The following is a 71,887-nucleotide window of genomic DNA, read 5'->3' on the forward strand; positions in this document are numbered from 1 at the left end:
AAAATACTCTGAACTACCAAATATTCCTTTTCATCACCCATGACAACACAATTATGGTTGAAAATTTTCACTGTAATTGCTTTTGCCCATATGGCCTTCTGGTTGTGGTTGGGAAGATATCTTAAGTGGAATTGATGATCACTGGTGTTCTAGGCACAAGAAAACAAGTTATGCCAGAGGATTAGGGATTGCCATTAGGATCAGGTATATACAGTTTCAAGATTTCCTCTTTTAATGTATAAGCTGTTCTGTCATTGTTACTTGTTTTAAGGAAAAAGGCTTAATGTTTACTGTGTGTCACTTAAGCTTCTTTATTCATTAATGGGAGATGCTCTGGATTGCCTAATACAGTCACTTCCCCATCTGGTCGTGTCACTGGTATATCTACATCATTTTTTGGAATTTCTCTCAATTGATGTTAAGCATTGAAAACATCTAGACAAGAAAGAAGTGAACTTAATGTTTCTATTGAGTGGGAAGGTGATGGAATTTGCCCATGAATGAGTACTATAGAGAGGACAAAATATGGAGACCTTCTGGAGACCCAACTGGTATTTGCAGACTGTAGTCTTTCAATTTATTAATCATGTATCATCTGGATTACCCATTGCCCATGCAATCATCTGAGAGAGATGGATCGGACACTGGACAGGTAGAGCTTTTAATGGGAAGTGATAAAGCAAGGAGTGGGGAATACAGAAGCAAATAAGATAAATAGTAAGGATATTAAGTGCAAAGGATAAATTTGGATTTCATCCATTATAATCCCTTGTTTGCGATGCAAATCTGAATAGGACATGAATTTTGCACCAGCTGGTCAGTTTTTGCATGAGTTCGTTTGTAACCATCATTTGCACTTGCCTTGTTGGCAGTTGCAAATTTTACATCCCCAAAACTGATGCAAAGTATGCCCCACCTTCCTCCTACTTCAATTCTCAGTTAAAGTGAGACCCACTGTGTCATTTTGCTTCATACCATACTCCTTTCAAACAAATAACCTTCCTGTGGAGATGGGATCTGCTCCCAGTAAAAAGAATCATTCTAACACACTTCCAACATGATCTATGTCCACACATCTCAAACATGATGGGTCATAGTCTCATGGTGAGGTGTCCGGATTAATTGGAAGCATGTTGGGACAGTTTTTGTTGAAAATAGATCTTAACTCCCTTCTGCCTCCATTCTTTTACATATAAAGCCGGGATCATCCTTTTGCTTGTTAGTTAAACAAGCAAGACAGTCAAACATGAAGCAAAAGTGAATAGGAATTTGCACTTCTATGCATTTATAGAAGTGCAAATGATATTCGCATTCGAAACAAATGAAGACACAAGAAGATAAAGGACAAATTTATGATCCTCCATCAATTTTTGGACATGGTGGAGGGTAGGTTAATCCAGCTTCTGGATTTTCCAAGACCAGACTCTGAAGACTCCCCGTCGTTTTCAGGCAGTTGAAAGGCATTAAAATGGGTTCCGTCATCTGGCTAAGATTTTGAAAATTGAACATTCATTCCAGTGGTCAAACGACACAAGCATGGGCGTTCGGGATGACAACGACGGTATGAACAGTATTAGATTACAGCTTTTTTTTTTTGAAGGCTATTAGATCTCAGCTTTAGTTTGTAGTCTCAAACTCTATTTATATGCAATGTCTGCTCCATGTCCCATATATGGATGGCAATTTACCTCCCGTAAACTAGGCCCGCCCCACCCCACCCCTAATGGGTGGGTTTTCCTTGATCTTAAACAGGGACAGGTGGGGATAGGAAAAATAATTTTGTTTTGAATTGGAGATGGGGTTTGCATATAATTCCTTGAACCCGATGGTAAATTAATAAAATATTTTTAAATTTAATGTTGATTTTTAAAATATCTCTAAGTTTTTCCTAAAATTTTAAAATTCTAAGATTCTATAATTATATTTCTAAAATATCCCAAATTGTTTAATTCAATTTCTAAAATATCCTTAAATTCTCATAATCCTTTTTATAAAATACTTATAAATTAGATTATTTTTAGGTGATTGTCTCGGGACAGAAAAAACTTAAGGATTTTCCAATCCTGTGAGGAGAAGGTGCTTCGCCCCAAACCTGCACCAACATCAAAGACACGATTGGGACAAGACAGAGCATTTTGACTACGGGGTAGGATGGGGAGGGGGCAGTCCCCCAACCTTTAGAATGGCAAGGGGGAGTCGGTTCAGAAAAAAAAAAAAGAATTGCAGGGGTGATCATTTTCAGCTCAGCTCGGTCCACAATTTATTTATATAACATAGACATATTAATTTTCTATAAATTATAACTTGTCTTATTTGTATATAATAATAATATAAAATATTATTAGATTTAATTCATTTAAGGACTTAGGCCCAATAAATTTGGGCCTGAGTTTATATTTCAGGCCTGGGGTTTGAGCTGGGCTGGGACTGGGTTAGGGCTATAACCCTTATCATAGGTGTTAAGCTTGCCTTATTAGTGTAAACTGTAAGGGCATCTGTAATGCGCATGTCCACCTCAATGGTTGTTTCCCCCTATGGGTCCATCCATATTTTATTTAGGCTGTGGCCTTCTTATAAAAATTTCCTGGCTCTACCCCGGAGCCCAAGTCTAGGCGACCTTACCAAACCAGTTGGTAGGCACTTAAGTAAAAGTATGGATAATATTATATAACTAAATTTAACTTTTATGACCTGCACAAAAATCAAGACAAATATCTACTTTGTGTGTAGTATAGATAGATAACGTGACTCCTTGTTTTGAGTGGGAACAATACAAAGGATCTCTTATCATTAAATCAACTCTCCATTCCCACTTAAAAATATATAAAGTGCATCCCTCACTTCTCACCAATTTCTAACTCTTTCTCCTCATTTTGTTTGATTCTCAGTAAGTTTCCCATTAACAGTGTATCATCTTGGGCCAGGTTAGCCCAAAGCCAAACCCAATAAAGTTAGGATAGATTAGATTAAGTTAGAGCTATAGTTGAAAAATATGAATCTGATTTGACTTTGGGTTGGATTAGGGTTGAAATAATTGCTAAATCTAAAATATTTGTATATATATATATATTCATGTACCCATACATATATTTATATGTGTGCATCAACAATTTTAAATTAACCTGCAGTTACATGAATTTAATTCTGTGCCTCAATATTTGGATTAAGAGGTCTAGTTTGTGTTGGCCCAAGGAAACATTTTATACTATTTGCGTTTGGGCCTTCAAATCGGATCATTCAAAATTTTGACAAAAGCCCAACCCAACCCCGCCCAAATTGCACCCCCTAATTTGAAAGGATGCCGATTGCCGAGTGATCATCTAGCTAATTAATTATGATAGTCTTAAGTATGTTGTGTTATTCCTGTATAAAGTCAACCTGATCGGGCAATGGTAACTTAATTAATTGCGAAATGAGAATAAAAGTGAGGCAAACTTGAAAGCAACTCAACCTAAAACTATTGGGTTGGTTTAGGGTTAGGGTCGTTGGGGGTTCAACAACTAATGTTGTGTGAGGGTTAACGCCAACCCCACCTAATCCGATCCGATTTATCATTAATCTAAAATTTTGTCCTTAGCTGAATAAGGACAAAATTTTTTGTATTTTTATGTTTGGAGTTAAGGCTTTGGTACATTAAGTCCAAATTTTTATTACGAGGCTCATGTTTGAAATGTTTGCATGATTTGAATTAAGTAATCAACTTGCAAAGAATTAATATCTATTTTCTTAAATGCGACTGTTAACAACCTTCAGAGCATACAATCTTTACCTCTACTCTCTATATCTCTCCTCATAGCTTTCAGCCCTGTTTTCTTTTCGGTAAGTTATTTATCTGGGTAAATATACTTATTTAAGTAAGTGTTTTTCAGGAAAAACTTACCTAGGTAAGTGCATTTACCCATGCTCTTTTATTTCCCATGTAAATAAAGCAATGACTATTTTAACCATAAAATTCAATTATAAAAAGGGGTATTTTTGTCCCATTCAAGTGTTGACAACTTCCCCTGATTTATCCACCTGGGGGAAAGTTATTTATCCACCTAGGAGATGGGCATTATTTACCCAGGTAAGTGATACCCAGGAAAATAAACTTACCCTGATTTCTATATAAATGTGAAAAAAAAACATGGATTTCTTGGTCAATGGGAATCAAAATCTCATTGACCAACTTTCTCCCTCTCAAAATCCAAAAAAAGAATGCCCCCTTCATGAGATTGCAATTTAGAGTTATTATTATTATTATTGTTGTTGTTGTTGTTGTTATTATTATTATTATTATTATTATTATTATTATTATTATTATTATTTTATTTTTAATTTGGTAATCCAAGTAAAGGAAGAATGTATATATATAATTTTTTTGGTAGAGAAACGATTATAGCTTTTTGTGGATAGCAAGTTGGATGACTTCCCCACCCTCTGTGTAATTTCTTCTCTTTTTGGAAGAATGTATGTTTACTTCATTCGAATTAAGTCCAACTGTCCAACGATAATTTTTGGGCAAGTGAGAAAACTCAGGAGAATAAAGATCAGAGAATCGTTTCATGGCTAACCTGGTCCCCTGAGCAGTACATACCACCTAGAAGCAAAACTGGGCCCGGCTTCAGATTGTCTTTGGAAGGAAGGACACAAGGAACCTTCTGAGCAACCTACTGATGGATACATACCCATCGTTCTGAAAATCGTAGCAGACCGGACGGTAGGACTAATTAACATGGGAATCGGTCATGGCTCCGAATTTGGTTTTAGACCCAAGATCTGTCTGGCCATGGTTTGGACTGGACAGTCAGACTATTTGATCCGAGAACTGATGATGGTCTAAGTGATTCTGTTTTCATGTTAGTTTTTAAAACTATGTACATACCCAACATTGTATTAAGGTTGGACATTTTAAGCTTTGGTATAACTTAATTACATGTCTATAAATGCAGTGCTCAAACGCCCTCCATGGAATGAATGAAGATAATTGAGCATTTATAAATGAATTTCGCCCTATATATACATATATACATTTTTAGATTTTTTTTTTTTATTTTTAATGAATGCACGCCGGGGTGAATATTACATAAAGTTCCATTTATTGATGGTTCAGGTCCAGATATAATTAGTTTGACCCATGGGACCAGGGTAAGTGTGCTTTTGCTCATTTTATTTAGACCCTACCTTAATTCAAGATGATCATAGAAGATCATTTATAGCACCTTTAGGGGAATTCGGGTTTGTTCCTCACACCAATTTCACAGAACAGCCGTGCATTGGGAGAATCTGGATTTGATTTTCATTCGAACTTAATTTACATCTCAAGTATTTGTACGTTATGATTTATGGGAAGATGTTTCCATTAATGCATGGCTAAGATGTGTTCTGTGAAGAGCAAATCTCCCCATATAAGAAGGGGAGATGTTTCCAATGCATGTCTGAAAGTGTTGTGAGGTTGGTGTGAGGAGCAAATCTGAAATTCTGTTGGGATAAGTGATATATTACCAATTGAAGGGTTAGAAGGGATATGATAGACCAAAAATAAATTTGGATGAAAGTAATAAAAAATGATTTAAGCACCCATGATTTAGTGATGGATAGACATTGAAATGGAAAAATAGGATTATTGTGGCGGGACTCATGTAGTTGGGACAAGACTTTGATGAAGTTCCTAGTTCAAAATGGTTTTAATTGAATATTGTCTTATATAATTTTCCAAAGAGTTGCTAAAATATGTTTAGAGGTTTGATTGGGGCACATCCAATTTTTGGCAAGGCACCTCTACAATGAAAATGCCAAAAAATATTAATTGTCAAATCTATATCTATACTACTATTGAAAGTGTGAATGAGAGTGGAACTTTTGTTTAACTAAAATACCCTAATTTATTAATTTAGTAACTCTCTAATTCTAAGGATAGAAATGTAATTTGAATAACCACTTTTCTCTTCATTCAAATCTGTCTCATTATGTCTTATATTTAAGGTATTAACTCTCATTAACACTCGTTAAATCTTATTCTTGATTAGAATACCCTTATTTTTGAATTTGGTCCCTCCCCAACTATGAGGGCACAAAATGTAATTTGAATTACTATATTTCTCACCATTCAATTCACTCTAGTTAAGTCCTATACTTAAGTATTAATTCTCATTCTTTCATTGAATCCTAAATTACTTAAACATATTAAAGAAAAATAAGTGTGACAAAGAATAATTGTTTTTTATTGATGATGAAAACAAGGGTCATTTTTCCTTATTCAATTCACTCTAATTAAGTCTTATATTTAAGTGTTAATTCTCATTCTTTCATTGAATCCTAGATTAATTAACCATATTAAAGAAAAATGAGTGTGACAAAGAATAATCGTTTTTTATTGATGACAAAAACAAAGGTCATTTGATTAGGCACCCCTAATAGTTTCACATATTTACTAAAACCTACCCTCTATTTTGCATATTACTAAGACACCCCTATAGTTTGAATATGTTTTACTTAGGGTCCATTCGGTTCACAATCGGAATCGGAATCGAAATCTGCTGGAATTGAAATCGAAATAGTCTAGTCTATTCCCATGTTTTGTTTGGTTCATACAGTAATCAGAATGGGAATTAGAATAATCTAGAACGGAATTTCATTCCCAAGGGAAGGGGAGCCAATGTTCATTCCCTCAAATTTAAGAATGTCATTCCACCAAAAATGGGACTGGGTTCTAGTCCACCCAACCAAATAGTTGGAATCAAAATGACCCATTCTGATTCTGATTCCAGATCCCTACTCTTGTGAATCAAAAAGGCCCTTAATTGACCTTTCCATCGAGAACTATTTGTATTTCCAAAAATAACCATTCTAATTCTCTTATCAACCTTAGAAAAGAAATAAATAAATAAATCCTTTCCCTACATTATAACTTTTTTTATTTTTTTTGAAAAGCGATGGACTACATGCGACATTGTAGGGGTATTTTTGGAATAAAAATCCTTGGGTCCATGCCCTTTGGCATTTTCCACTTGCTTTAAGACGTAAAATGGTCATCCCCCAATAGAAACACAAAAGACTCTTGATGGACGGTTAAATAAATAATTGCAATCTATAGATAAGGATGGCAATTTTGCCATCCTCATTGAGTACTTACCTTCCTCAACCCAATAAGGTTGGGGGATAGAAATTGCCTTAATGAGGACGGACGGAGTGGCTATGGAGTGTTGGAAGTTTCTTTCAACAAAAGTCATATAGAAGTTTCTTTCAAGAATTCATGGAGTGTTGGAATCCAGTAGCTGTCCATCATGAAAACTTGATCCATCTTGGAGACTCCATCCAATCCAATAATGCCAGCACCCCTCTTAATAAATAAAAATAAAGAAAAAGGAGGAAACAGTGAGAAAATCAACCTAAAGAGTGGATGACCTCTTTCAACCCCAACAAGACCTGTTTTATGGTTAAACTTCTCGACACCCAAGAGTCAAACAGCATCTATCTACAATATCCAACAGAGTGCAATTCCTAGTTTCTGTATTGATCTATTACTCAAATAAAGACTCCTACCTAATAAAACTAGTAATTAAATCATAAATGAATCTATGAAATCTTAATCTATCTGTACCCATGTTCACACATTCCAATATCTAATATTTTGACTAATGAAGTATATAATAAAAGTTCTGACCATAAGGTCCGCCGGGAACACTCTGTCTTCATTAACTTACACCTTTCTAATGCTGCCTCAAATCTCTAATTGGCATTTCTCAAAGTTGTTTAGCTTTAGCAGCACTAGGCACTAATGGAGTATTCATCCCTCCTGTTATTTAATTGGTTAAATGCGATACTATTAAGAAAATAATCCCGGTTCAAATGGTCTAGACTGTATATTTCATATTCATAAGGTGGGGGCTAAGCTCGGATCAGGTTCGGGCTATTTAAGGGGTTAGGCCTGGGTCTGACCCAAAAAATAAAAAATCCTGAACTTTTGAACAAAAGCCTTAACTGAGGCTCTAAAATCCAAGACCAATCCGTGTAAAATTAAAAGCTGGATTGATCTGGGCTTCGAATTGAATCTGTCCAAATTGCACCCCTAATAAGGGCATTGACACATTATTTGGGCCAAGCTAGAGGACCATTGTAAAAATTTAAATGACTTGTGGCTTTGGCTGTTGGGGGATGGAGGACAACAGCCTGGGCTGTTGAGACTTAAGAATGTTTTTGGGCTTGACATTTTATACGTACAAGGGACTGAATACATACAAGGGATAAAAGGGTAATTACGTTTGATATTATTTTGACCAAAAAGACATACGAGGGACTGAATGAGTCTGTTATGCTCAAAAGCGTTCCCAACAGCCCAGTTTTCTCCTTGGGCTGGATCTTTCAGCTCCCATGGGTTGGATCTATGTCTAAATTTATTGCTTACCAGGGATGCCAATCAAACTCTTGTGTAGGGGAGAAGGCTTGCAGCCCGGGCTGGCCCATCCTAGCTCAGAGGGTTTTTGGTCTTTGGAATAATGGGCCTGAACTAAAAAATTTGGGCTTTTTGATATTTTTTTCAGGCTTTGCCCAGCCTAGCCCTTAAATAGTTTTAGCCTTGCCCAAGTTCATCCCGGTCTTATCACAACCTGAGCCTGATATATACATATATAGACAAATGTTTGCTTGAATACATACATGTCTACTTCTTTAGTATTGGAGCTTTGTCATACGATCTCTCTCTACCATACCTTTTCTTGGCAAACAATTGATTTCATGTCTAATTCTTTAACCTTTCTAGGGTTATCCTTTGGGTTCTTAATATTCCATCAACAACTGGCTTCTGTACAGTTATCCATTTTTTTTGATAATGTCAAATTTATAAATGGGTGAGGCAGATGACTGGCCAGCATACGAGTTTTCATTTTAGTTTGTTGTTACTAGCTAGTGCTTAGTTTGGAAGGAATACAAATACAAATATGTACGGTGTAAATACATATAAAATACAAGGTTTTGCACTCTTCATATTTGTATTTGTACTCCTTCCAAACTGAGCCTAAGTTGTGGAAATGAGTACTTGTTAGAGTCACTGATTTTTTTAGGTACTCGATTGGTATAAGTTTTTGTTTTAGTTGAAAGTTGAAACTTGAAAGTAGTGATTAATCTATATTTTAGGCTATGATTGTTTATTGTGTAAATCTTCAGAAAATACAAAGTGGATATCCGTATTATTGGGACCACATTATTTTTCCTCCTATCTACTCTCAATCAACCTTACAAACATCCTTAAAAATATGTGACAAAGGAATCTGTAAAAATTTGACTAACCAGTTAAGCTTCCAAATGGGAGGAGAAAACTGTGATTAAGAATTCTAAATAAATAAATAAATAAAGTGGATACCTGAAGTCTGTCTGTATAACGACTAAAATAAACAAATAAGATACAAATTAACTAGTGATGAGAGATAAGGGAGAGAGGGTTGGGAATACTGGTAGGGCACATTAATATTTCAAAAATCAAACAGACTACAAATACTGATAGGGAAGAGAGAGAAATCGATGGTTTATAAGACCTCAAGTGATTGAAGAAACTAAAATGTTTTTAAGATTTCAATGAATATTTCAAAAATCAAGAACATATCCTGCCAGTAAGAAATTTCAAGACTTCAACAATACAAATACTGGTTAAAGAGCAAGACTTCAAGAACAACGAAATAATCCAATTATAGACTTCAAGAATCAGAAATCAAAACAGCCAAACATCATCAAAATATCCAATAACAGAAATTTTAGGAATCAGAATCCAATTCCCGCTACTCTTCTTTTAGTTAAAGAGCAAGACTTCAAGAACATATCCTATTAGTAAGATTTTGGTTAGGTATTACTTTTTTATAAAGGATGTAATCACATCATACCTTGATGTTGTAGGGATGAGAGTTTGCACCAATGGTTTCTTAGTGGTTTGGTTTGTTGTAGAAGAAAAACAAGGGTGAAACGAAATAGACCCTTATTCCTACAAACCAAATAGACCCTTAGAAAACATTTTCAAGTTTACAAAAAAAAAAAAAGAGCGTATGAGCTTGAGCTTATGATTCTAATTGCAGACCCTTACAAATAGACCCTTATAATTATTAATTTTTTAAATATAATATATATATATATATATATATGATTTTTAATTTTATAATTTTTTTTAAATATTTTTATAATAAAATATTTTTATAAAATATAAAATGAGCCGAGCCGAGCCAAGCTTGAGCTTATGAACTTTTGACTCGAATTGAGCTTGAGCCTTGTAGAATAGTCTCAAGCTGAGCTCGAACCTGGTACTATTTGGCTCGGCTCAATTCGAATCCAACCCTACTTACCCCACTTGGGCCACTCCCCTATAAACAACATCCCCGTGAATTAGGAATCTCTTGACAATAACCCGAGTATGGGAGACTGAGCTCAAATTACCCCTAAAGCCAATGAACATGATCAAACTGTGAAATGATTGAAATCACGTAGCAATAATGATAAAAATAAAATCACTTTGTAGCAATGAATTGGCATAGGGTAATTTGAGTTTAGTCCACCTTAGAATCCAATAATGTGATTGTACAATTCGGGTGAGTGTTAAGTAGGGGTGCAAGTCGGGCGGGTTGGGTCAGGTCTATGGTCAATCTAGGCCTGGCCCTAAAATTTGGGCTTAAGGCCTAAGCCTGAGGTCAAGCACGATTTTTTCAACTTGAGCCCGACCCACATGATAATTTGATGAATTTGGGTGGGCCCGGGCCAGGTTTGGGTTGGTCAAAGAACCCACTTTATATATATATATATATATATATATATATATATATATATATATGTATGTATGCATAATTAACATATATATACATATGTGTATAGTTGGATCAGGTTCGGGCTACCTCCTGAGCCCAGGCACAGCCCAAAAAATAGAAAAACCCAGTTTCTTGGGCTTGACTCTTGAGCCCAGCCCGAGGACTGAAAATCCAACCCCAGCCTGTGTAAAATTTTGGTCTGGGCCAGTTTGGGCCTTCCCAAATTGCACCTCAAGTGTTAAGGGGGCAAGGGGGGAAAAATTCCCAATTCAGGGGATATTGTTTATGGGGGCTGGGGATAAATTTATTTGAAAAATTAATTTATGAATTATGAGGTAGACTTAACCGTAAAAAGCCAATTGGCAAGGGGTAAATTGAGTTCAATCCACCTTAGAATTCATAATGCATTGGTGTGACGTTTGGTTTGATACAAGTATAAATATATTCCCACATTAAGTACTAGTAGGTGTGCCCCTGCATTGCGGGGGTTAATGATATAAAGAAAAGTGCAATGTAGAAGGTCATATTTAATTTTAAACAAAAATAATTGTCAAAAATGAAATAAGTAGTCCAACAATTGAAGAAATGAATTAGGGCGTATCTATTGTTTAAGCAAAAATGTTTAATAGAAAATGATATATAGACATGTGCAGAAATGTCTTTTGAAATATATTTCAAGTAACACTTATCAAGTTAGATTGCACCACCAGTTCTCCTTTCAGGTAATGAAGTGGAAAAAATCTTGATAAACCTTCCTTAATTAGCAATAGATACGCCCTCTTGGTGGACTTCTCTATAATTATTAATGATTAGAAATAGAAGTATATGGCATGGCATTAGGGGTCACTGAGATGATTGTCGCTTGGTACGTAACATATATTAATTCTTCCTACGTACATTGAGATGGATGATTGTGAGTTGCACTCAATTGATGCCAGTAATATATATAGTATGAAAAAGGGAAAATTTTTGATTGGCACGTTTTAAAAATTTGGGTATTGAATTGTTGCTTTTTAAAGTTTGGGGATCAAGGTGGTATTAGGCCCAAAGTATAGGGTATTAATTGGGAATTTTCTCAATGAAAAAAAGGACAAGGATTAGCTTCAGTAATTATCCCCAAATTCAGATCTGTGCCCCACAAAGGAGCACCCCAGAACGTCTCACAGCACATCCCCGCCATGTATTAGGAACATCTCCTAATGATAATATTATCATTTTTAGTATTATCATCAGAAGATGTTCCCAATACACAACGGAAATGTGCCGTGGGACATTGTGGGGCACAGAGATGTAAACTCCCCAAACATGTGCTATAATGGCTGTAATATTAATTTTAATGGTGGAAAAGTTATTTAAAGCTATAAAAAAAGAAACCTACCCCTCCACCCAGAAAGCAGTAGTAATGGCTAGAGATTTATTATGTATCCAACCAAATAGCTCAACTTCATCCGATCAGGACCTTGTTGGCCAAACAGTCAAAAAAATGGGAATGTGGAAAGCTATCCTATCTGTCAATCCAGTCATCAACTCAACCGTGAAAGCCTCAAGCAAAACAGGCAGAAAAAGCAATCTAGAATTTAGATCAATATATAAATTTACCATGCTATACCTTTTTCTGATGTGATGTAGGCCTATAAAAAAAAAAGAAAAAAGAAAACACAAATGAACAATTTATAATGTATTGCCATTGCTTGGTAAAATCATTCATCTGGAATACCCCCTCCCCGGATGGCCGAGAGTTCGAGACCAACTCATCATCATCACAATCTAAAAGAAGACACCATACCAAAAGAAAAATAAAGGAAAAAAGAAAACAACCGAACCTCTCAATGGATGATGACCTTTTGGTGGACACAAATTGGAAGAGCTAAATTAAATTTCAACGCTCATCTACTACTAGAGAAAATGGTTTAAGGCGGCAGTTCACTGACCGCCGGCCTATGCCTTAAGACTGCCACCTTAGATCTAAGATAGCGGCCTTTAATCCGCTGTCAAAGCAACTGTTGGCTTAGGTCAAGACCGCTGTCTGATATAAAAGACTGCACTTTTGGTCACCAGTCCGGCAGTCTTGGCAATAATGACTGCCACCTTAGATCGTAGCAATAGTTTTTAGTTTTTTATATCAGATTAATTCCAACATTTTTTGGTACCTATACATTTTTAATACAAATGTAATGACAATTGATACATTAAAACTTAAACAACTTAAATAAAAAATGTAATTTAGAGCAAAATCTATTAATTAAAGATTAATTGTTATAATATCTAAAACAAATTGTTCAATCAAATACAATATTCAATTGACATGTAAAAGGTACAAGGACGTTGCAATAATTTCAAATTCTCAAATAATGTAGCACAACTTCCAATGCAATTAAATCCACTTTGGCATAATGGTTGAACCCACAAATCATTACATATAAATTGTTAGAGAATGTAATGTAAATGAGATATCAATAAAAAATCTATAAAGAAAAAGAAATGTATCTATAAATTTAAACTACGGAGAAGTACGGATACACCCGATGCAGAATTCTGAATTTCAGCCCCCCTACTATTAGCCCTCTCCCTCCCTATAAACCACATCCTGCTCGTAAATTTGGCATCAATTCACGGTCAGAATGCAGTACTTTGGGGCTATAAAATTATAATCTGGGCTGATTGGTCATTGTCCCTTTAAACTATGGCAACCCAGTGTATGCCCTAGAATATGGAACGTTCACTAGAAAATATTGATAAATTCAAAATTAGCCACTAAAATAATATGAAACCCAACATTTGCCCATTTCTATATTTGACACTAAAGAGTGGATTTTTATCATGGAGAACTTTTACAAAATCAACAAGAAAGCCTATAAAAAAGAGCAGTTTGAAAATAAGTATCATTAGTCAAGGAATAAGCACAACTACTACACCCTTACTAATTTCTTAGATGTGATGTGCTTCATTTTACATCAATTGAAAGGAGTTAGACTTTATTTTCTCAAAGATGAGTCCAGTTAGAGAAATGGCATTTGGGAACAAAGGAGCCAGGACATGTTTGAATAGCATAGAAGTTAGGCTTCTCAGTCTGAATAGTTGGATCCGAGTTTTGATCTCAGATTGCTGCAGTTTTATTGGCGGAATTTAGCATTCTCATGAGTCAACTTGTTGGCATTCTACACCCAACCACAATGTAGTAATTTCAAGTTCTACTTGAGCGAAGAGCTCTAATGTGAAGTTGTCAACACTAGACATAATACCTTACTCCTTGAACAAATTTCCTGCCATCTAAATCTAGTTAATTAACTATGCTAAACACTTAACAAGAGGAGCTTCTCCTTTATCTATGACTATAGAATATAGGAAGCTTCTGATGGCCCTTTCACCTTTAAACACCATTTTCGGATTGCTGTTTATCCATTTTATTGGGGGTAAGATTTTCACATTCCAAGGGGAAGCCAAATTCTGTAGTTCATGTCATAACCAAGAAAACCCTTGCTGCTAATCTATGTTTAGTGACCTTTATTTGGCTCCACAGCTAATTAAATGTATTTCTTGAGATGTTTAGTCTAATTTTAATTGGGCTTGATTTGCTATATTAATTTTCTATAAGGTTATTGTGTTTTATGCAAGTGTTAGATATTCAAATATCTTTTGATTCATGGAACTATGCTGAGGAAAAGATAAATTTATATGGTTAGTTTTCTTGTTTGGGTAGTTTTTGTTGTCTCTGCTTGACATGGAGCTATGGAATTACCTACCATAAATTCCTTTATTGATGATGTACTCCAATAGTATGGTGGGTTATGGGAGGTTGGGGAATAGATTCATTTTGTTGGTCTTTTTTCTCCTTCTCTTTCTTATTTTTTGTTTTCCTTCTCCAACATTTGTGGTGGTAATCAAAACTTACTGCCAAACATTGAACTTCAGTACATGAATCTAGAAAAGATATGTATAGGAGGAAAAAATGGAAACTGAAATCAATGCGAGTGAAGCCACAAAAGCTTAATATGACAGAATTAATGCCATTTGAGCATTTAGGTATTATTGTTATATACATAAACATATATGATTTACACATATAATGTTTCATTATCTTCAGCCAAGCCTTATACCAAATATATGTGGTTGGCTACATAGATCCTATTTTGCCATTTTGATACACCCCAATCAGGAGGAGGTTTGAAGCAAATATGAACCATGACAGATTTCTCTATTGTTATAGTTATTGAACCAAACTAATTTCTTAACCAGATGGAATCTTTAAACCTGGCATTATGACTGAAAAATAGTTTCTCAACTGTAAATTTATGTTTAGCCAGGCCATCCAAAAACGTAATGGATAAGTTGCTCTGTTTTTTGGCTACAGGTAACTAAAGGTGAAGACAGTGAAACCAGAATCCCGTCACACCACTACAGCACCGAAAGGGAAGCTTTTAATCAAGCTAAATTGTGAAATTGAAAAAGCAACTCATACATCTATATATCTCTACCTGTTGTGGCCGTCCTGAACCGCTCTTGGCCAGTTGTATCCCAAATCCTTCTGTCATTCTGCACAAACGTGAGAGTAGGTGCACTTTTGTCATTCTGCTCAAAATAATAAACTCTAAACCATAATGTTCATTTATCGTTCCTTCGACCTCACTTGTACCGCTGCACAACCCAGGGAGGTGAACTCTGAGTCAAGGACGGTGAATGGCCGGAAACACATCTTTGACAACTTTTTTCCGACTAAAATCATTTACACAGGTATGGTTGTCTTCCTTCTTGCCATTTCTTTATTGTAGACATGTGGATGCTCTGTTTTTTGGTCCTTTGATCTGTAGTTCTCCCAACCCTTGTTCTGAGAGATAGAGATAGAGATAACGATAGCTAACTTAAAACACGAGTAGGTGGGAGCTAGGCCTTAAATTATTGCCTTAAATTATTGCCATTGGCTTTATGTGAGTTTGTTAGAAATCTACCATCAATTATCTATTGATAGTTGAGAATAGAAATGGTAGAATATAAAAGAAAAACACACAGAGCAAAATAATAAGCCCACAAGAAACAGAGCAAAACACTTGACAAAGACTAAAGACTTAAGGGCTAAGCACACCGAAACTAAAAACTAACACAGAACGACCATTGTTGACTTTCCAACTTCTTGAATATGCACCAGATGTTCTAGTGTTTACAACTTATTTTTATCGTTAATTCTACTATTTTCTTAAACAAATATTCTACTATTTCCAAATTCCAAAAAAGGAACACCATTCATTCATCACAACTAATGACATTTGTTAGGAGTGGTCGAATTATTTCCATTTTATTTTCACTTCTACTATTTACCTTAAACAGTGGAATGATGAAAAATTATTAATTCAAAGCACGGATAAGAAATAACTATTATCCAAACGTTATTTCTGTTTCTACAGAACAAAAATTCATTCTCAATGAATAAATTGCCAAATGCTTTTCTGTTTTTAAAGAGCAAAAAATAAAATTCTTCCAGAACAAGAACAGGAACATGTAAAAACATTGCCAAACAGCCACTAGGTCTGTTGAAGCTTTGATAGGGGAGATGGGTGCATCAACATTGATCTTTATATCACTCTAGGAGTTTTACACCAGGAAACTTGTGGAAAAACTAAGGCTCAGAGTTCAGAAAAAGTACAGATACAAATTATGCAATATAAATGCATATAAAATAATATAAAATATAAGATTTTACACTCTACATATTTATATTTATACACCTTACTCAAGCGCCTCTGGTCAAAACTCAAATTCCGGAAAGTTTCAAAATTTTGGAGGGCTTTCGAATTTCGAGGGTGTCAAGGGTTTGAAACGGCGTCAGGGGTTCAGATCTTTGAATGTTAAAAAACAAATGAGAAAAAACATATATATATATATATATATATATATATATATAATGAGAAGAATTTACATAAGTACGGCATCGACTGACGGAATTCTGGTGAGTGGGTCACGAACGGTGTCCGACGCCAAAAATTTCAGTTCGAGGTAAAATGGAAGAGTATGGGAGAGAAACGCTTTTGAGCAAAAGAGGAATTAACGGAGGTGCATTTCACAGCATGAAATGCGTTCCACATGCGTCTCGCTTAATGCACGTGTCATGACACGCGTCGGGGGCAGATGCGAACCCATAAAATTGTTTGAACCGTTAATATCACTTGATGACGTGTGCTCTAATCCAGCACCGGTGGAACTGATCTGAATTGGACTTGCCACATCACGCCTCCATGTGGCATAATTAATATATTAAACTGGCTACATCACCATCCTTGTGGGAAAAACAGTAGGGTCATCTAAAGAATAAAGCCTATCATCTCTCTTTGATCTTAACACGTGCCAATCACCATAGACCTTAAATCCTTTAAAGTTTTCTAGGAAACTATCTTTTTAATTTGTAGAGGGAAATCTAAGGCAATGTTTGGCATCGATGCCCTGATTATCTAAAAATCAGTGCCAGACGGGTTGGGCCGTCTGGTTGGGCCCCTGTAAGAACAATATGAACATGAATTTGTGAAAACTAAGGGTGCAAGCCAGACGGGTTGGGTCGGGTTTATAGTCAACCCAGGCCCAAACCCTAACCGAGCCAATCCAAGCCCAGAATTTGATCACTCAAACCCGGCTCGGGTTGGTCAATGAATAACTCAAACCCGGTTCGAAGCTAATAAACCGTTGATTCAGGTTCGGACTAAGCCCGCCCAAGTTGCACCCCTGTCCAGACGATCAACCACAAAAATTTTTTCTACCCCATTATAAATGACAATTAGTTTTCACACGTTAAAAAGAAAAATAACGTCCACGGACCTACTCTCAACCTCAAACACGTCAGTTGTCAAACGTGCGAACCATGTGTACGTGACGTGCCATGCAATGATTGGTCCTATATCTTACAGGAACCGTAGAGGATTCGTAGTAGTGTTCTGTCATCTGTGCAAGCTTCAATAAACAACCGAAGAAGGTCTGGCAGAGACTCCGTTTTCCCAAAAAGGTAAGAGAGAAGCGAATATGCCGATTTCAGCTCTCCGTCTCCCATTCCTCCGCCTCCTCTTACTCGTATGCGTCGGCGCTACCGTCACCACCCTCGTCAGCGGAACCGACCACATCGTCGGAGCCAACCGCGGCTGGAACCCTGGATTCAACTATACACTCTGGGCCAACAACCACACCTTCTACGTCGGCGACCTCATCTGTAAGTGCCTCCCCCCCCCCTCGCAATCCCTGATAAAACCCCACCTTCAGATCTCACATTCTGGTTCTCTTCTTTTATATCACAACAGCTTTTAGGTACCAGAAGAACCAGTACAATGTGTTCGAAGTGAACCAGACGGATTACGACAACTGCACCACTTACGGAGCTGTCGGGAACTGGAGCAGCGGCAAGGACTTCATCCCGCTTGACAAGGCGAAACGTTATTACTTCATCTGCCCCAACGGTTGCTATAACGGCATGAAGGTCTCCGTCCTCGTTCATCCTCTCCCGTCGTCGCCGACAGCTGCCGTTTCTTCTAACCATTCATCATCCCATGACAGCTCCAGCCAAGATGTCTTCCGGCCGGGATTGTCGATTCTGGGGGCTCTTCTGGTTTCGCTTGCCTCCATCTGGGTCTGAATCTAGCTGGGTCCAGCTGGTTTAACTTCATTTTGATGTTATTGTTGTTATTGATTCGAATTGATGTAATGCAACATTAAATTGTAACGCTTTTACACATTATTAGTTTCAGTTCTTCCCCAATTTTTTCTGTTTGAGGAGCTTCCGAGCAAAGACGGACTTCTGTCTGTTCGCCGTTGTCTTGTACAGTGCGCTGATATGCAGCGCATATAAGCTGGCAAGGGGACAGTCCGTAAACTTGTCAGCCGTCGTACGCTTGGTGGGTCGGGCCCGCCCCACCGCTTAATAGTCAGTAGATTTGATCTTGGGCTGAAATTCAAACATTACGATATTTCAATAATTTGCTTGCTACGTCCCAATTCCTAATTTGGGTTTGGGTTGCTTGGTAGCCCAACTACGGCCCATGTCACTAGAAGAAAAAAAAAAAAAAAAAACAGAAAGGAAAAGAAAAGATTTATTTGATCGAATGAACCGGACCGGAAGCTATCTCCGTTGTTGAGTGGTGGCAGGGTCGACCTTCCCGGCGGCGACCTTGGCCACATCGACGGCGGAGGCTTCAGGCTTCTTTTTAGCATACAAGGTGAAGTAAGTGACGGCAGCCACTAAAACCAATCCCCCGGCAGCCATGGTCGTCGGAGAGAAGGGTAAAGCGCGCCGTGGGTGAGCCCACGCCTTCTGCTTGCAGACCGAACGGCCTTTTAGACGCCTCCGCCCCGGCAGCCTTCACGTCCTCCTGTCTCATCTTCTGTGCTTCCGCCATTTTTCTCCGGTCTTCGTCCTACTGCTCTCTCTCTCTCTCTCTCTCTCGCCGTTGTCGCTTTGTAGTAGAGCGAACTGCGAAGAGAAACGTGGACGAAAGAGCCAGAGGAAGAAAGAAATAGATCGGAGAGGGAAAGGGGTTAATGGCCACGTTTGAGCCATGCGTCTGCAAATTGCAACTGAGATGCTAAGATACGTGGCAGTTGATTAATCATGATGACGACAAGTGTTTATATCAACGTACAGGGAATGTAAGGGCAACAAGTGGGTCCCTTTACGACAGGATTCAATGCGGCGAATCATGGCTGTAGCGTAGGAGATCGGATTTCATGGGTGTGTGCACTTCCAATGTGCGGAGAAAATTAAAAGGTAATTTTTTTCCGCTAGTTTTTCATAATATAATTTTTGAAACAAAAAAAAAGAAGGAAAAGTTGGCAAAAACCCAATTCAAAAGGATGAATCTCACCGGAAAGACATTGATAGGGCGGATTTGGCCCTCCAATGATATAGTGACACTTGGCCTCTCAAAATAATTGGATGATATCCGGAATCACTTAGGCAACAACTTAGCCAAGATGATGGTGTCCCGAATTGGCGACCAGGCACAGGCGCTGACCTGCCTACTTGGCACATGCGCTGACCTTGCACATGCGCCAACCTGGCGACCTGGCACAGGAGCCGAACTGGCAACTTAATTAGTAGGATAACAACATAGCCTGACACGTCAAGTGCGCAACAGGTCGAGCTCGGATAACCAGACCACCATGGAACAGGACCACCTCGGTCCCAAGGCACTTCGGCATTCATATCAGGTCGGATCTAAAGAGCACGAGCTCAGGCAATGCTAATCGACCACCGCATGGCAACCCTGGGGATCTCGTCACTGTACTCCGCGTCTTACGGGATCATACCTTGTAATGACTAATACTATCGCCCCACTCCCCGATTCAGGCGGAAATGGTTAGCCTTACCGGTTGGTAGCATTATCCCCAACTAACACGGAAACAGATCCTATCGCAGCGAGAATTCTGGAACTACTCCACCGAACCCGCAAGGACTCCAGTATATAAAGGCTTCACCCCCCGGGGTGAAAAAAGAAAAAAAAAAAAAAAGAGACGCGTAATCTCTGCTCTCTAGCTCTCTCACAATCTAATATCATTCTCAGCTCGCAACCAAGTGCTAACTTAAGAGCTAAAGTGCCGAACTAGCAAAGACTTCGGCACCACATAAGACCCAATCGCCTCTTCAGCATGGGCCAAATAGATCAAGGAGAGTGGACTACGAGTCACTCCCAGAGCCTAAGGGCTAAAGTGTCGAACTGGCAAAGACTTCGGCACCACATAAGACCCAGCCTCTTCGGCATGGGCAAGATCAAAGAGAGTAGACTACGAGTCGCTCCTAGAGCCTAAGGGCCAAAATACCGAACTAGCGAGGACCTCCTCACCGCATAAGACCCAGTCGCCTCTTTAGCATGGGCAAAATCAAGGAGCGAACTGCGAGTCGCTTCCAGAGCCGAAGGAATTGAATCGACGCTTATGAGCTCATCGAATTAGTCATTTCAAGCCAAAAGGAGCAATCTACTCCCTTCATCGAGTTATTTTCAGCTCAGGAGTGGGGGGGCAAATGGTGAGGGCAGATTTGACCCTCCAATGATATCGTGACACGTGGTGTCTCAGAACAACTGGGTGACACCCCGAACCACTTAGGCAACAACTTAAACAAGATGATGGTGTCCCGAACTGGCGACCTGGCACATGCGCCGACCTAGCGACCTGGCACAGGCGCTGACCTGGCGGCTTGGAATAGGCACCGACCTGGCGACTTGTTACATGCGCTGACCTAGCGACCTGGCACAGGTGCCGAACTGGCGACCTGGCACAGGTGCCGAACTAGCGACCTAGCACAGGCGCCGACCTGGCAACTTAACTAGTAGGATAACAACTCAGCCTGACACGCTAAGTCCGCAACGGATCGAGCTCGGATAACCAGACCACCTCGGAACAAGACCACCTCGAGACAAGTCCAACTTGGACAATTCTACCTCGGGACGAGTATACCTCGGTGCAAGGTTACATCAGGACCACCTTGGTCCCAAGGCACTTTGGCATTCATATCAAGTCGGATCTAAAGAGCACGAGCTCAGGCAATGCTGACCGACCACCGCATGGCAACCCCAGGGATCTCGTCACCGTACCCTGCGTCTTACGGGATCATACCTTGTAACGGCTAATATTATCTCCCCACTCCCCGATTCAGGCGGAAAAGGTCAGCCTTACCGGTTGGTAACATTATCCCCAACTAACACGGAAATGGATCCTGTCGCAGCGAGAATTCCGGAACTACTCCATCGAACCCGCAAGGACTCCAGTATATAAAGGCTTCACCCCCCGGGGGTGAAAAAAGAAAAATAAGAGATGCGTAATCTCTACTCTCCAGCTTTCTCACAATCTAATATCATTCTCAGCTCGCAACCAAGTGCTAACTTAAGCATCGAAGAAACCCACCGGATAAACAACCTCGGGTTCTCTGATTCGTCCCTTGCGGGTTCATCGAGCCCGTCGTTACTGGTAGACAGTCCTGCAGGGAGCAGCCGGAAGAAATTATTTTGTTTCTTCATTTCTTCTTTGCGTGCCATTAATGCAGACCCTCTCATTTTTGTTTTCCCCTCCCCACTCTCACATTCCTCGCCTCTAGTTCTCAAATCCAACAAGATACAGAATATTGGGAACATTAGTTTTGTGACCGACCTCATTCTAACTTAACGAATCTTTCCTAGACAAATCCCAATCTCAGATCAGCAGAAATCTACTTTGGATCATTAAGCTAGACAAAAATTCAAGGTTCCAGAATTGATCACTGAAAATGGGTTGCTTGCAAATTATAAATCATAGAATATCGGTAGACTTTTCAAGCTCTACTTATATATTTAAAAAATTAATTTATTGTAAATGGTTTTATCCCTTGTCGAAGCTTAAAAACGAAAGAATTTCCTGCAATCGTTAATGGCATTTGTAGGGTTTTCTTCAAAAAATTTTAGTTTAAAAAATTGTATGTAAAAACGTACCGTTTAGTTTTCTATACATGCGACAGGGGTTCCACATGTGAACTATGATGTGTTTGATTTTGATTGGAAGTACACCCCTGCACATACCTATCCGACTGCAGAAAATCCGGCCTCGTAGCATAGTTTGGAGCTTCACTAGGCCGAGTTCACATCAGCCCCAGGGGCGCCCCACAACGTCTCACAACTAACGTTCAAAGTATATATGTCTCGATCCATATTGATCGATACGTATCATACCGGTGGCTTTTTGATACGTTCCTACAGGGGGTGTATTGGAGTTCTGACTGATACAGGGAGTGGAGGAGTCCTAAACTAGCCCATTGATCTGATTTTGAAAAAAATAAAAAAACAAAAAGAAAAACGTTATCGATATCATCCGATATGCCTCTACTGGCATATAGGACGTATCGATATTTTGAACCTTAATTGTACAGAATAGGCTCAAATTCTACTTTGGGCCCAGAATAGATCTCAGTGCCGACTTACCCATTACTCGAAATCTTTATTGGAGTTAGGAATACCAAACAATGTGGCCGACCAAAGTTTACTTCACACATACAGACCTAATTGCTACTTTGCTGGTAGGCTCTGTTTGTGTGTAAATGTGAATCAGATGCAAAATTTGCATCTGTTTCAATTCCGCATTCATTTGTTGATCATGACTTTTTCCTACTACTTGCTATTACGTTCTGTTTCTTTGTTTGTACATGAGAGGTTACGATGCGGGGTAAAAGAGTTAATTTAACCAATATGTTTAGTCAAAAAGACAAATAGATAAAGGCTTCATGAGGAAGAAGCTCCAACAATTTGTTACAATAACTAAGCCTTTCTCTAAAATTTGTATATTTGTTGTTAGACAGTGTATGCCCTTAGATCCAATTAGATTGATACACATATTCATTTATTGTAAAAGAATAAAAGTATATAATGATTCATGTTATATTTGGTGTATTTCTGTGTAATTACCTTTAAACTGGACACTTATGAGACTCGTGTTAGTTTACAATGTTCTCAACCATTAAATAGACTGAAGGAATTTTATCCTGTCAAAACTGACACTAATGTGTTGCTGAGTAAGTTAGGTTAGTTTGTCTCAGTTGCAAGGGTTAGACTCGAAGAACGTGTAGTGTGTATTTGTTTAAAACACTGAACCCAGACCATTTTCCAGTTATGCCCTAAACTTTGGAGACTCGTAGGAAAAGCTGAAAAGTTATACTTAACACCTTCATTCATAAGGCAGCCTCACTTACGGCAATGTGTTCGGCTTGGGTTGTGGACTATTAATTTGCTACTTAGGACCCCTATTTGCTGACATTCAAGAAACAACACACGATCCTATCATGAAAAGATGCCCAGATGTAGACTTTCTATCATCTGGATCCGACTGGAAATCGGCATCAGTATACCCCTGGATCTGTAGTGAGCTACTATTGAATACCAGACAAAACTCTTTTGTCCTTCGAAGGTACTTAAGTATGCATTTCACAGCAGTCCAGTGGTCCTGCCCTGGGTTGGCATGAAATCTGCTTACCACACTCACTGCCTGAGCAATGTCAGGACGAGTACACAGCATGGCATACATGATGCTCCCTACGGCTGAGGCATAGGGAACGTCCTTCATGGGCCCATTAAGAGCCTATATTAATGGACTCAGGGGTTCACTGTGCTTGACAGTGAATTCGGCTAGGCTTTTTCTCAGAAGCTGGACCGAACCCATATAGGCTTCTGTGAAGTCATTGTTGGAGTCATATGCCATATAAAGAGAACCAAATTGGTCAACAACTAAAAGGGGACGTGAGCCACTTGCTTAATGGGCCTAAAGCCCATAATTAATTGGATTAATTAAGAAGTCAAGCAGTCATGTAACTTAGGCAAATATGGGTTTGGATCAGCCTTTAGGATAAGAGAATAAGTCTTATCCACTTAAAGAGTCCAAATCCAAATAAAGATTTGGATTAGGAAGCTCCTATTTGGATTAGGAGAGCTGATCTTTAAGGCTTATAAATAGAGGAGGGCGAACTGCTCCAGATAACACTGCTCTCAGCTCTTTCTCTCTCTCTCTCCTTCTACTTTTGCCACCATACAAACCTAGTTTGTTCTCTAGTTCTTGGACTAATAGATATCAGTTCTCACTTCTGATTTTGCAAGAAAAATTAGAATAATTTCGTGCTCACCTTCCTTGCTCAATCCAAGTTGTTGGATTATAGTTCTTGCTAAAGGATTACGTTGCTGAACCGGCTTCAACCTAAGTTGCGCATTCTTTAGTGGAAGCTAGTTTTGATACCCTCTTTGGGAGTGAACATCCACTTTGGGAACTACATGCGTGGAATCCGTATCAGGTACTCTTCTCCTTTTCTTTTGGTTTCAGATCTGGTCCGGTTTCGGTGCAAAAACGATCATTAAAAAATACAATTTTCCTAAAACTGGGAATACAATTCCCGGAAGGGTAAAATAAATTTTTGAAATTTTGCCCTACCATCCAGCATGGTTCGGCCATCCATACGATGGATTTCCTTTTCCATTAGTAGCATTAAAGCTAAAGGTTCAATCTTGAACCAAAATTAAATCATATATGAAATTAAACCGAAATTGGTAGAACAGTTTTACTCGATATGCGTAGTTTGCAGTATACTAAGAAATCAATTCTCAATTTTTGGGCGATTTGATCTGAAATTATTTTTATTTTGTTCTGCAATAATTTTAGAATTGTTCTATTATTATTTCTTGAATTTTTGGACTGTTGGTGTGATGGAGATCAAATTCTTTATTGGCACCAAGATTTGTGCACCTTGCTATTTATTTATTTGATCATTGGTCTATAAATAATTTTTTTATTTTTAGACAAAATGTATTAGGATTTATTCTGATGTAATTAATAGAAAATTAGAGTTTTTCTATTTTTTTACATTGGAAGACTTGCTAGAGTGCGTGAAGGAGAAGAAGAAATTTTGTAAAAAAAATTATGCAATCTACAATTAATAGTTTCTTGCAGGTTTGTAGTTCGTCCGAATCAGATTCGGACCATCACACTTGCATCCCTAGATTGTTTATTTTGCTATAATTGATTGTCAATATTCAGCTGTTAATAATTTCATATCGAAATCTTGAGAATTGTAGCATGTTTTGGTTACCAAACCCTAGGCCGAATTGACCTAGTTTAGTCCAAACTAGTTGGACCGAACCCATGGTTCAATGGGGTCTGATCTCAGCCACATGGGTCATGTTTTAGGTGGCTCAAATTTGGTTATGGGCCAAGGTTTTGATGGCTCTTCACATGGTACAATTTAGCCCTCCCTTGTAAACCTAATTTTAAGTTAAAGCAGCATCAGCCCAACTACTATATGGGCCAAACTGCTCTTTGCATCTTAGCCCATATGCCTAGATGATATTATATGATAATTCATGGGCTGATTGTGTGTTAACTTAAATTTATTGGGGCTTTCAAGCTTTTAATTGATTGGATCAATTTGTGATTATGTGAATGCTTGTGATGTGCTGAATGTGATTCGTACATGGGCCATAAGTGCTTGGCCCATGTATAATCGTATATGGCTCTCTGTGAACACCATGGCTAAATGCACGTCATTTCCATGATGTCCACAAATCATTGGATAATCTCCCTTTTCAATGGGCCCCCAAGAGGAATCCGGCAAAACCCTAGCTCGCTTTGGGCTCATTTGAATCTGACTTTTTGAAAGTCAACCACTTTGGTATGACCTAAACCAAACCTAGGGACTGTTTTTGTTCCCTCCATATTAATATAAGTGCAAGTGATAGGGAATATCATATGATGAATTCTCTACAGGCCTTCCGTCATTAGCATGAAGGCGGGTTGAATTGGTGGATGGAGATGCACCATAAAATTGGGCTATCCATTTGCTGGCCCAATTGGTTGGATTGCTTTATAAGATGATAGGGGCATCATAGACCGATGTGGGAGAGGCTTATCCTAAAATGGAAGACTCTTTCATGGTACTTTGGGGCCTACGATATGATGGGTCAGCACTTACCAAACAAGGTTTAACCTAAAATGACAATGAACCTTGTCTAATAGAGGCTAAAGGGAAAATTCATAGGATAGGTGGATATGATCATTCACAGAAAGTGGTGGGGTTTTGTATCTGAAACACTTGGCTCCATGCACCTATGTGATTTCCCACATTTCCAGAGACATGCACTATGTCTCCATCACTGAGATAGGAGGGAAATCTCAAAGATGGACAAATGGAGATGGAGCATAGATAAAAGACCATTCTATGTAAGATAACATGAATCAACTTTAGGTCGTGGACTAATATATGTCGCCTTTTATAAAAAATGGCAAATGGACAATTTGCCAAATTGTTGGATGATAACAAACTTAAGGGACCCAACTATGTTGACTGGTACCGTAACCTTAATCTGGTTTTGACATCCGAGAAATTGGACAAGGTTGCCAAGAACCTTGCTCCGGAACGTCCAGGTGATAGGGCTTCTGAAGCACGTAGGATGGAATATCAGGAATGGGAGGAGAAAAATTCTCTAGCCGGATGTTACATCATAGCATCTTTAGATAATACTATCCAGGGGCAATTCGATAAGATTAAAGTCTGTAAAGACATCCAGGATAGTCTAAAGACTATGTATGAAGAGCAGAATTGTTCTATCCGTCAAGCGGTCCTCAAGTTGTTGATGACCACACAGATGACTGAGAGCCAACAGGTTCATGACCACACCATGAAAATGATGGGGTATATTAACAAATCGGAGGCTCTTGGATTTCAGCTCGATGATGATATGAAAACTGATGCCATCTTAAACTCTCTGCCTCCCTCCTTCAATCAGCTTGTCATGATTTATAACATGAAAAAGCTAAAGATTGGCCTTCAGGAATTCAACAATATGTTGCAAAGGATCGAAGAACTGATTGAGAAGGACAAATCAATAGTCATGCTTGTTGAAGGTGGCAAATCAAAAAAAAAAAAAAGAGGAATGGCAAGAAGAGGACTTAAAAAGCAGATAAGCCAAAAAGGCAGAATAAAGATAAAGCATCGGATGCATGTCACTTCTGGAAACAGACCGAACACTGGAAAAGAAACTATCCTCAATATCTGGAATCCATGAATAAAGAAGGTAATTTTGAATCTCTTGTCAAAGAGACCAATATGTTGGTCACTTCTACATCCTGGTGTATTGACCCTGAACACATTGCAGGGTTCAAAGAAAGCAGAAGGCTAAGTGACAATGAGGTGATCCTTTACTTGGGGACTTCTGCAATTGTTGCAACTACAACCATAGGAACTGTAGATTTAGTTTTCAGAGAAGGCATTGTGAGACTCAAAGATTGTCTTTATGTACCCTCACTAAGAAGATATTTGATTTCAGTTTCAAAACTTTGCAAGGATGGTTATTCTACTCTATTTAGTGATACGATTATTATTAAATTGAATAACAAATCCCTTACTTACGGAGAACTTGAGAATAATTTCTATGCCCTCTATCTTTCTTTGGAAACAAACATAACCAAAATTACGTCGAAAATTATCCCCAAGAAAAGAAACATGTGATACGGTTAATTCCACGTGCCTGTGGCATTACTGATTTGGAAATATTAATATAGATTGTATTACAAGATTGGTAAAGGATGGTCCTTTGGATTTTCTATCTGTAAAAGATCTTCCAACATTTGTGACCTTGCTTGTAGGGTAAGATAACAAAATGGCCATTTGCGGGAAAGTGAATGATACTTTGGAGGTCAAAACTTGGGTATGTTGGAGTAGTCCTTTGTCAGACAAAGTGAATGATCGAAACTACACTCTTTCTAATGGAAACCAAAACTATCGACAGTTGATTTCAAACTTGTTTGAGATTTGTTTTTGCAAAACATATTTATATGATAATATATATATGTTTTAAAGGAGAATGTTTGCAAAAGGTTTAAATTCCCAGGACCCATCCAAGCAGAGAGTACACCTTGCTGTCGAGCAATGGTTGATCATTAAGGGTTGAGAGGTTAAGTGTAAGAGACCATTTAAGGTTGTTTTACCTAATGGGTTAATCTCACTCTCACTTAAGACCATCGTCATTGGGCCTTCATAGGATGGCTAGACTCAAAGACCACATTTAGTGTAGATATTGGGCCCATTAAGAGCCCATACTGATTTACTCAGGGGTTCAATGTGCTTGACAATGAATTCGGCCAGGTTTTTTCTTAGAAGTTGGGTTGAACCCATATGGGCTTATGTGAGGTCATTGATGGGGTCTCACACCATACAAAGAGAGCCAAATTGGCCAGCAACTAAAAAGGGACGTGAGCCACTTGCTTAATGTTGCTTAATGGGCCTAAAGCCCATAATTAATTGGATTAATTAAGAAGTCACAAGACAACAGGCAAATATGGGTTTGGATAAGTGTTTGGATCAGCCTTTAAGATAAGGGGACAAGTCTTCTCCACTTAAAGAGTCCAAATTCAAATAAATATTTGAATTAGGAAGCTCCTAATTAGATTAAGAGAACTGATCTTTAAGGCTTATAAATAGAGGAGGGCAAACTGCTCCAAATAACACTACTCTTAGCTTTCTCTTTCTCCTTCTTCTCTTACTGCCATACAAACCCATATTGTTCTCTAATTCTTGGACTGATAGAGATCAATTATCACTTCTGATTTTGCAAGAAAAATCAGAATAATTTCGTGCCCACTTTTCTTGCTCAATCCAAGTTGTTGGATTACAATCATTGCTGAAGGACCGCGTTGCTGAAATGGCTTCAACCTAAGTGACACCATCTTCAGTGGAAGCTGGTTTTGGTACCGTCTTTGGGCGTGATCATCCACTTTAGGAACTACACGTGTGGAATCCGTATTAGGTATTCTTCTCCCTTTCTTTTGGTTTTAGATCTAGTCCGATTTTGTTGCAAGAACGATAATTGAAGAATACAGTTTTTCTAAAACTGGGAATACAATTCCCGGAAGGGTAAAATAATTTTTTGAAATTTCGCCCTATCATCCAACATATGGATGTTGGTCATCCATATGTTGGATTTCCCCTTCTTTTAGTACCACCCACCCATATGATGAATTTTCCCTTCCATCAGTCCAAGCCTAGATGAAGAAGAGTTGTGTAGGATTGGCAGCGGGTAGTATTAGAACTTTTGCTACCCTTATCATATGGTCATTGATCCTGATGACCGGTTCTAAAGAAGCGTTATTTTTTTCTAGTTGAAATAACTCTTATATACTATGTGACGAAACATATTTCTCATGAATATAATTTGTATTGATCAATCCAAAACATTTCTAGTAGAAACGGTAATAGTGTCAAAGATAACCAAAATGAGAACCGAATCAAAAGTTACACTCAAGCCTATTTGCCCCAAAGATTTGCACCTCAAACAAACTGCATGAGCCTAGTAAATCTTTGCAGAGGAAGCAACAGGACATGTTTTAAGCTTTGTTTTCAATTTATTCACTTCCACAAGAGAAATAATTTACAAAACAACTGTGGAAGTGAGGAAAAGGAAGCGAACTGAGAAGTGGGTCTCTTGTGTCTGGACCTCAGTCATGGCTCCCAGTTCCATATGGAAGCTTTACACTTCAAAACCAGTCCGAGCACCATGAGAAGCACCAAGATCCCACATGAAGACCCACCAACTCTGTGTATCCAGTAGGGGTCGAACCTCGTAAAGCTCCGGTCTAAGAAGCGAGACAAGTTGATGGCAACGATGAGGACCACAAGCAACAGAGGTAGCCAAGAAGCAAGGCTGATGGGCTGCTCGTCGGGATCCGGCTCGGTCGATGGCTTCCGGTCGATATACAACGGCGAGACGATAGCAAGAAGGGTCAAGCCTATGGCCACCAGTCTCTCGTTAGAGGAAGCACTTCCGGTGCCACCCATGTAGACGAAAACTGCAGTGAAATCCATGAGAGAAAGGGAGAGCTTTAAAGCTGTCTGTGTTGGCATACATTTAATATGGTTCAATTAATGCCAGAACCCTTCCAGAAGAGAAAGATTATATTCTCAGGAACATATAGCAGGCAGGTTGGGCTTATTCATGAAGCTTGGGATATATTGCGATGGATGGATGTGGAAATGAAGGTAGTGGAAAAGAAGATTCCGCTTGCTCCATTGACAAGAAAGTCAAGAACATAGAAGTACGTCTATGTGTTTATCAGTTGGAATCCGATTCTCATTAGAAGCTGTATTTGGATTGGTGAACACTAAAAAAAGAATTTTTTTTTTATGGCAGAAGGCAATTAAAACTTAAAAAAGGCTACTAAACTAGCCTGCTTTCAGTGTGAATGGGAAGAAGAATTCCATTAAATCTTGTACAACTGGCACTGTTTATGAGATCTTATAGATGGTTTAATTAATACGCCCAGTTGAATTCAGGGTGTAAAAATTGGATTGGGTTGGTTGTGCCAGGTTGAAGATCGGGTCAGGGTTGGGGAGAAAAATATATAAGTTGGATTTAATTTTGGATTGGACTAAGGCCATATTTGGGAGTGCTTATATTAAAAAAATGTGTTTAAAAATAAGTACTTATTCGAATAAGCACTTATTTGTATTTGGCACCCAACTTTTTCAAACTTATTTTATATTGGGTGTTTGGTGGTCTTTTTCTCCAATAAGTACTTCAATAAACAATTGTGAATCTTTTGTCCTTCATTTTCTTTCAAATTTTCAATATATCCAATCTAAAGTGAATGAATAAAAGTACTTTAATAGAAGTGCTTTTATCTAAGCACTTTTAGTACTTTTACAAAAGTGTTTTCATGAAAGTACTTTGATAAAAGCACTTCTGTAAAATATTTTTATAAAAGTGCTTTTGTAGGAGTGCTTTCATAAAAGTGTTTTTGTAAAAATACTTTTATAAAAGTACTTTTATATAAGTGCTTTCATAAAAGTGCTTTTATAAAAATACGTTCGTAAAAGTACTTTTATAAAAGTGCATTCATAAAGTACTTTTATAAAAGTGCTTTCATAAAAGTACTTTTATAAGAGTGTTTTTCTAAAAGTATTTTTATAAGAATACTTTTATAAAAGAGTACTTTCGTGTAAAAGTACTTTCATAAAAGTGTTTTTGTAAAAATACTTTACTTTCATAATAAAAGTGCCTTTGTAAAGTTGTTTTTGTAAAAATACTTGACTTTCATAATAAAAGTGCCTTTGTAAAGTTGTTTTTGTAAAAGGGTTATTATTGGTAATCTAAAAATTCACTGGGGACAATTATGGGAGAAAAAAAATTGAATAAGTGCTTAGTATATGACACTTCAAAAAAAGCTGAAAATTTAGACTTAAAATATTTTTAAGATAATCATTTATTTCAGACTTATTCTCCAAACACTAATAAGTGTTTAATGGTGTGGTCCCTGCCCAAATATGACTTAAGGTTGAGCGTTGGATAGCACGAACCTGACATACATACATATATGTGAATATCATATGCATATGAATGCATACAACATTGTGTACATTCTATAAAAAAAAAAAATTAGACCAACTGGATTCCAGCCCAACCCGAAAAAAGTCGGGTTGGATCAGAGATTTTTTTTTTTTTTTTTCAATTTGCATATGCCTCAAGGCCCTCAACATGCAAGAATTTATAGAGGGGCATTTTTAAAACTTGTTTTGGTTAGATTCAAGTTTTCGAACTAAAAATTTGATTATTTAACCTGTAATAATCAAAGTACTGCACTATATATATGATATATCGATACCACGCAAAGAATTGAACTTTTGCCATGAGATTGAGAATTTTCCTAGGATGCTACACAATTATTTGACAGATTATCAATTGTAGCATTGATGTTGCCTTTGAATCAGAGGGGGTTGATAGGGCTTTAACCCCAACAAGGCAACAAGCAGGGTCAGGTGTTATATGCTAGATCTAATCTGTGGATTAAGGATGGGCCTATTAGCATACAACAAGGAGAGTTTGTCTTTCCGGATTTGAACCTCACCTCCTCAAAGGATGCTTGTGACCAACTGGATATCAAGTGTATTAGCGACCAGATTTCAAATTGTCAATTCCAACAGGGGTTTCATGGGGCTACACAACAGGGGTTAACTCATCCCAAACCTTAGCGGCAAAGGAATTCAATCCCATATCTCCACTACAATCAGCCAGAGAACCTATCAGTTGATAATATCTAGGTTTTGTTATTTAGCTGTCACCATTAATAGGACTGTAAGTCACGAATTTCAATTTAACAAATTCCCCATCCCATACAATTCAGAATTCAGGTTGCACCCCTAACCATAGAGCAGAGATATTGACAAAGCACTGATTTCTAGCCTTCCACTTCTGCATTTTATCGGAATTGGAATTGATGCAGGCAGAAATGACATTCAAATCCAAATTCTTTCCCGATGGTTTTGATATAGGAAAGTCTCAACCTCTCTCATTTTATGGGAGCTGAGATCATCAAGTGGCCCACATACCAATTCAAGGGGAAAGTGAGTTGCGTTGTCACAATTCATTCTCAAATTTATATTGTTTTTCACATACTACCATTTCCAATATTCTTAATCTATCATTAACCTGGCCAAAATACCAGTTTGGGTCAACCTCCAAATCACTATTTTACAAAAAAATTCATTGACCATGAACCTATGTGGTTGAAATGTTGACACATCTGATCCGTTCAGCAGGTTATCAAGTTATTATTTTATTTCCTTTGAACTTTTTATAGTAATCACATCACAGGTTGATCCATTGATCCAAATGATTGAACTGCTGATCCATTGACCCACAGAGGAATGTTTCAATCTCTGAATCAGTTTTTGTATTTTTCTTTTGCTTTTTGTGCTTTGGGTTGGACTAGAGGCTAGAGGGTGAAGTTTTGTGTTTTCTTATTGGGTTTTGGGGCATGGCAGGCTAAGGCTATATATGTCCTTTCAATTCCTATAATTTTCTTCCTCCATTTTATTTTGATAATGGTTAATGAAATTTAGGGTGATCGGTCCCTCCACGTAAACAAACTTGGGGGACTCTACTATATACTTGCCTTGGCTTTACCTCCAAACTATAGAAGTTAAACCGAAATATTTTTTAAATCCTTTTATTTTTATGTATACATGTCCATCCCATGTGCCCTTCCACTAGAGCAAAAATGTACTAGGGATGCAAGTCAAATTGCAGAAGAACTTCAATTACATTTGGCTGAGATTGGAGTTCGGGTGCATTGAAAATTCAACAAATTCTCGACCCAATCAGACCCAAGTTACACACTTATACCCCCTAATATATCTGTACCCAACCGAACCTGAAGCCATCAAATTGGATTAGGGTTAGGATTGGAGTTCAACAAATTGGGTTGGTTAATTTAGGGCTGGCCTTAACTGACCTGAATTGTGCTCCTAAATAATAAGACGTTAGGCTGTGCTTGGTTGCAGTGCAAATGTGTTTGCACTAGTACAAATGCATAGGAATGCAAATGAAAAAAAAATGCAAGTTCTCGTTTAATTTTGTTTTAGGTTTTATTTTATTCTTCTTTATGCCTTAATTTACTTTATTTGTACTGCAATCAAATAAAATAAGCTAAAATTTGAAATAAAAATAGGCTAAAATTTACACTCGAATCATTTGCACTGTCATAATTTTGCATCAGTGCAATTTTTTTTGCATTGCAACCAAATGCAGCCTTAGGAATTCAAGTAAATAATTTTTTTTTTTTGGTTGAAAAATAAAGAGAACATGCAACTATATATTTTCTTCTTATAAACATTGTAGAACCGTGTGAGCCATCAGCCAAGGGAGTTATGTTTTAAGCTAGTGGTGTAGGTTAGATGGGGTTGGACAGATTGGTCAGTCAGTATACACTGAAATTTGACATGCATATCTATATGTATTTATGTATTTATGTATGTATGTATGTATGTATGTATGTATGTATGTATGTATGTATGTATGTATGTATGTATGTATGTATACATGTTTATAGTTAGGCCAGCCTCACAATGGACTATGAATGGGATAAGATCAGGATAGGCTTGGGCTACCTATGGGTTAAGACTGGGTCAAAACTTGAAAAATAAAAAGCTAAAGTTTGGGCTCAGGCCCAGCCCAAGGACCATTAATCGAAGCCCAGTCAACATAAAATCGTGACTTGGGTCGGCCTGAGATTTTTTTTAGTTACCCTTTACAGCTACATAAGCTAATATATGAGAAGATGAGTTAGCTGTTTTATTTACTTGAGAGTAAGAAACAAAAGAAAAGGATGACAGTAGTCTATTAATGCGGGTCCAGAGTGTAGCTGCAATATCTAATACACGTAGACTTTATATTGCTACAAAAAAGAGAACGTTAACTAGTTGTAAGGAGTCTGAAACCATAATGAAGCATTGTAAGTCAACAATTCAGAGCTGCTTCCAGTCCACTGACTAAGGAGTGCACTTCAGCGTCATAGCCATTGATGGCCCAACATTGTCTTCCCTGTGCCGATATAATGTCTTCAGTGGATCCTTGGATGATGAAACCTCTTTTCACATATCTTTGTGTTAACATCATATTAACCACCGATGAATAATTGAGATATTGAGCCTGTAGTAAAGGTTTTGTTTAGGGGAATTGAGATATTGAGCGTGTAGTAAAGGTTTGGTTTTGAGGGAGATTGTTATTGGTTGTTGGTAAGGGTGTCAATTGGATTGGATTTGGTCTAATCCTATTCAGTCTAATGTGATTCCATTATAAATGGATCAGGTCAAATTCAATGTAATGAATATTTTAAACCATTTTAGATCGGTCTAATTCAATCTATTCAAATTCATTTTGATTTAAATTGATTTCAACTCAAACCTGATCTATTAACACCTATATTCTTATCTTATATCAATGGATTAGATATTGGCTTAATCCAATCCAACTCAATCCGATATAAATTTATTACAAATGGAACATGTCCAATCCAATCTAATAAATATTTTGAACCGGATTAATCTAATCTAATATATATTGTTGGTCCGTCCAATCCATCTAAATTGATTTTGGACTGGACGGAGTCCAATCCAAAACCGGTCCATTGACACCCTTAGTTGTTGGGTGTTTTTGGGCCAGCTCCTGTTGCTATGGTTTGGCCTTGACTATAACACCAATAGGGGAATGCCAGAGCTCTTCAAAGATAGCTTTATTTCGAGCTTCCCAGATAAGATAAAGGACGATAATACATGCTTTGGCAAAAAAATTCTTGAATCTCTTGAAAAGTCCATACTTGATGTTTGTAGCCAGTTCTAAAGAGTAGAGTGGGGTGTTTGTTGTCTCACTTGTTACGGTCTAATACCTATTTAAACTTCGCACCATACCGCTCTAGAAAACGGACAAGTGAAGAAGAGATGCTTGGCTGACTGCTTCAGGGTTTCATGGTTTGCTTACAAAATAATGCAAAGTCCTCATACTTCAACCATATGGTACACTTATCTTTTGTAAGAAAACCATCACAAAGGAGTTTTCAAACTAAGAGGATACAATGATATGGCACTTTGAGCTTTCAAAGATTGGGCATTTGAATTGTAAAGCAGAAGTAGATGGGTTTGAGGACAAGAAGGATTTATAAGTTGATCTTATGGTGTTTTCACCATTGTTATTTCTCTTCTAAATTAATTTGTTTGATTCTGAGTGCAGGTTCAATGAGAGTGGTAATTTTATAGGTAACAATACCAACTACGCCTATAACAAGTGGTGATCTATGTTATTGTGTCCCTAAGATGACCTGCATAATAAGCTATCTATATATAATTGGGGAAGCTGAAGGCAAGAGTTGAGGTATGCAACTTAATATAAAGGGGACCCATGGATCATTCAAAGCAGAAATGGATGAACCATCTTTGATTACCTAGAGGTGTGTGTTGGGATCGATGGACTTATCCAAGGGTAGGGGAGTAAATGGATTGAACTCGAATTGAATCAAGTAATATCCACATTTGAATTCGATTAGAAAATTTGATATTCGAAGGATATTGAAAATTAATATTCAAATTCGAGTTTAACTAATTAATTATTTTAGATAATTAATATATATAATAAATATTTTATTTATATAAGATATATAAATATATAAATTATATAAAATATATAAATATTTTATATATTACAATCTAATGCTACTATGTCAAATATTGTCTTTTTGATACAGTTTGGAGTTTGAACCCCTAAAGACAGAAATAAAGATTTTAAGTTGCAAATTTGTACAATTTAAACCAATGTAATACAGCAGCTCGAATTGGAATGACCATTTCAATTCCAACGGTTTATTTGGTTGGAATAAGATTCCAATTCCCATGGTTTTTAAAATCGAATCGGAGATCGAATCGGTCATGAGTCCGGTTACCAGGTCGAACGGTCCGATCGTTCAAACCGAACGGTCGGCCCGTTCTGATAGAAAAATTAAAAACTAAATAAATAAATAAAAAACAAGTCTGAACTTACTCTGTTCAGACTTCAGATACCACACCAGAGGCCAGGAAGGATGGCGTCCACTACTGCCATCAACTCCCCATTTTCCACCAACACCACCAATTGTGTTCGGAAAATCACCCATTTCCAACGCACTACCGTTAATAGCTTCATTGGCCTCCGGAAAACCACAAGAATCACCATCCCCTCTCCCTAACTAAATCTCTCTCATCCAAACCAAATCCCCGCAGATTCCATATCTTAGCTAGCAAATCCAGCCCCAAACTCTTCGGTCGCAACCTCAGAGTATCCGTTATCGGCAGTGGCCCAGCAGGCAGCTTGGCTTTAATGGCTGTTGTAGAGGTTTCCGCCGCCCAATACATGCTAGCCAGAGCAAGAGATGGTTGTCGGTGCAAGAAAGCCCCAATATTAAAAAAAAGGGGGAAGGGGAATGACTAATGCGCAGAGATTTGGGAGCAAGAGGTGGTTGTCAGTGCAAGAAAGCTTCAATATAAGCTGGCCGATGCAATCCTTCCACTATGTTCGCCGGTTGCCGCTGTAAATCTCGCTCGCCGGCGGTTGATTGTTCGGAAACGCAAGTGTGCTACTTGATGAAGCACAATCTAGCCGGTCTTAGCTGTCAATGATCTTGCCTCTGAACTGAGTAACAGGGACCTGAAACGGAAGGAGAAGAGAAGCTCCGGGGAGAACCTGGCGTAAAGGCTCCGAAGCTCAAGTTAGAATACTTCAAAGGCAAGATAAACCAGATAACGCAAAGTTAGCATACCTCATTCCTGGTGGGTAGGAGCCTTTTATAACCACCTCGCGCACTCACTTCCGGGCTTCCGTCAGATCGGGCATGATTACTTCTGAACTCCTGCCAGTTCGGATGTCATTTCCTCTGGCCGGACAGAACCGCCACTGTTCCTTTTGTCGGAGCCGTCTCTGCGGCTGATGACGACGGTTGCAGGTGGCGGTGGCAGGAAGCCGTTTGAAGTGCGGCTGTCAGGCGTCAGATCCCAAATCAATCAGGTGCATCGCCCTTGGATACGGACGTCCTTGGTGTCGGGTACGTTTGGTCAGCCTGGTGTTTCGGAAGCGAAGTGTTGGAGTGGCGAGCGAGGTGTCTTGAGTTCGGTTTGGAGCGTCCACAGCTACCTTGGGCCAGCTCGGGTCAGCTTTGTAAGGCTTGGGGCCCAGTACAGTTCGTGCTCCTTGCAGGGAACTCGGGTTCTCCGTAGGGAGCTCCGAGTTCTTAATAGGGAGCTCGGACTCTTGGTAGGGAGCTCGGGCTCCTGGCGGGGAGCTCGGACTCCCAGTAGGGAGCTCAGACTCGGTAGGGAGCTCGGGTTCTTCAGCGAGCTCAGACTCCTAGTAGGGAGTCCGAGCTCCCCGCCAAGAGCCCTACTAGGAGCTCGGGCTTTTAACAGGGAGCTCGGACACCCAATAGGGAGCTCGGGCTCCTGGCGGGGAGCTCAGGCCCTTGGTGGGGAGCTCGAGCTCCTAGTAGGGTGGTCTGGAGTTCGGGCTCAGTAGCGAGCTTGGACTTTGCTTTTGGTGCTTGCTTCGGGCGCTCTACTGTCCCGAGTTGCTTGTTTCTGCCACGTGTTGGGTAACTGCGAGGTCGGGCCAAATTTCCCTTCATCAATTGCCCCCCACTCCCTGCGACAAGGGTCTCGTCTTCGCGCGGGGAGTTTGCAAGGTAGCAGGAGGGTTTTGGTCCGTCCTGAGCGCGCATGCTCTAATTTTATTTTCAAAAAAGGGCGCGCGTTTGGGAGTCGTGACGGCAGTTGTTCGGGAGTTGCGCTGCGGACGCTTTTATTGCGAGGAGACGTGCGCCGACACCCCGCAGTTTCGAGAAGGTGCGTGCTGACACCCGTCCTCTGACAGGACGTGCGCGATGCTTCGTCAGTTTCGGAAAGACGTGCGCTGATTGGTCTCGGAAGACGTGCGGTTTAGCGCGGCTGTGGGCCGTTGGATTGGCTTCGATCTGGGCCGTCGCTTTCCGAACGCTGTGGATATAAATAGTGCGCAGTGGGGGGGGCCCGTCCTTGCTACTATTGTACATCTTGAGCTCACGCCTAAGATTCAGCTCGCGTCCTAGGTTCCTTGCTTGTTCGAGCTTTCATGGTCTGCTGCAGTCTTCTTCCCAGGTGAGTGCTTTTGGAATCCCGTTCCGTTTCCCGATGTCTAGTTTGGAGGATTCAGACTGTTCAAGCGGGTCTGATGTAGGTTCTACGAACCAATTTGCGTCCCCCGGTTGTTCAAGTGAGCCTGATGTAGGTCCTGAGGAAGGGGTCGGGCCTATGGCCTGAGGTGCTTCGGGTAGGTCAGCGTCTACCTCCCGTCGTGGCCGGGTTGTAGATCAGTTCGGCCCTTCGACTATGACGCCTGAGGAACTTCAAACCCTCGTAGACTACTACGACTTGCCCGGGGAGCACGGTTACTTCATCCCTACGGGCAGCTTCCCTTGGGAACACGGTCCTGATGAGATCGTGATTTTCCGGGAACAGCTCGCCGTGGGGCTGCGACTGCCCTTTCACCCTCTTCTTGTCGAGGTCCTAAACCACTTCGGTGTGACGGTCGGCCAGCTTCACCCGAACTCTATTAGGAACTTAGTGGGGACGATCTCTTTATTTTGCGATGAGAACTTTCCTCTGGATCTGGAGATTTTCTCTTCCATTTTAATGCTGAAAAAGCAAGCGGGTCCCCTCGCCCGGGCTTCAAGCTCTTACACGGACTCCCTAATAAGGTCCCGGCATGGAAGCGGGACTATTTCGGGGTGCGAAGTGTGCAGGGGTGGCCATTTCAGACCGGCTAGGGGATGGCCGCTCCCGATTCCGGCATCACACTTGATAAGGAGACGGCGAAGGGCCTCCGGCAATGGGCGCGGCTTGGGCTGGATTGTCAATGGTATCTGACGGAGGCCAAGCTTATTGCTGCGGGCCTGAGTTCGGGTAGGTTCTTTCCCTAGTGATCCTGTCTTGCTCTTCTTTTACGTGTCTTACTGATGCTGAACTCCTTTTCGCAAGTACGATGGACTTTCGAGGGACCCGAGGTGGGCACTTGTTCCAGGCATGAAGAGGAGAAAACGGGTGGCTAAGCGAGCTCGCGCCGAGCCATCCCAGGGGGCGGAGCCCGAGGTGCCGGACAATCCGGCAGAGGAGCCCGAGATGGTTCCTCCTATGTAGGAGCCGGCGGGGGCTCCTTATGCCGAAACCACACACACGGGGGCTCCCGCCTACTCTGAGTCTGCCCGTACGCGAGCTGGGCCGTCGGGCTCGGAGGTCCTGGGGGACTTCAGGAGCGTGCTGTCGCCTGTTCATGCTCTTCAACGAAGTAAGGAGGCGATGTTTCCCGAGGAAGTTGCGGCGTGGACCGAGCTCCCTCTACACCAAGTGGCCTGCCGTGCTGTTACTCATGCCATGGTGGTAAGTGCTCCCTTCTTTAGAGTTCGGCCTTTATTCTTTTATTCGTTCCTTTGATCCCGTTTTTCTTTTGATAGGTGAACTCTTCCATTCACGCCTTGGCGAACCATGTGGAGAGATGCTCGAGGCAGGCGCGAGCTGCCGAGGAGGCTGCTCGAACTGCCGAGGAGAATGCTCGTGCTGCTGAGGCTGTTGCTCGCCTCACGCGGTCTAGGCAGGCGAGGTCTCAGATGGATGCCGAGGCCATGGGAGTGGTGGTGAAGCGTAAGGCGGAAATAAAGTTGGACCTGGAGCACCAGGTCGAGTATCTTCAGGAGGATATCAGGGAGAGGACTCAGATCTTCTCTCAAGGCATCGAAGACGCAAAGAAGAAAGCTGTCAGCGATTACATTGCTTCGCCGGATTTCGATGATCTGATGGTAGACTCCTACAGGAGGGGTTTCAAGCTAAGCCGGTGGATGATCCAGAATACGTACCCTGAGCTTGACACTAGCGCCATATCCACTTCGCGCATTACTCAAGAAATGGCTAATGCTGCGGATGCCGAACCGGACTCCGAGGGGGAGGCAGGTCCTTTGGGTGTTGTCGAAGCGGCTTCTGATAACGATGAAGTAGCCCCTGGCTTGTGAAATGAAATGTACACTTTTTTTTTTCGAATGTACACATCTATTCTGAAATGAAATGGCTTTTTGTTCATGTACTGGTTGTCGTGTCTTCGAGCTATATTTTTTGCCGAACTGACCATTTCGGTCCTTCAGTTCGTTTTCTGACATGAAATGGCTTCGGCGTACTTGCCTTGGTGGCCTATAGGTAGTACCTTCTTAAGTTGACAACGTTCCATGCTCGAGGTACTTGTTTTCCTTCTAGGGTTTCGAGCTCGTATGCTCCCCCACCGAGTGCTTTCATTACTCTGTAGGGTCCTTCCAAGTTTGGTCCAAGTTTCCCTACGCCGGGTTCGGGCACCATGACCTTACGGAGAACCAGGTCGCCGACGCAGAAGTTCCTCTTCTTTACTCGCGCGTTGTAGTACCAAGCTACCTTTTGTTGGTAGGCCGCAGTTCGGATGTGCACGAGGTCTCTCACTTCGTCCAGTAGGTCGAGGTTGGTGTGTAACTCGCCCTCGTTTGTCCGTTCGTCGTACGCTTCTAGTTGCAACGTAGGCACTTCGATTTCCGCCGAGATCACTGCTTCGGTGCCGTAGGTGAGGTTAAAGGGAGTCTCACCTGTGGCGGTCTTTTCCGTTGTTCGGTGTGCCCATAGAACACTTGGTAGTTCGTCTGCCCACAAACCTTTGGCTCGGTCCAATCGCGCTTTCAGCCCGCGGAGGATGGCTCTGTTCATTACTTCTGTTTGGCCATTTGCCTGTGGGTGTGCGACCGATGTGAAGTTCTGACTAATTCCCATACTTCGGCACCATTCTTGGAACTTGATATCTTCGAACTGTTTGCCGTTGTCGGAGATCAGTACCCGAGGTAGCCCGAAGCGACATACAATGTTCTTCCAAAAGAAGTTTTGTATGTTTCGGGCTGTAACTATTGCCAGGGGTTCAGCTTCTATCCACTTTGTGAAATAATCTACTACCACCACTAGGAATTTTCTCCCGCCTGTCGCTGGTGGGAATGGCCCCAGGAGGTCGATGCCCCATTGGGCAAAGGGCCGTGGACTGGTGAGGTATTTGAGGTCGGCAGCGGGCTGATGGTGGATGCTGGCATGCTTCTGACACTTGTTGCATTTTCTGACGAGCTCGATTGCCTCTGTCTTCACAGTTGGCCAGTAGTATCCTTGTCGAAGTGCCTTTTGGGCGAGGGCTCTGCCCCCCAGGTGTCCGCCGCACAAGCTTTCATGGATGTCGCGGAGTACCAGCTTGGCTTCGGCTGGGCGCAAGCATCGTAGATAGGGGAGCGTGTAGGATCGTCGGTACAACCGTTCGTCTATCATGACGTATTTGGCTGCCTGGCACTGCACCCTCTTGGCTGCGTTGCGGTCCGCGGGGAGGGTTCCGTCTAACAGGAAGCTCGCGAGTGGGTCGATCCAGCTCGGCTCTGCTTCGGTGACGGGAGCGACCTCTTCTGCCCCACCGAGAAATCTGGGCCGAGGCAAGTCCTCTACGTACACGGTTCTCCTAGCGTTGTGGCTCGTGCTAGCCAGTCGAGACAGGGTGTCGGCCTCAGCGTTCTCTGACCTCGGGATTTTCTTGATGAAGTGCGACTGGAAGTTGAGCAGAGCTTCCTTTACTTTTGCCAAGTACGCAATCATAGTGAGCTCGCGTGCTTCGTACTCGCCTGTAACTTGGTTGACTACGAGCTGGGAATCACTGCAGATTACCATGTGCTTTGCTCCGACCTTGCGCGCTAGGTTTAGCCCGGCTATCAGTGCCGCGTACTCCGCCTCGTTGTTGGATGCCGCGAACTCAAAGCGTAGTGCGTATTCCAGTTTTGTTCCGCTCGGGCCGCGTAGCACTATTCCAGCTCTGCTGCCTTGTTGGTTCGAGGAGCCATCTACATGAAGGATTCAGGGCTCCTCATCCCAGTTCGTGCTTGGTCTAACCAGGAGGGAAGCCACACTGGCTGCTACTTCACGGGGTTCGGACTCATTTGGCTTGGGAGCTCCGAGTTCGCCCGAACTGGGGATCTCGGGCTCGACCGGCTCAGGGACTTCGAGGCTAAACGTGCACTCTGCGATAAAATCTGCCAAGGCTTGGGCCTTAATGGCAGTTCTTGGCTTATACTGGAGATCGTACTCGCTGAGTTCGATGGCCCACTTCGTCAGCCGGCCGGAAACCTCGGGTTTGAGTAAAACTTGTCTCAGAGGTTTGTCGGTCAGGACGATGACGGTGTGAGCCTGGAAGTACGGGCGTAGTTTCCGTGCTGCTACCACCAGAGCATACGCTAGCTTTTCTATCTACAGGTACCTTGTCTCTACTCCTTGCAAGATTTTACTAACATAATATATGGGTCGTTGGACCCGGTCTGCTTCCTTTACTAGTACCGAACTGACCACCTCGTCGCTAGCCGAGAGGTACAGTTCTAAGACTTCGCCTTCCTCGGGCCGAGCTAAGGTTGGCACACTGGCGAGGTAGCCTTTTAGCTCGTCAAACACGAGCTGACAGTCTTGGGTCAATTCAAACCCTTTGCCTTTGATTGCTTTGAAGAAGGGTAGGTAGCGATCTGCCGACTTGGACATGAAGCGGCTTAGAGCGGCTATGTGGCCGTTTAGCCTCTAGACTTCTTTTATTTTCCGAGGTGGTCTCATATCTAGGATGGCTTTTATTTTGTCCAGGTTGGCCTCGATGCCGCGTCGATTGACAACGTAGCCCAGGAATTTGCCCGAGGTGACGCCAAAGACACATTTGTTGGGGTTCAGTTTCATGTTATACTGACGTAGGATTTGGAAGACGGAATCTAAGTCTTGTATTAATTCTTGTGAAAACTGTGTTTTGACGGCCATGTCGTCTACATAGCACTCTATCTTTGTGCCGATCAGGGGCTGAAACAGCCTATTTACAAGTCTTTGGAAGGTCGCCCCGGCATTTTTTAACCCGAAGGGCATGACCTTGTAACAGTATAGGCCGAACTCGATTATGAAGCTGGTTTTTTCCTCGTCGGATTGGTCCATCCGGATTTGGTTGTAGCCTGAGTAGGCATCCAGGAAGCTTAGCAATTCATGTCCCGAGGTTGCGTCCACTAGGCGGTCGATCCTAGGAAGGGGGAAGCAGTCTTTTGGGCAGGCTCGGTTCAGGTCGGTGTAGTCGACGCACATGCGCCACTTGCCGTTCGCCTTTTTCACCAGCACAGGGTTGGCCACCCAACTCGGATAATGGACTTCCCTTATGAAGTCTGCCGCGAGGAGCTTCTCGACTTCCTCGTCGACCGCTTTCCAGCGCTCTGGGGCTAAGTTCCGTTTCTTCTGTCTAACGGGTCTGACTAAAGGGTCAGTATTAAGTTTGTGAGTTATAAGACCAGGGTCAATACCGGACATATCGGCCGCGGACCATGCAAAAATATCTAAATTTTGGAGTAAAAAGCTTACCAGTTCGGTCCATAGGGGTTCTTTGACAGAAGCACCGATCTGGAGTGCGCGAACTGGGTCCGTAGGCGAGGTCGGGATCGCGACTGTTTCCTCTGTGGGCGAGGCTCGTTCTTCGCCTTGCTCCGCGGGCCGCTCCAGATCAAGGTCGCCGGCCGTCTTGGTCTTTCCCTTTAGGGCGGCAATGTAGCACTTGCGGGACTCGAGCTGGTCACCCCGCACTACCCCCACACCGAAGTCCGTAGGGAATTTCATGGCCAAATAGTAGGTGGAGACCACCGCCCGCAGAATATGCGTGATTGGCCGCCCTATTATGGCATTGTATGGGGAGGGGGTCGCGACCACCAGGAAGTCGTGGTTGAGTCTGACCGCACAAGGCCACGTGCCGACTTCCACAGGCACCGTTATTTTTCCAAGGGGCCTGACTTCCTCTCCGCTGAAGCCCACCAGGGGAGTGCTTGCGGGCCTTAGTTCGCTCCTCGGCAGCTGTAGCCGATCAAACGCCGATTTGAAGAGGATGTCCGCCGAGCTGCCTGAATCTACAAGTACGTGCCTAACCTCGAAGTCGTTGATCCTTAGTTTAATGACAAGCGCGTCATCGTGAGGGTAGCGAACTCCTCGCGCGTCGTCTTCTGTGAAAAGGTTTGGCTCCTCGGTCTTTGGCCTTTTCGGAGGGTTCCGCTCCTCGAGGACCGCTTCGCGAACTGAAGTCCGGGCTGCTGCCGATGTGCATCCCGCTACCACCGAACCTCCCACAATTACATGGATGGTTCCCCGAACTGGCCTTTCTGCCGGAGGCTGTCGCTGCATCTGTTCGGCAGGCCTGCCACTAGTTTCGGGGGCGTCCTTTAAGTGCTCACCTGGCTGATCTGCTTTATTGCTATTATTGTTGTGCTGTACAAAGTTTCTCAAGTATCCGCGACGGATGAGCCCCTCTATCTCGTCTCGGAGGTTATTGCACTGCTCAGTACTGTGGCCATGGTCCCTATGGAAACTACCATACAAATTCTTGTTTCTTTCGTTCGGATTTCCCTTTAGGCGAGGTGGCCATTTCACATAGGGGGCGTCCTTGATCGTCATTAGGATCTCGGTCCGCCTCATGTTCAGTGGCGTGTAATCCGTCCGAACTTGCAGGGGAGCTCGGAACGACTGGTTCGGTTTTGGGTCCCGGGCCGGGTTTTTTCGGTCGGCCGAACTAGAGGGCTCGCCGTCCCTCTTTCTTTTCTCGTTTCCGCCCTCGGTTCTTTGGTTGATTTCCTCCTCAGTCCTCATGAACTTGTCCGCGAGCTTGAGGAACTTGGCCACGATCGCGGGCTGGTTAGCTACCATGTGCCACTTGAATTCCTTGTGCGTCACCCCTCTTTTTGCTGCGGCAAGCTGCACCGCGGGGTCTAACCGAGGTATCTGTAAGCATACCTCATTGAATCGTTTGATGTAGCCCCATATGGGTTCTCCTTCCCTTTGGACTATCCCGAAGATGCTTTCCTCTGCTCTGGGGCACCGTTTGCTGGTGACAAAGTGTGCAGTGAAGACCTGCACGAACTGAGCCCAACACTTTATCGATCCGAGGGCCAGGTTCCTGTACCAAGTGGGGGCTACCCCACTGAGGGTGGTGGTGAAGGCCACGCACATGCATGATTCGCTGGCTCTGGCGAGGTGCATTTGGGACTGGAAAGCGTCCACGTGGTCGTTAGGGTCGAAGGATCCGTCATACTTGTCTAGGGGCGGGAGCTTGAAATCTCTAGGCAAGGGGACTGCCAGGAGTTCTGATGCGAGGGGGGAAGGAACTGAGAGAATCGGGGCAACTCCTACCTCGTCCGAGCTCGTCTCGCCTTTGCCTCTAAGCTCTGATAGGGCGCGGGTGGCAGTTCGTCGACTTCGACGGCGCCTTCGCTGCTAAGTGGGCCTTGTACTGGCGCTGCTGGCCTCCGTGTTGCCGAGCTCGATGGGCCCGGAGTGCTGGTAGTCCGCTGCTGCCAGTGCGCCGAATCGGTTTTCCACCAGTGGGGACTCCGGTTTGGATCCCCGAGGTGCCGATCTCGCGGGCGAGGTTCCCGATCCGCCTGCGAGCCGCGAGGCGGGGATGACTTTTCTTTCTCTCTGGCCTGGGGATGAGGCCTGGCTGTTTGGGGGATTCTGGGGCCTAGAGGCCTTTCCTTGGAGGCGCCCATCCTGCGGAGAGGCCTTGACTGGCTTCGGGGCAGGGTGGCGAGGTGGAAGTAGTGGTTGGTTCAGTGTTAGTTGGAGGAACTGCTGTTGATAGTGGTACTGGGAGAGGTTGTGCAACACTTGGGGCTGGTGAAGCTGGTGTTGCTGGAACTGTTGCTTCTGGGCTTGCATTGCCCGCATGCACTGCATTAGGTCGTCCAACCGATTTTGGCTAGCTGCCAGGGGGACGACGGTTGGTTCAGAGAAGGTAGTCTCGATGGGAAGAGGGAAGGGGATGTTTGTGGCCGGCAGGCTTGCAGGCGCCACTGCTTGTGGCGTAGCCAGATTGGGGATTCCATCCATCGAGAGGGGGATGGTGAACTGCCCAACACACACCACGGGAACTTGGGGCTGTTCCTCGGTGGTGTTTGTCTCTGTGCCGCGTCCGGCGTTGCTGGATGAGGCCATGAGTTGAATTTTTCAAAGAAGAAGAAAAGGGTATGAAAGTTTTGGAGGGAGGCCTTTTGAAGCGTTCCCACAAACGGCGCCAATTGATGAAGCACAATCTGGCCGGTCTTAGCTATCAATGATCTTGCCTCTGAACTGAGTTACAGGGACCTGAAACGGAAGGAGAAGAGAAGCTCAAGGGAGAACCCGGCGTAAAGGCTCCGAAGCTCAAGTTAGAATACTTCAAAGGCAAGATAAACCAGATAGCGCAAAGTTAGCATACCTCGTTCCTGGTGGGTAGGAGCCTTTTATAACCACCTCGTGCACTCACTTCCGGGCTTCCGTCAGATCGGGCATGATTACTTCTGAACTCCTGCCAGTTCGGATGTCATTTCCTCTGGCCGGACAGAACCGCCACTGTTCCTTTTGTCGGAGCCGTCTCTGCGGCTGGTGACGACGGTTACAGGTGGCGGTGGCAGGAAGCCGTTTGAAGTGCGGCTGTCAGGCGTTAGATCCCAAATCAGTCAGGTGCAACGCCCTTGGATACGGACATCCTTGGTGTCGGGTACGTTTGGTCAGCCTGGTGTTTCGGAAGTGAAGTGTTGGAGTGGTGAGCGAGGTGTCTCGAGTTCGGTTTGGAGCGTCTCGAGCTGCCTTGGGCCAGCTCGGGTCAGCTTTGTGAGGCTTGGGGCCCAGTACAGTTCGTGCTCTTTGCAGGGAACTCGGGTTCTCCGTAGGGAGCTCCGAGTTCTTAATAGGGAGCTCGGACTCTTGGTAGGGAGCTCGGGCTCTTGGCGGGGAGCTCGGGCTCTTTTCAAGGAGCTCGGACTCCCAGTAGGGAGCTCGGACTCGGTAGGGAGCTCGGGTTCTTCAGCGAGCTCAGACTCCTAGTAGGGAGCTCGGGCTTTTAACAAGGAGCTCGGACTCCCAGTAGGGAGCTCGGACTCTTGGTAGGGAGCTCGGGCTCCTGGCGGGGAGCTCGGGCCCTTGGTGGGGAGATCGGGCTCCTAGTAGGGCGGTCTGGAGTTCGGGCTCAGTAGCGAGCTTGGACTTTGCTTTTGGTGCTTGCTTCGGGCGCTCTACTGTCCTGAGTTGCTTGTTTCTGCCACGTGTTGGGTAACTGCGAGGTCGGGCCAAATTTCCCTTCATCACTATTGTTTACCAGAAGTTGGCCACTGCCAATCTTGGTCATTGCCTTCAAGTGCACGAAGGCTGTTTGTTGGCCGCTATAAATCTTCGGTTGAAAACGTAGGTGTCGTTCTCTTCTTTGATCAAAGGAGATGCTATGCCCAATCTTAGTCGCCGGCGGTTGCTATGCCAAATCATGTGGTTTTTTACCCAGAACCGGTGACTCCACCGTAGTCGCCAGTGGTTGGCCGCAGCTACTGCCACTGTAAAATCGCCGGCCGCCGCTGCAAGTCCTTGGTAAATAGAGGTTGTTGCTGGTTATAAAATGCAAACCGCCATAGGTGAAGTTCACCGCCATCGCCGGTCGTTGTGAATCGCCGTCAGTCGTGAGTCGGGATATGTGGACTGAGAGGAGGGAAGGATGAGAACGAAAATGAATGACTTTCGTTCTAACCCTAAAGGCCTAATTTGTAAGAGTGTTTTTTTTTGTTTTTATTATTTTTTTAAATCAATGAAAATGAAATTCGTAACCCGCGAACCGCTGCCCGGGTCGAACAGTTTAGCGGTTTGACCTCCCGGGTCAGCGATTTTCTGACATTTTCAACGGTTTTTTAGGGTTTAGCGGTTTACAGTATAATCGGACCCAGAGGGCTGAACGGTTATCGGTCTTTCCGGTCTGACTATCCGGTCCGGTCCGGTTTTTAAAACTATGCTAATTCCTATTCTTGGTGTAATAGAATTCCCATTCCATAATTCTAGATAGGAGTGGCAACAGGGCAAGGCACCCCCTCCCCGGTGGCGGGGAGGGTTCAGGGCAGGGCATCCATTCCTCATCGGGGACGGGGAATCCCCAAATTTTTCCCGCTTCAAGACAATTACTTTAAAATTATCTACTTTATACATAAGATATAGGAATTTGGGGGTGTTTTAGAATTGAATTATAATACTTTAGGGGTAATTTAAAAATAAAATTATGGAATCTTAGGATTTTAAAAATTTAGGGAAAACTTAGATATATTTTAAATGTCAATATTAAACATATAGATATTTTATTAATTTACCTTCAGGTTCAGGGCGGATTCAGGGAATTATATACAAAATCCATCCCCACCCCGTACCCGGTTTGGGGAAAAATTATTTTCCCCGTCCCCGCCCTGTCCTTGTTTAGGGTCGAGGAAAACCCGCCCCCATTCAGGGCAAGACGGGAGCTCCGATTTTATGGCGGAAATTGCCATCCCTAATTCCAGAGTTTGTTAAGAAAAAAAAATGACTCTTTGCAGGAAAAAATCAAAGTCTAATATTAATAAAATAGTAAAATATTCATGAAAACATTATTAAAGTAATAATAAGATAATGATAATAATAATGATTAGAATGCGATTTGGGAATAGGCTATTCCAATTCCAATTCTGATCCTGACTGCAAATTAAACTTTCTAAATATATTAATGAATGTCTCTCAAAATTTAGGATGTCTCTTACCACTAATAATCAAGTTATTGACTCCAGCACCTTGAAGTAGTAGTGTAAGTCGGCCAGTTTTGGGTTGGATCCAATCTAATCCAAACCCTATTAAATCAGATTTTGACGGTCCATATAATTATTGGATTTGGCCAATCTAAAATAAATTGGTCTATATTCTTATTGGTCTGAATTAGACCTAAACCAAATTTTCAATAATCCGATCATGAGTTCAAACCCTTGTTCAATTTGAAACCGATCAACATTGAAGCCAGCATAAAATCATTTTTATAAAAGTACTTTTACGAAAGCACTTCTGTAAAAGTAATTTTATGAAAAGCACTTTTAAAAAAATACTTTTACAGAAGCAGTTTGATAAAAACACTTTTATGAAAGTACTTTTACAAAATTACTTTTACATGAAAGCACTTTTATGAAAGTAGTTTTATAAAAACACTTATACAAAAGTAGTTTTATAAAAGCACTTATACAAAAATACTTTTATAAAAGCATTTATATGAAAGTACTTTTATAAAAGCATTTCCATAAAATACTTTTACAAAAGCATTTTTATGAAAACACTTTTACAAAAGTACTTTCTCAATGCCAAAAGAGTATATTTTTGTAATTTTCAGATTTCTACATTTTAATATATTTTTATAATTTTTATATGTTCTATTTTTTATATATAACTTTTGATATTTCATTCAGTTTGGATTGGATCCAATCCGGTCTATTTATATTTTAATGGAATGGATTAGATTTGATTTGCATTGGATTTAGACTAGATTAGATCCAATTCATTTATAAATAGATTCATATTGGACTAAATCTAGTCCATTTGACACCTCTGCCTCGAAGAAATAAATGAAGGTGTCATGTGTGGCAAAGAAAGCACTGAATCTCGTCTTCACCAACTTATACTCCCCCTTTTATCACATGTCTTTGATTGTTCTATCAATGAATGAAGGTGTCTTGTAGGTTCTATCAATGTCTTCGATTGTTCATGACAACAAAGGGCAGTTTGGTAACTCTACTATCCCCTGTAACGTCAGTTAACGCTGCTGCACTAAATTGTCACTTTTCAAAGATCAGGTAACGAAGGGAGACCACTCGTTAATATCAGATTATCAGTCATGATTCAAAATATCCATACACTTGATAGCAAAATTTGTGTACGGAGAGTTTGTGTTGATCAAAACTTTAGGTTTTTTTTTTCATCTTTTTTGCCTTATATATCTTTTTGGCAATTGTCTTATGACAATATATTTCATTATATAAAAAACTGAAATCTAATAATTCTCCAAAAATAGCGTATAAATGGTCCCAAAATACAATACGGTATACTCAATAAGCTTTGGATCATGTGTGTTGTATCCTTACTTTGAACCTTGATATCAATATAAGGGGACTTGTAAATATTAAATATTCTATGTAAGTTTTCACGAAATACTGATTTTAATGATGATTCTTTTTACTTTTTTAGGTGAAATAAAGTGTATGTTATTTTACCTATTCATTTGAAAAAAAAATCAAAACTAACGGAATTAATAGTAGTAATTAATAGACAATAAGCATAATTAATGAACATTTAAATTTGAATTCCAAAAAAAAAAATCTTGGCTTGTGTATTGTATATGTGTTAAAAGAGTATTTATAACCAATTTAATGAAAGACTAGCGAAAGGGGCCTGTTTTGCAGGGCTCGTTCATAAACTATCAGGTTCGAGCTCGATTCGAATTAGAGACTTAAGCTCAAGTTCAAGTTCATCTCAAGTCAAAAGCTCGGAAGTTTGAGCTCGGCTATCTTTGATTGCAGGTCTCTCAAGCAGCTGAGGTGTTGAGCTGAGGTCTCCCTCAATTGCCAAGGTGCCAAACGGATGTCTCCTTCAGCTGTTGAAGTGTCGAGCTGAGGTTTCTCTAGTAGGCAAAGTGTCGAGCTAAGGTCTCCCTAAGTTGACAAGGTGTCGAGCTGAGGTCTCCCTTAGTTGCCGAGGTGTTTAGCCGAGATCTCCCTCAGTGACCGAGGTGCCGAGCCGAGGTCTCCCTCAGTTGTCAATGTGTCGTTTAGCTCGAGCTCGATTCCAATTAGAGACTTGAGCTTGAGTTCAAAAGTTCGAGCTCGGCTCGACTCAAACTCTACAACCCTTGATTGTAGGTCCCCTAACAGTCGAGATGTCGAACTGAGGTCTCCCTCAGTTGGAGAGAGAGTAGCATTCTTATAATTTATAAGGAGAGAAAGAGATGGCATTCTTGTAATTTGTAAGAGAGAAAGAAAGAGAGAGAGTGGCATTCTTGTAATTTGAAAGAAAAAAAGCAAGAGAGAGAGACCGGCATTCTTATAATTTGAAAGAAAAAAAAAGAAGCAAAAGAGAAAGAGTTGGTAGAGAATGGCATTATTGTAATTTCTATGTAAAAAGGCAAAAAATACTGTTAGATTCCATTTCCCTCATCCTAGGCCTTCTTACATACACATTTCAGTTTAATATATTTATATATTGATACAAGCAAGATGTGGGGTGCAAAACCTTAATTTCCAAACTGAGTTGAACCTGAAAAAGAGCCCAAATGGCTAGACTGCTAATATGAAAGTTGAAAGAAACATGTGAGAATTAAAATTTGGAAAAAAAAAATAGTTAAAAGGGAAAAGTTAGGGGTGCTCATTATATGGTTCAAACCATAAAACTGAACCGAACCAAACCGAATTTGCAATTTTGTTTGGTTTACACCTAAAAACAGTTTGGTTCGATTTGGTAGTTTTCTAAATTATAGTTTACAGTTTCGCTTTGGTTTACCAAACTGTAAACCGTAAACCGAAATTATATATTATGTAAATGTATAAATGTAATATTAATATATGATGTACAAATATTATATATTAGGGGTGAGCACTATTTGGTTAAAACCGAAAAACTAAACCTAAAATTTTAGTTTCGATTTTTTGTTAAATTGGTTCAGTTAATTCAGTTTTTGGCTAATTTGGTTTTCGGTTTTGAATTTTAGAATTAGAATTTCGATTAACCAAACTTTTTATTATTATACGTAATATATAATATATAATATTTAACATATAATATATAATATATTGTATATTTATATATTAATATATAATATACTAAAATTTAATTTCATAATATATATATATAATATATATTATATGTTATAATATATATAATAGAGTATATATTATTAAAATTTGGTTTTAACCAAAATAACCAAAAATTTCGGTTTCGATTATTTCGATTTTGGTTCGGTTTTTAACCGAATGATCACCCCTATTATATATAATATAATATATCTAAATTAAATGCATAAAATTATTAATATATAATAAAATCTTTATTTTATAATAAAATAAAAGTTATAAGTTTTAATTTTTAAGAAAGCTATTTGGACTTTCTAATTGGATGAAACCCAAAAGAATTATAAAATAGTCTAAGTCCCTAAACCGTTATTAGAAACCGCACCAAACTGTAATAAAATGGTTTAGTCTAATTTGATTTTTATACCAAAATGATTTGGTTTGGTTTAAAAATTTCTTAAACCGTAATTTATCGATATGGTATGACATCTTCTCCAAATTGCACCAAACCGGACTGATAGAAAAAATGGTCTCATACAATAAGGTAGCAATAGTAAAGCTTAGGGTATGTTGTCCCAAAACAACATTTGGGGGGTTGGTTTAATTGTCACTACACTCAAGGTAGCTGTATGTATTTGGCTTTCAAAATATAAAGAAAGGTAGCTGTATCCTGTATGTAATTTACCCTAAACTTATATGCTGGCTGTTTGTAATTACCCTTAAATCTCAAAGTCGGATCAGATAGTTTTAGATCCAAACTAGATCCAATTATAAACGGGTCGAATTCGGACCTTGTCCCGTTTCCCAAAGCTGTGTACGATTCCGTGTGACACGTAAGGTTCGCCTTCACGAACCTTCATGTTTTTTGTCCTTTCCGTTAAAGAACAGAGAGAGCAACCAGAGTTCCAGAGCCCCATCTTTTGTCCCACCGTGGGACAGGGTGGGCATCCAACCGTTGGGTCAGAATCCAATAGATCCATGCAAGTACATCTCACTGTGCAAGATGGGGTTAGGTACTCCTGTACACGCCCTTCTGAAAGCAAACAGAGCAGAATTGGCGGGTTGCCACCCTTTGCTTTCCCATACAAGGAAACTCCAACATAGGCCACCGCTGAAGCCTGAAGCTGATGGACTCTGGTCCTGCATTTCAATGGCAGTTTTTGAATTCCACAGAGATGAGAGAGAGGGAGAGGTTCACCATTACACAAAGCAAATCCCATTACAGAATAAAGTTCAGATTTCCATGCTAGCTACTACATTCTTATCTATCTGTATTGTATTATAAGAATCCCAAAGATAAGAAAACGCTATCAAATTTTTCCATTTATGTTGCTCATAACAACATCATCCCCACCAAACTCCCTAAAAGAACCAAACTGAAACCACTCCTCAAGCCATGCACACCGCTAGTCGGAGCCAACGCCGGTCCCTCTTGTGCCACCGCCGGAGCAGGAGCCGGAGCAGACGAGCCAGACCCATGGTGTCTCGGCGACAGCACGACCACGGTCATCTTCTCTCCCTTCTGGCAGTTATCCTCAGTTCCGCTGATGAAGTAGAACGGCCCCGACCGGTCGAGCTCAACCTTGGTGTTCCCATCCTTGTAGGCAGCGATCGGGTTCGACGTATTGCAAGCTGTGTACGCCTCCTTCGTCACTTGCAGAACCGAGTCCTTCTTGGGGTCGTACTTCCAAACTGCAGAAAAAGAGAAGACGTGAACAGAATCAGAAGAGAATCCAGACGAGGAAATGCCTCAAAAACTTATGATTTCAGATGGAGAGGATCACCGAGAGAGTCTCCAATTCTGAAACGAGTAGCTGCAGCCCACAGACTTAAGGACGCGCTTTCATTGGATGGGATTTTCCATGCGTTCGCGTTGCCTCCAACCAAGATGTCTCTGGCTTCGGTGAATCCGAAGAGAAGAATCGAGAAGAGCACCAACAACGATGACAGAAGAGCTGATGAAGAAGAAGCCATGACGATGGATAAACCCAGAAAAACTTGAAACGCGAGAGCGAGAAGAGATTAGCAGAGAAGAGAAGGCGATTAACACAACTCAGAGTCTCAGAGGGTTGTAGGGAGGGGGGGTTTCTTCACCCTATTTAACGTGGAAAAGAGGATAGGATAGATAGCCGTTGAACCAGACCGGTTGATAGTTCAGTGAACCACTTGGTTTCATGTTTCAACTGAAGAAATGGAATATTGGATTGGAAAGGAGTAAGAAACATAACTCGGAAGTCGGACGGGATCAGAAAGGTCGAACCATTGAATCGGAAAATTGGTGGCCCAATGAAGTTTCCGATTTTTACGTTCGATCCGAATCCGACAAGCTAAAGACGATTCAACTTACTTTTTGAATGACTAAAAAATGCCCTCACATTTTGTACGTTTTTTAATTGTGTAGAGGGCTAGTTTTGTTATTCTGCAAGAAGCCACTCACGTTTTACTACGCGGCCTGGCCACACTTTTACGAACCGCAATTTAAGGGAAAAGGTGGTAACGGCGATCGGCAAGTTTCAAGTTAAGAGAGATGGAAACGACATTTTTAACCCTCATATTTTGGTCTATTTGCAGACTTATGGGATGGAAATTTGAAAGTGAAACGTGAGTTGATCATTGCATGAGATACTCAATACTCATACCCAGCATGTACTGCATGGCAGAAAAGTTGGATCATTGATTGATGATGCCCAGTATGGCCTACAACGCATGCAGAAGAGCTGAATGTAGAAATAATCCATGTCCCAGATGGTTTGTGTTTGGATGGCAGAATTCGATGGAAAATGTTTTTCTATTGGCTGTGATTACGGCACACCCCAGTTTTTTATGAAGAGGGCACAAAGCCATAGGCCCACAAACTCTATATGACAAAAAAAATTACCATTTTTGCAGCACAACACAAGAGGTACAAATTTTGACTAGTGTCATTGTAATCAATCAATTTTTGTGAATTGTGAGAGAGATGTTCCAGATTCATCAAAAATGGGATGTGTCCAAATCATTCTCCTTTATCGGGTGCAAAATTTTCATGTCTACTTATTTGCTAGCAAAAGGGAAAGTAGTACATCATTGACTCGATCAACAAATTGATGATCCAACCAATTAAACCACTAAATTATTTGACCTGGTCAATGAGTCTTGCTTAAAATATTAATTCTCTTTTTGATTTTTTTTTGTATTTTATGGCATTTTTGTCATTAATAATTATTGTTTATCACACTATTTTTATTTAATATGATAAGACATCTGTTCAATTTTCAGTTGGCTTGAACCCTAACATGAGCCCAATGTAGTTGAAATTCTTCGTATTAGGCAACTAGACTTGCAACCCTATTAGAGGTATGCCCATATTTTCTACAAAATTTTTATATTTTCTGTAGTTTCTTGTATTTTTATCTATTTATTGTATTATATATATATTTATATAATGTTATTAAATATACAAATATTCGATTCAATTTGAATTTGACCAATTAATTATATTAGATAATATATATAATGTTTAAATGTTTTATATATTATATATAGTATCAAACATACATGTGCTTTGCACGTGACAAATTTAGATGACGCTGGTGATAATTATAATAGCAACATATGCCAATATATGTCCAAATTGTTTCTTATTTTTTTATATTTCCATGTGCATGAAAATAATTCTTATTATGTGTATTTTTGTTTAATATGATGAATATATAATATTAGAGATGTGCCCAATGTTTCTTTACAAAGTTTTTGTATTTTCTCATACTTTTTATAATTTTCATAATTTCTTGTATTTTATATTTTTATATTTTATTATTTAATAGAGTATATTACATATAGGTACTTTGTATACCTTGGGGGTAGTCTCACTTTAAACAAAGGTGAGCTTACTTTGCTGCCACTAGTTTGAGTCCGAAGTCCATTGAATGAAGAAAGATGAACAATGAGAAAAAGAGAGTCAAAATGTGGATATTTTCATAATTTTACCCCTAACCATAATATTAGTTTATTGGAATTGGATTTAAACGTATATTTCTTGAAGCTTAGGTACGAAGTGGCACATTTGAAAGTTCATACCCTAGCTGAAGTGAGATTACCCCCAAAGTACATATGCAATTTACCCTATTTAATAATGACATTGAGGTTTGATACATTTGAGCCAAAAAGGTTGAATTGTTGACTTTCACGAAGAGAAAATGGTTTCATTTTTTTAATCAATTTTAAATTTTACATTTCATTTTTTTCGTCAATGAAAACAATACTTATTTATCACACTTTAATTTTTAATATGATTAATATAAAATATTAGAAATGTAACTAAAGTTTTATATAACATCCTTGCCATTTTATATTTTGTCTTTTTATATTTTTAGTTTTTATTGTTTAATTATGCATCAATTGTAACACATTCGACCCAAAAAGGTTGAATTGTTGACCCACCATTGAATAGGAAAACAATTTCATCTTTAAGTCGATTTTAAATTTTGCATTTCATTTCCATCATCAATAAAAATAATCATGGTTTATCAGTCATTTTTTTTAAATATGATTAATAGAAAGTATTAGAGATGTGCCAAAAAAATTCTACATTTTATTACTTTTGTAAAATTCTATTGAAGAAATGTTTCTTAAAAATGACATCATGGGTTGACCCATTTGACCTGAATGGTTGAATTTCTTATCCACAACCTAGATAGAAGAACAACTTTGTTCCTAGGTCAGTTTTAAAAAACATAGGTTTCATATTGTTAAAAATCTTAATCTTAAATTTAAATATTATTAATAGAATTTATTGGTGAAAATACCTTAAATATATGATTTAATGAGAGAAAGAATAGGAATTAAGATCTTGAACGTAAGGCTAAATGAGTGGGAATTGAATAAGGTAAAAAGTATTGGTTCAAATGCCTTCAAAATTAAGGATGGACCAAATTGAAATAAAGGGGTATTTTTAATCAAGAAAAAATTTTCACACATCATACTTTTAATAGTATTACAACTATAAATGTAGATGAGTTATATAATTTATTGAATCGGATATTTAACAAATTGACTTAAGTCACCCAAATTTGCTGATTCAAGTAGTTAAATGGTATGAATAGGATATTTGAATTCAACCCGTTATTATATTCAAATTATCTGAATTTGATTTTAGATACCATTAACACCTCTAGAGAGGAAAGAATATATTAAAGAATATTCTTTTTCCCTTTCCACTCCATAGATCAAATGGGGAGGTGTAGGCAAGCATTTAATAATGGTATTCTATGACAAAGAAAGAAATTTTCTTTAATGAGACCAGCAAAATACATATGTAATTTTTTAACAAAAAAGAATGTTCCACAAAATCATACATACTAGAGAACACCTTCTTAATTTATATATCAAAAAATTATATATTTTGGATATACATTGCAAAGTTTATGAGATACTTTAACTTTGTGTATACAGATAGTGTTGAGTGTGTTTCAGCATGCCTGCTCTGTTTCAGCACTTTGAGTGTATTCAGGTTGTAGAACACCCCTTACTTTAGGGGACATCTCAATGGCCCAAAGAATCTTCTCACTTTCTGCTCTAGAAGGTCTAACATGATCCTCTATTCCTCTATACCCATCATTATCCATCAGAAAACAGAAGAAAAAAAAAAAGCAAAATTGAGGAATCATAGCAAGCAACAAGTTCATGCAACTCTTGAATTTCTTTGTCAGATGGAGTTTGTTTTATTTGTACGTACTGTAACATGATTCCTACTTATCTACATATAAAGTGAACCCCATCAAAAGACTTGTCTTAATAGCTCTCGTAGAATGCTACATGATTTGTAATTATTTTTGTTCAAGGTTCCCACCTTGTCTATAGTGCGGAGTATCAAGAGTTGCAAAACCCATTGTTTCTTCTATTACAGCAGTCCCATATACAACATTAAGTATGTGTTTGTAATCGTGGGCGTTTATTTATTAAATATTTATATTTGATTTATTTATAAAAATAATAATAATGAATCTGTTTATTGACATTTAAACGTTATTAGGCATCATATCATTAAGGGAGTGTTCTATAACGTAGATGATAAATTGGGTGATGTGTTTTCATCCATACCACAGGTGTGGTGTGAATGAAAACACACCACACCCCAACAGGATAGTTGTTCTGCACCATGGACAAAAATGTGTATACTGATGATCCATACCACACTTCCCTTGAAACCACTCTCTCTCATACGAAGTGTTTGTCTACCTCAATGTACTTAGTTCAGTCATGCTGAATTAGGTTATAATGTTAATGGCAGCCTGATAATGATAATACAATATCAGGGGTTTATCATAAGCAATATCCATCTCATTTATGAGAGATCTAAGCCACAACAACTCTGAAACCCCATGGGTCATAACCCTATACTCTACCTCAGTTGAAGATCAAGCTACAGCTGATTGCTACTCCTCCAAGAAACAATATTACTATCTATCATAGCACAATAATCAGATGTGGATCTCCTGTCATCTATATAACCTGCCCAATTAGTATCTATATAGGGGCGTTCCGCAAGGTGTGGCACATTTCTATACACATCTCGTGTTTGATTTCATACATCTAAACTACAACATTTGAGATTATTTATGTTGTTAATAATTAAAATAAAATATTTTATTTTTTTAGTAATATATATAATAGAAAAAATATTAATAAATTACAAAAAAAAATAATTAATAAAAATTTAATTAATAATAATTAATAATACTAACAGTAATATTAATAATATTTAATAACAAATAATGATATTAATATTAACTAAAATTAGTAATAGTAATAATAATAAAAATAATTATTATTATTAATAAAAATAATATTAATGATTAATGATTAATAAAATAATGTTAACAATAATTAAAAATATCTATAATAATATTTGATGAGGGCAGATTTGGCCCTCCAGTGAAATTGCGACACATGGCACATCGTGACAACTAGGCAAACATCCAGGCAAACAACTTACCAAGTTGGTGTCCCACCCGGGCACCGGTCTGGCTGGCCTAGCGCGACCTGCACGCGGCCTGGCACGGACCGCATGGCCTACGCGCGACCTGGTGCGGCCTACGCGCGACTTGGCGCGGCCTGGTGCGGCCTCCGCGCGACCTGGCGCGGCCTGGTGCGGCCTGCACGACTTGGCCGGATCAGCCTAGCACATGATCCAACTTGGCCGACCTGGCAACCTATAAGACGCCCACCGAGAAGCATTAACGGCATACCACGTGAACTCGGTAGCTCACCAAGGATCTCGGTAGCTCACCAAAGAGCTCGCCAAGGAGCTAGGCAGCTCTCCAAGGAACTCGCCACCAAGGAGCCAGGCAGCTCGGCATAGCTCCCCCGGGCTTCTCGCCACTTGTAGGGTAGCTCGGTACAGAAGAGTAGTTTGGCGTATCGCAAGAAGATCTCCTGCCTGACAACCTGGCCCAGACACCGACCCGCCGGCTGACACAGGCGCCGACCTGACAACCTGGCCCAGACACCAACCCGCCGACTGACGTAGGCGCCGCCTTGACAACCTGGCCCAGGCGCCGACCTGGTCGCCTGACACAAGCGCCAGCCTGACAACCTCGAGGAGTTCAGCACCGTATCCCAGTTCTGACGGGATGTGACGAGTCTTACCGTTTGGAGGCTTTTCACCCACCTAACCCGCGAGAACTCCGGTATATAAAGACCTCACCCCCCTAAGGGGAGGGAGGGGGAAGAAAGGATGGTAACCCCTGCTCTCTAGCTCTCTCATTTCTCTCCAAGCTCTCTGTAATCAGAATGCTAACTTAGGCATCGGGGAGTCCTCGTCGGGAAAGTACCCCGGGTCCTCTGTTTCAGTTCTCGCAGGTCCCTCAGCTCCCGCCGCCTACAAAGGAGAGGAAATCACCTCACGCGAAGGGTAGTCGAGTTGCGCTACACCAGGGAGCTCCACCATCCTCTGAGTTGCAGGCCGCCTAGGAGCAAGTCAAGTGACGAGTCCACCAGGCAGTTCGCCACCGGGCAACTCGCCACTAGGCAGTTCGCCACCAGGCAGTTCGCAATCGGGCAACTCGCCACCAGGCAGTTCGCCAATAGGCAGTTCGCCACCGGGCAACTCACCACTAGGCAATCCGACCCCAGGCAGTTCGTCACCAAGTAGCTCATCACCAAGGCGTCACCACCGGGTCAAACAACGAGGTACTTAGCCAAAAAAATTATACATCACAAAAAATGGTACGTGACCAAAAACGGTTATATCAATTGGCGCCGTCTGTGGGAACACGCTACAAAAAGCTAAGTTCTCATCCTACAAAAGCTAAGTTCTCATCTTACTAAAGCTAAGTCCTCACTTTTTAGAAATTGAAGCTATCACTTTATAGTTTACATTTTTTATGAACTCAAAAACTATGCAGGGAGCTAACTGACTAAGTAGCTCTACCAACCTTACTTTCAATTCAGATAATGCCTCATCAGTCCTCTCCGCAAGGTCCCCCCTACAAAGATGAGCTCTTCGTGGTTTCCGCAGGAGTTGACGGCCAACAGACTACATAGGCGCCCTTACCGGTCGAGCCTTCCAAGGCTCCCGTGTGAGCTGGCAACCTAAAGTTAGTAGTGCTGCCCCCGAAGGTCGAGCTCCTAGTAGCTTCTTGTAGGAGTGGGTGACCGGCATTACGAAGCTGATGCAGCACAATCATAGCTCGACACCTCACAGGCAAAGCCTACGGGCCACATTATTGCTTAAGACCCAGTCGCCTTTCCGGCACGAGCAAAGTCAAAAAAGAGTAGACTACGAGTCACTCCCAAAGCCTACGGGCCACATTACTACTTAAGACCCAGTCATCCTCTCCGACACGGGCAAAGTCAAAAAAAGAGTAGACTACGAGTCACTCCCAAAGCCTACAAGCCACATTATTGCTCAAGACCTGGTCGCCTCTCCGACACGGGCAAAGTCAAAAAAAGAGTAGACTACGAGTCACTCCCAAAGCCTACGGGCCACATTATTGCTCAAGACCTGGTCGCCTCTCCAGCACAGGCAAAGTCAAAAAAGAGTAGACTATGAGTCACTCCCAAAGCCTACGGGCCACACTATTACTAAATACCCAGCCGCTTCCTCAGCGGGAGCAAAATCAGCAAAAGTGAACTATAAGTTGCCCTAGAGCCTAAGGGCTACACTACTGAACTGGCGGAGACCCCCTCGCCTTAGTGGCAGCTCGCCACATACAAGCAGCTCCCGAAGCCTAAGGAATTGGATCAGCACCTACTAGCTCGTCGACTTACGGGCCAAAAGAAATCTACTCCCGAGCTGAGTTACACTCAGCTCGGGAGTGGGGGCAATTGATGAGGGCAGATTTGGCCCTCCAGTGAAATTGCGACACATGGCACCTCGTGACAACTAGGCAAACACCCAGGCAAACAACTTACCAAGTTGGTGTCCCACCCGGGCACTGGTGTGGCTGGCCAAGCGCGACCTGCACGCGGCCTGGCGTGGCCTGGTGCGGCCTGCGTGCGACCTGGCGCGGCCTGCACGACCTGGCCGTATCAGCCTAGCACATGATCCGACCTGGCAACCTATAAGACGTCCACCGAGAACCATTAACGGCATACCCCGTGAGCTCGGTAGCTCACCAAGGAGCTCACCAAGGAGCTTGGTAGCTCACCAAGGAGCTCACCAAGGAGCTTGGTAGCTCACCAAGGAGCTCACCAAGGAGCTTGGTAGCTCACCAAAGAGCTCGCCATGGAGCTTGGTAGCTCACCAAAGAGCTCGCCAAGGAGCTAGGCAGCTCTCCAAGGATTTCGCCACCAAGGAGCCAGGCAGCTCGGCATAGCTCCCCCGGGCTTCTCGCCACTTGTAGGGTAGCTCGGTACAGAAGAGTAGTTTGGCGTATCGTAGGAAGATCTCATGCCTGACAACCTGGCCTAGACACCAACCCGCCGGCTGACACAGGCACCAACCTGACAACCTGGCCCAGACACCAACCCATCGACTAACACAGGCGCCGCCCTGACAACCTGGCCCAGGCGCCAGCCTGGTCGCCTGACACAAGCGCCAGCCTGACGACCTCGAGGAGTTCAGCACCATATCCCGGTTCTAACGGGATGTGACGAGTCTTATCGTTTGGAGGCTTTTCACCCACCTAACCTGCGAGGACTCCGGTATATAAAGACCTCACCCCCCAAAGGGGAGGGGGGGGGGAAGGATGGTAACCCCTGCTCTCTAGCTCTCTCATTTCTCTCCAATCTCTCTGTAATCAGAATGCTAATTTAGGCATCGGAGAGTTCCCGCCGGGAAATTACCTCCGGGTCCTCTGATTCAGTTCTCGCAGGTCCCTCAGCTCCCGCCGCCTACAAAGGAGAGGAAATCACCTCACGCGAAGGGTAGTCGGGTTGCGCTGCACCAGGGAGCTCCACCATCCTCTAAGTTGCAGGCCACCTAGGAGCAAGTCAAGTGACGAGTCCACCAGGCAGTTCGCCACCAGGCAGTTCGCCACCGGGCAACTCGCCACCAAGCAGTTCACCACCAGGCAGTTCGCCACCGGGCAACTCGCCACCAGGCAGTTCGCCACCAGGCAGTTCGTCACCGGGCAACTCGCCACCAGGCAGTTCGCCACCAGGCAGTCCGCCCCCAGGCAGTTCGTCACCAAGTAGCTCATCACCAAGGCGTCACCACCGGGTCAAACAACGAGGTACTTAGCCAAAAAATTTATACATCACAAAAAATGGTACGTGACCAAAAACGATTACATCAATATTTATAATCTTTGATAATAATTAATAATATTGTTACTAATTACTAATAATTAACAATGATTAATAATATTAATAAAAATAATATTCAAAACTTATTAATTAATAAAAATATTATTAATAATATTACTAATATTGTTTTATGAAGTTAATGACAATTTGACATTACTACTATTTATTTATGTCAAATAACATGATTTTCAAAACCAAACCGGACTAGACGGTCAGACCGAAAAAACTGGGAAGTGATCGGTTCCGTTTTTTGCCAAAACTGGATTTTGGCCAAAAAACGTTGATTTGGTTAGCAAACTACTGACCCGGGCAATTGAGCTGTTCGAATTGTTTGAACTATTCAACGGTTTTGATCATTTTTTTTTCTATCAGAACGGGCTGACCGTTTGACTCGGGAACCAGACCCCTAACTGGTTCGTTCTCTAGGTCGGTTTTAAAAATCTTGTAAAATAATAAATAATAAAATATACATTAATCCAATTAAACGTTATTACTTTTTCCATGGTTTTCAAAACTAAACCGGACCAGATGATTGGACCAAAAAAACCGAGAACCAGTAAGGTGATCGGTTATGTTTTTTGCCAAAATCAAATTTTGGCCAAAAAATGTCGATTTGGTCAACAAACCACAGACCCGGGCAGTTGAACCGTTTGAACCATTCAACATTTTTTATTATTTTTTTATTTTTTCTAACAGAACGGGCCGACCGTTCGACCCAGAAACCGGACCCCTGACCGATTCAATCTCTGGGTCAATTTTAAAAACCTTGTAAAATAATAAATAATAAAATATAAATTTATCCAATTAAATGTTATTACTTTTTCCATGGATTTCAAAACCGGACCTGACCGGATCGAACCGATAATCGAACTGGAAAAACTAGGAAACAGTCAGGTGGCAGGTTCCGTTTTTTGCCAAAACCGGATTTTGGCCGAAAAGAGTTGATTTGGTCAACAAACCATTGACCCGAGTGGTTGAACCATTCGAAACATTCAACGATTTTGACCGTTTTTTATTCTTTTTTATTTTTTTCTATTTGAACGGTCAGATCATTTGACCTGGGAACTAGACCCCTGATCGGTTCATTCTCCGAGTCAATTTTAAAAACCTTGACTTTTTCATGCAAAACTCATATCATGATATATGCAACGGTAAATATTAGATGCAAAGTATGAGATGATTCCTCATCCCATACAACAGGATAATGTGGTTTAATCCACCAAATAAACCCATGAATGATAAATTAACCTGTGGTATAAACCAATCCACAAACACTACGAACCCACAAAACGCCCTTAACAATAGTGATGTAGACCAAAACACATAGATGTTCCATGAAACCGAACACCATCTAAAAGTGTGAATAAATGCCTACCCATTAGAAAATGGAAAAAGCGTTAAAATGAAACTTTACCCTTAACGCTTTCCCCAACCATAAATGTGCAAATAATTCATGGCTTGTTTTTCAAATCTCTATTGGTATGCTGAAGTGGTGCCTGCATTTATTCGACTCAAACACCGCCTAACTCAAAAGCTCTTGCCCCCGAGAGACAGCTCCTAACTTTCAACTTTCAGGTAACATCTAACAAATCACCAGATCATCACTCCTGCCATCCAAGACATTCTGCAGGGGAACCCATTTGATTGACAGATGGCATTGCCAGCTGGACTTTTATAGAATGTTCTAGATTTGTCATTTGTGGTGTATGATGCACTTGTAGGCCCGTTTACGTTGTATTGAAATCTTATACCTCGGCACAATGGACACTTGTCGGTTAGTCCTATCTTTAGAACCCAACATCGTGACCAAAGCTCCAAATCCAATGGCTGTAGATTAGGGTTGACACTCTCTAATTGTCCTTGAAAAGAAAAAAGAAGCTAACGGCGTTTTCCAGTTTTGTTTTTCTCGTTGTTACCGTTGAGAGGAAACCGACAAACCCAACCCAACGGCTATTTTCTTCCTTTCTTCTATAAATGAACCCACGCATCACATCTGTGAGACCACTAAGAAGTAGTTAGAAGCTATTAGTTGTTGTGTTGCCCAGATAGAGATAATCGATAATGGCTTTCTCTAGAGCTCTAGCTTCATCTGTTGTGCTGGTATTTCTCCTTTTCAGCTTCTCAGAAGCCAGAGAAATCTTGGTTGGCGGCAAAACCGATGCATGGAAGATCCCATCTGAGTCCGTCTCCCTGAACCGATGGGCCGAAGCAGCTCGTTTCCAAATCGGTGACACACTGGGTAACTTCCATCTTCAATTCCATGCTTTTTTTACTCATCTGGGTTCATTTCTTCTGCTGCTCCTCTGCTCTAACACACTTGCTTTAATTTGCTCTGCAACTGCAACACAGTTTGGAAGTACGATGCCAACAAGGATTCCGTATTGCGAGTGACGAAGGAGGCTTACTCCAGCTGCAACGTATCGAGCCCCATCGCTGAGTACAAGGATGGCAACAGCAAGATTGTGCTCGACCGGTCAGGGCCATTCTATTTCATCAGCGGAGCCAATGGACACTGTGAGAAGGGGCAAAAGCTGATTGTGGTTGTGCTTTCTCCAAGAAGTAGGTTCATTAGCTTTTCTCCGGCGCCATCTCCGGCAGAAATTGAGGGACCCGCTGTGGCTCCGACAAGCACTGCTACAAGCTTGAAGGGAGGGTTGATGGTTGTACTTGGGAGCTTGGTGGGGATGTTTTTGTTCTGAGAAGAGGAATAGATCAACTGGGTTTGGTGGGAAATTTCATGTTTCCATCTTCAGGGGATTATTTATTCATTTATTGGTTATTTTTGTCGGGAATTTTTTGGGTATGAGTTTGTTACAGTTACTGAAATTATAATAAGATTCCTATAGATTGGATTTATGGTCTTGCGTTCTTTGTGGTTTTGCTTGATTGAATATGCAAATGGACTAAACCTAGTTCTCATTTTCCGACTGCATCTTGAGCAGAAGAAAGAAATTCAGTAAATCAGTATTGGCAGAAATTGATGAAAATAAAACAGACCAGCTGGTTTGAAACAGGTTAATTTTGTTCACCAGAAACATTTTCTTGAAAAAACCATCATTTTATGGTTAAAATTATTTTGAAAAACGAACTTGTTTTCGTGTTTTTCTGATAAATTTCAAAAACGTGAAAACAAATTCTACCAAATTCTACCAAAACAAATTCTACCAAAACAACACCAAACAGACCAGCTCGGCCGGCGGCGATCATTCTCACAGGCGATGGCGACGGCGACTCTAGCAACCCGCGGTGCTCTGCTTCATTTGTTTTAGAGGATTTCCAAAACCCACTAACAACATATTAGAATGAGATTCAAAAAGAATTCTTTAACCTTCACAATAGGATCTGACAAGGAACCCATTATCTCCTTTATATTTTCATCATTAAAATGCAAGTACTCTCGGGCGTAGAGTACTGAAGGGATTTAAGTTATGTAAGGGTAGCACCCCAATCACCACCTACTTTTTGTAAACGATTGTCTCATCCTAAATCAAGCGGTTGACATTCTATCTTTTTTTTTTTTTAACAAATCTCAGGCCAGAAAGATATATAAAGTAAAATCAGGAGAGATATCTAGGGGCAACTCTTCACCTTGAAAACACAAAGAGAAAGAATCATTTAGCCATATAAGATGAACTCAAAACTAGCTATGTGGAAAACAAAATTTCTTTCACAAACTGGAAGAACTACTATGGTTATGGCTGTCCTTCAGCTATACTAGCTTACATTATGAGCTCTTCTATATTGCCAAAGTCTAGTTTCAAAATTAGGGCAGATTCAAAGGAGCTTTTGGTGGGAGGGCTCTTCCTCAAAAATGTCTTTCCACACAATTTCATGGGACAAATTGTGTAGAACAAGAAGAGAAGGGGGTTTGAATTTTAGAAAGTTAAAGGAATTCAACAAATTTGGAGATTGTTCACTAGTGAACATGGCTTATGGCAAAAAGTAATTAAAGAGAGATACATAAAGAATCAACCACTATTCAATTTGAAGAAAAAATCCTCTGATCCTAGATGGTGGAAGCTGGTTGAAACTATGAATCTTTATGTTATAGATCCATGGGTCCCTACTATATATAGTTCAAAACCAGTTTAGAGGAGTCGGTTTAAGGCTTGGCTACTACTCTCTGAATCAGTGTCTGATCTGGTACAACCCCTAGAGAGGCGTATTTGGGAAGCCATCGGCACGATATGTATCGACCAATATTTCGATATTTTGAACATTGACTACAACAACTCTTTACTATTGAGAGTGATAACCAAATTTCTCATATTATTATCTCTCCATCCCTACCTTCAGATCAATTGATGTGGAAAGGATCCAAAAATGCCAAGTACAGTGCTAAATCTGGTTATTTTTTCTTCATGAGTTAGCACCCCTCACCTTTCGATCCTTACTTGAAATGGAACATTATCTGGAAATCAAAAATTCCCCTGGGGTTCCAACTTTTCATGTGGAAAGCGTGGTGGAATGGGATGATCCCAACTAAAGACAAATTACTGTTTCTGCATAAGTCAAGAGAAGATTTGTTCTATCTGTAAATCTGAAGTAGAGACATTGGAGCATCTCTTCTTCAACTGCCATTTTGCGCGAGCCATTTGGATTCATGCCCATCTTGGTATAAATCCAGAAGCAACACACAATAAAATGATGCATGAAATAATCGAAAACCGGAGAAAGGAAGAGCTTAGCCTACTGTGCACAAGAAGATGAATCCCACTTCACAGGCCTTTTCTTTATTCTTTTCAGATTAATTTGGGGTATGAGGAATGCCTCATCAATACATAATGGCAAGGTCCTAGACCTAGCCCAACTGATAGCCAGAGCAAAGACATATCTGTCAGAATTCAAATTAAGTCTTTATATGTGTTAACAGACTCTATTAAAGTTGTTAATAGATTTTATGATGCTGAGGAGGTTGAGTGGATCATAATGCCGATCAAGGAGAATATCTTTACTCTATACTAAACTTTTTTGATATAATATGTATAAATCATATTAGTAGATCTCTTAGGCCATGTTTAGGAGTTCTTATGTTAAAAATAAGTGTTTATTGAATAAGTGCTTAAAACAAGTGCTTATTCGAATAAGCACTTATTTGCATTTGGTACCCAACCTTTTCAAGTTTAGTGGTCTTTTTCTTCAATAAGCACTTAAATAAGCAATTGTGACTCTTTTGTCCTTCATTTCCTTTCAAATTTTCAAAATATCCAATCCAAAGTGAATGAATAATCGTACTTTGATAGAAGTGCTTTTATAAAAGTACTTTTACAAAAGTGCTCTCATAAAAGTACCTTGAGAAAAGCACTTCCATAAAATACTTTTATAAAAGTGCTTTTGTAAAATGTTCTTTAATAAAATCACTTCCGTATAAGTGCTTTCGTAAAAGTGCTTTTATAAAAGTACTTTTATAAGAGTGTTTTCATAAAAGTATTTTTAAAAAAAGTACTTTGATATAAATGCTTTTAAAAAAAGTACTTTTGTAAAATTATTTTCGTCAAAGTACTTTTACAAAAATACTTTTATGAAAGTACTTAGTAAAAGTGCTTATCTCTGGAGCTAAACCCCCATGAAACAATGAAATAATGAGCCCCTCATGCATCCCACACTCTTCTCTCTACTTCTACCCAATCAGTAGTTCAAAACCATGTGCCTAAGCTGGATGATTAGCATCGGACATTGGTTCAGGACTTCAACCCTGCTGGGGCATTCTGGTGTTCTTTTCTGCTAAAGTTGAGATAAGGTAGGTCTCTCTCTCTCTCTATATATATATTGGATTCCACCATGAAAAAGGAGATCCGGAGGCAAATATTCTATACGTACTTCAGGGTTTAGTATGGAAGGGTAACAAGGTAAACTAAGAAGAACATGTACTAAGACAGAATTTAAAGCTGAAAGTAATTTCTGCAAAGCAAGTACAAACAAACACACTAGAAACAAATGACGAAAGCAACCACATACAAAAACAAATCAGCTGTGAATAAATAATTCGGTGTTGAGAGAGAATATTGCCCTTGAATTAAATAAGAAGATCGAAAATTTGAAGTAGTTTTTAATTGCACTACATGCAAAACACAAAACAGTCAAAATTCTAAGCAATTTTATCAAGTTATAACCTAGGTTTTTTATTTATTGATGAGGTTTCAGCAAAATCTAAACATTAAGGAACTATATTAGGATCAAATGCCAATGTGTGTGAGAGAGAGATACTTGTCGATCTTCCTTTACAGTTGGAGTTTCAACTTTTTGCTCTTTCTTAAATCAAAGAGAGAGAGAGAGAGAGAGAGTCGGCTGGGAGAGGAGAGGGTAGTAAGAAGACAAATAGTGAAGAGGGAAAGGCACGGAGGAGGAAAAGTGTATGATTTATATTGCGGCAATCGATTGATCTTTAGCGACAGTTTTAAACGACTTCTGCTAAAGAAGGATATTTCTAGCGGCCGTCACGGAACAACCAGTTTGAAAACTGCCGCTAGAAATGTAATTTTTTATGGTGAATGGGCCCTTTCTCCTTCATTGTATGGATCTTCTTGGCTTCAATGAAGAATTCTATTCACTTGTAATTGCTTAGCCTCTTCCTCCATGCGTATTCTTGTTAATAGCAGCCCCAGTAAACCTTCTAAACCAAGCAGATGACCTTTCATTATTTGTTTGAAAGTACTCTCTGGAGTGCTTTCAGAAGATCTTAAAGCTGGCAACATGGCTATGTTTGGTTTGAAGGAAAAAGTAGGAAAACCTTTACAAATCTTGTATAAGTATCCCTACCTTTCTCTACTTTTTCCTTCCAAACCAAACACAGCCTAAAGGTTTTAAATTCGGGAGATGTAGTTTGAAGCTAAATCTATCTCTTGTTTGCGGATGACTTTATTAGTTGTTGGGGAAGCAACCATGGCGGAGGTTCAGAAGTAAATCAATTTTGGATGGTTTTCTGCTCTTGCTCTGAACAAGTGGTGAACTTGATAAATCTTCATCCTCTCACAAGAAAATCTGAAATTATGGATCTACTGGGTGTACGTTAATGAAATGAAGGCGGAAGATTTGTATGTTGGATCGAGGTCCTCTCCTTAATACTTGAAAAAAGCATTCAACTTGGAATCAGCACTGGAGGCAAATTGACAAATTTTCTAATTAGCATGGTCCTCTCACAAGTCACAACCTTCACACGTGGGGTAATTGTTATGTGGTTCCTTTTATGGAATTAATGCCCACTTGAACTCTTATCCCAAGGTCTTTTGATGCTAATTACCAGAACACTTGTATTCCAACCCATCAGCCCAGTTGTAGTTCTGATCATTTAATTCAGGGGTGGACTAAATGGTGCGTCACTCATTCTGCCATACGCTTGGCTATCAAGGATCCATCATAATGGAGTATGGTGCTTTCATCTTAATTTGGTAGAACTTCTCTGTGGTCTGTGCTCTCTCCTTCAATTCGATGCTCTTCTCCTGCTGAAACTGAAGGCTGAAGCGTTGGCTTGGCGATTCTGGACCTAGCGCCTGATGTGATGCCAAAGCTATAATTGATTCTCTTTCTTCAGATGCAGACAGCAGACCCTCCTTGGAGGAGTATTAATGTGTAAACTACATCTTGCTTTTCTTCTTCCAGATTCCGGGTTTAAACTTTAAACATAGATGTGCTTATGCTATGACCCGGCCAACTTCTATCATCACGTTTAAACTGAGCGTCGTATTTGTTATATGTCGACCAAACTCAAAACCCAACGCAAATTGCAAATCAGATATAGGATTGATTATAGGGGTTGGTCTAATTTGGTTACGTTGTGCTGGGGTGTCTGTTGGGCGGAGAACAAAAGAGTTGCATAAACTTGATGAATAGTGAGACAAATCCCACGTGTAAAAGGATGAATGTTATGTATAAGAGGATAACTTTGACAGATATCATGCACAACACAAAACGTGCATGGTCGTGACTCGTAATCCACGCATCTATGCCAGCTATTCAGAACATTCTGTGACGGACCCACTGGATTGAGTCTGACAGATGGCGGGGCCAGCTGGACTTCTGGAATGTTCTTGATGTGTGTGGTGCTGGTGTGTATGTTACACTTTTGACAGTGACAGGATGCATAATGCGTTCAATAATCAATACTACAGCTAGGCCCCCGTAATTCGTTGAGTTCAAATCTTGTATCCCGATATCGTGACAAAAGTTCCAATCCAACGGCCTTTACGCAGAGGATAACACCGTGATGGTCCTCTCTAAAGAAACACATCGGTAGTCTCGTCTCGTTCGAGTTCCAGGTGAGCTTTTTCTGCTGCTTCACCCATTTTTACCGTTGAAAAAAAAAGAAACCCAGACCCAACGGCTATTTTCTTCTTTCCCTCTATAAATGGAATGGACAGACCCCTCACTTAACAAATCTCGCTCGGCCGCTCTCTCTCTCTCTCTCTCTCTCTCATTCTCACTCTTTGAGACAAGACCAACCACAGAGTGTTTAAAGCTTTTACTCTTTTCTCTGTGACTGTGTTTCTCAGATTGATTATCAATGGCTTTCTCAAGACCTCTAGTGTCATCCATGTTGCTCGTCTGTCTCCTCTTCAGCTTCTCAGACGCTAGGGAGATCTTAGTTGGCGGTAAAACAGACGCATGGAAGGTCCCATCCTCTGAATCCGAATCTCTAAACCGATGGGCCGGAGCATCTCGTTTTCAAATCGGAGACTCACTCGGTAACTTCCCATCTTTCTATCCTAAGCTTTTTACTCATCTGGAGTCATTGTTTCTGCTACTCTAGTCATAACACATTTGCTCTCTGCTCTGCCCCAGTGTGGAAGTACGACGCCAACAAGGACTCAGTATTGCAAGTGACCAAGGAGGCGTACGCCAGCTGCAACGTTTCGAGCCCCATCGCTGAATACAAGGATGGA

The 71,887-nt window shown here is 40.9% G+C and overlaps 5 protein-coding genes and 1 long non-coding RNA gene across 6 annotated transcripts in view; 3 read left to right on the top strand and 3 right to left on the bottom strand.

Annotated features, from left to right (window-relative positions):
* The first annotated feature begins 17,613 nt into the window (after positions 1–17,613).
* On the top strand, positions 17,614–18,492 carry LOC104603269 (mavicyanin-like). The gene is made up of 2 exons (XM_010267265.3): positions 17,614–17,949; positions 18,038–18,492. The coding sequence occupies exons 1-2, from the start codon at positions 17,766–17,768 to the stop codon at positions 18,367–18,369; spliced, it is 516 nt and encodes a 171-aa protein (XP_010265567.1). The 5' UTR covers positions 17,614–17,765; the 3' UTR covers positions 18,370–18,492.
* On the bottom strand, positions 18,430–19,558 carry LOC148802078 (uncharacterized). Its single transcript, XR_016082021.1, has 2 exons — positions 18,847–19,558; positions 18,430–18,678 (listed from the first exon to the last, which is right to left on the bottom strand). It is a non-coding gene; the product is annotated as an uncharacterized LOC148802078 (long non-coding RNA).
* A 10,050-nt stretch (positions 19,559–29,608) lies between these two features.
* LOC104603408 (uncharacterized) lies at positions 29,609–30,520 on the bottom strand. The gene has a single exon (XM_010267432.2). It carries the CDS (start codon positions 30,127–30,129, stop codon positions 29,728–29,730), a length of 402 nt encoding a protein of 133 aa, XP_010265734.1. The 5' UTR covers positions 30,130–30,520; the 3' UTR covers positions 29,609–29,727.
* Positions 30,521–53,458: 22,938 nt separating this feature from the next.
* LOC104603268 (early nodulin-like protein 14) lies at positions 53,459–54,356 on the bottom strand. Its single transcript, XM_010267264.3, has 2 exons — positions 54,062–54,356; positions 53,459–53,969 (listed from the first exon to the last, which is right to left on the bottom strand). Exons 1-2 carry the CDS (start codon positions 54,249–54,251, stop codon positions 53,611–53,613), a joined length of 549 nt encoding a protein of 182 aa, XP_010265566.1. The 5' UTR covers positions 54,252–54,356; the 3' UTR covers positions 53,459–53,610.
* A 10,642-nt stretch (positions 54,357–64,998) lies between these two features.
* On the top strand, positions 64,999–65,864 carry LOC104603267 (early nodulin-like protein 15). Its single transcript, XM_010267263.3, has 2 exons — positions 64,999–65,247; positions 65,358–65,864. Exons 1-2 carry the CDS (start codon positions 65,070–65,072, stop codon positions 65,705–65,707), a joined length of 528 nt encoding a protein of 175 aa, XP_010265565.1. The 5' UTR covers positions 64,999–65,069; the 3' UTR covers positions 65,708–65,864.
* Positions 65,865–71,370: 5,506 nt separating this feature from the next.
* The window catches only part of LOC104603266 (early nodulin-like protein 15), a 915-nt gene continuing 398 nt past the window's right edge, over positions 71,371–71,887 (top strand). Inside the window, exons 1-2 of the mRNA XM_010267262.3 lie at positions 71,371–71,689; positions 71,787–71,887. The exon at positions 71,787–71,887 is cut by the window's right edge and continues 398 nt beyond it. Coding sequence (XP_010265564.1) covers positions 71,509–71,689; positions 71,787–71,887 — 282 coding nt within the window. The 5' untranslated portion in view covers positions 71,371–71,508. The remainder of the gene's footprint in view (positions 71,690–71,786) is intronic.

The sequence above is a fragment of the Nelumbo nucifera genome, chromosome 2 (genome assembly GCF_055504915.1).
Source record: "Nelumbo nucifera cultivar China Antique chromosome 2, China Antique-T2T, whole genome shotgun sequence".
NCBI lineage: Eukaryota > Viridiplantae > Streptophyta > Magnoliopsida > Proteales > Nelumbonaceae > Nelumbo > Nelumbo nucifera.

Excerpts from the sequence above, each read along its gene's own strand:
- LOC104603408 (XM_010267432.2), bottom strand. The coding sequence starts at position 30,129 with ATGCCAACACAGACAGCTTTAAAGCTCTCCCTTTCTCTCATGGATTTC.
- LOC104603268 (XM_010267264.3), bottom strand. The coding sequence starts at position 54,251 with ATGGCTTCTTCTTCATCAGCTCTTCTGTCATCGTTGTTGGTGCTCTTC. Across the intron at positions 53,970-54,061 it reads CAGAATTGGAGACTCTCTCG|TTTGGAAGTACGACCCCAAG; the intron begins GTGATCCTCTCC and ends CTTTTTCTGCAG.
- LOC104603269 (XM_010267265.3), top strand. The coding sequence starts at position 17,766 with ATGCCGATTTCAGCTCTCCGTCTCCCATTCCTCCGCCTCCTCTTACTC. Across the intron at positions 17,950-18,037 it reads CTACGTCGGCGACCTCATCT|CTTTTAGGTACCAGAAGAAC; the intron begins GTAAGTGCCTCC and ends ATATCACAACAG.
- LOC104603267 (XM_010267263.3), top strand. The coding sequence starts at position 65,070 with ATGGCTTTCTCTAGAGCTCTAGCTTCATCTGTTGTGCTGGTATTTCTC. Across the intron at positions 65,248-65,357 it reads CCAAATCGGTGACACACTGG|TTTGGAAGTACGATGCCAAC; the intron begins GTAACTTCCATC and ends ACTGCAACACAG.